Below are 71460 nucleotides of genomic sequence, written 5' to 3' on the forward strand. Positions count from 1 at the left end.
TCGTCGATTTTCTTCCTCAACTCAGCCATTCGGTTATCATGAACCTTCTGATCTTCAACACGAGATACCATATCCTCTTGAAGGGAATTTTCAGTCTCCTTTGTAAAGGATTTCAACTCTATGACGGTGGCAAAGACTGTTTCCTTATGGTGCTTCTTCTTGTCCTTTATAGAAGACCCAAGCTTAGCAATTCAGGCAGCTAAGGTAGAAATGGCGTCATGAATCGTTGCCTCCTCTTGGAAATCCTTTACACAGTAAAACTTTTCTCGAAGAGCGAACATGTCATCGTGACACTTGGAGCATTTTTGCTCCATAAATTTACATTCCCATTCTAGGTATCCCTCTTCTGAGAAGGATTGCTCATGGCTAAGACATCAACCCAACCAACAACAACCAAAAAAAAAGGAGGCTGCTTGATAGGTGTAAAAGGTAGCCTAAAAAAATTCCATTTTATATGCCTCAGGAAGCTTTTAAGGTAGATTAGATCCTCCTCATACATTGTAGCAGTGGCTTCCTAGAGAGTACGAGGAATTTAGGCAGGAAGGATGACCGACAACTTGAGGAGAGGGGTAATCGATCCTACATTACAACTCCAAGGCATACGAGCCTGTTTAGGAGGGTATTCCTCTAAGAGGGGACTTTTAGCTTGACCTGGTCCATCTTAGTCGGGGGTAGAGGGAGTCCGAGACTGATCCTCCATAATTAAACCAACACTGGAAGTTAGAGGCTGGTCAGTTCCATGGGAGTTAGAGGACATCTTAATAGCAACAGAAGCTCCAGACGTTGTAGGAGGAGGAGTAACAAACCGAGCCGAGGAACCAGTTTTGACATCTTGAGAAGCGGCAATTACATAGACCTTTTTGCAAAGAGTTCATTTTATCTGCAAGTACAAACACTTGCTGAAGCGGTAAAGTGGCAAGCAACAAAAGTTTTGGAAATATTTATCCGGGAAATTATCGTGTCCACAGAGATTAGTGATATCGAACTGCCATTCAACCGTCTATACAGTTATGAGTTTGGATTGAATTGGTAAAGCATAAAAATAGAAAAGTAAATATCAACACAAAAATAATTCATTTTTCAGAGAGAAGAGACTTATCAAGAATTGCATATAATCTACTTCTCACAAACTTAAACTTATCGATCAGTTATACTCAACCTACAATACTCATCAATATCATCAAGCATCGCTCACACCTTAAGTCATTTCTAACCTAAATAGAGAGAACTACTATATCATCTTGGCGACGATCTCTCAGCCAACCTCAACAACACAACAGACAACCGTATTGCTCGCGTCAAAATTGAGGAAAAGAGAAGATAAGTGCCGCAAAACTATACACAAAAATAACTACACTTTGGCACTTATTAACACTCACGTTAAAAAAAGGATGACTCAACCTTCACCGAATATTTTTCTCTCTCCTAACGACCAACCACTCACACTATAGCGCATGTGTCAATGAACCTCTTCCTCTATTGGGAAAATGATACTCTTATAGGGCCAAATCCCTCCTCATAGCCAAGTCCCCGATAGAGAGACTCCAAATCCCTCCTCATCATAATCTCTTTAGCAGGAGGAGAGACCAGTTTAACTCCATACGAATGAGGCTTAAGATGGAAATTAAGTTAAGCCTAGTATTTTAAAAACCTATCCTTACAAGGGTGAGGAGATTCAGTAGGGCCAAAGCAGAATGCAGAGTGAACTTCCTGAGTGTGGGGTCTCACCAGCATCCATAAATTTACCCCAGTCTTCAAAGAAAGGGCAAAATAAGGGAACGCACTAGCATATGTCGATGAGTTCCTGATCTCGGATATTATACCAGGAAGTATGTATTACGGTGAACAGACTAAAGAATAAGTGGTAGGAAGGTTTCCACGACCTATGCTCGACCCAAAATTAGAACACCTTTATGAAAGCCTAAGAGCTCAGATGGATATGGGAAGTGATGACTTTTAGGTACTTCACTACTTCCACTTCAAATTCAAACAAAGGAAGCCACATGTTTACACTGGTGAGTAAACACTTGTAAAAAGGAAAAAAACAACCTTTGAAGGTGTTACATATCCTTTTCCCCTAATCCACCAGACCATGATTTTAGCCACACTCGCAACCGCTTGGTCACTTAAAACGGATGGGTTCCCACTATATATGAATCCTCCCAGATATATTTGCTTATGTTGCCCGGATTTACCAATGTAGCCCTTTTCAAGTACATCTCATCAACCTTAAAGATCTCAATGGGGGTTAAGCTAGGTAATGTCATCTGTTCGGACTGTACATTCTAGATGTCCCTTGATATCAACATCATTAGGGTCTTGACCATATGCCTTTCAATAAGCCTTTTTTAACGTAATATTTGGCATCCTCCCTATTTAGAATGGCAACCTCCATTTTCGGAGTCAACAAAGCTGGAAAAGTCAAAGTTCTTACAACTTGGGAGGAAGATAGCGTAGAAATGACTACACAATCATCTTATGCATCTTTATTAGAGAAGATAACACAAGAGCAGGATCGTTAGAAGAAGCTCCCTTATTTGAATAACCTTTAGAGAACTTCTCAGAGTCAGAATCATCAGATAAAGATAAGACCTCGTGGGTCGATTGATCAAAGATCAAATGGAAAGGATTTGGACTAGAAGATACTTATGCCCAAACTAAGGGAGATGAGTCATCACTCACATAATCACTAGACAAAATTATGAAACTATCGTTCATATTAGCCATAATAAAGAAGATATGAAAAAGTTTAAGAAAATTAGGGTACCTAGGAAAAGTAGAATCTGATAGAAAACAAAGTTTAAGTGGGAAAGTAGATGCTTTGTTCATGGAATAACAATCATCATGATGAATACTCTTGGAGAAGAAAAAGGAAAAACACTTTCAAAGGGAAACCAATTCTCAAGGGTAGTGAAAAGTATTTTTAAAGATCGAAAACCCTTATACATAGATGAAGGCAACCAACAAACTAGATCTACGAAAATGAGAATTTACAAATCAACGTCAAGGTTTTGCCTAGAAAATGTAAACGAACTCAAGCGCACTCAAAATGCACTAGAAGGAAGCGCCGTATCCTAAATTGGTAACCTAAAGCCATATATGAGAATATTAACGAAAAATTTCAATGATAGGAAAGAATTTAATGTACCTGTTCCTCATTGATTTCGTAACTGAACCGAAATATCTCCACTTCTCTACAAGGTCAGATATCATTGTTATAGGTCGACCACAACTTTGAAGACTTCTCGGACTAATTTTTTCCTCACAAACCTTGAGGCCAATTATTCTGAACCGGTCAAAGTCCCAAAGCAATTGCCTAACCATAATTAGGGTCAACACACATGAGAATCGACACCATTAATTCAGGATTCTTTATTATCCATCAACACCAATTCTAATAACATAACAAAATATTATCAAATATGTATTATAAACCTAATACTAGTAAGAGACCCGTGCTGCCGCACGGGTTATTTTTTAGTGATGTTGTGTTGTTCCGGATGAAATTAACATATGGAATATGACTATAATGAAAAGATATAATTTGCCAAAAAATATATTGATAGTCTTGTTAATGTCATGAAAATGAAGAAGTATTATCCTCCATATGAATATTGTTGGCTCTAGTAAAATTCCAAATGTTATAAGCTTAGTACTGACCAAACAATATGCTTCTATAAATAACCAGAGAAATACAAAATGTGTTACAAAAGCTTATAAAAAAGAAGTCGAGTTGCAACATGACATTCCAAAATGAAGTGAATGAATATAACCTGAAAGATATGAAAAAAACACAATTTCAGTTATATTGCAAATGAATAATAATTCATAGTGCTAAATAGGGTTGATACATGTTTGGTACTAAATAATATGTAACCTCGCACCTTTTAAATGTTATGAAAGACTTCCTTGAAAACAACATTGGTGGTAGAGAGCATAGGTTGTTTCTCTTTGTCATGAATAAGAATCCTCAAACCCTTTTTGGATTTGACTCTTGAGATAGCGACATACAATTGCCCATGACTAAAAACTTCCTTTGGCAAATACAATCCCACATTGTCAAGTGACTGGCCCTGTGACTTGTTAATAGTCATGGCAAAGGAAACAATAATTGGAAATTGGCGTCTCACCAACTTAAATGGCCATGGAGATTGTGAGGGGGATAAAGACATTCTAGGAATATAAAAGATGTTACCAATATTTTTTCCAGAAATGATCTTGGCTTCAATGACATGGGCAGCAAGTCTGGTTACAGTTAGTCGTGTGCCGTTGCACAAGCCCTCTGACTGATCTAGGTTGCGCATTAACATAATAGTGGCCCCGACTTTCAACCTGATTGAATGGTTAGGCAATCCCGAGGTTTTAAGAGCGTTCAAAAACTCTGGTGTCACATGCTCATATGCATCAAAGTTAGTTACATCTGATCTATCAATGGAATCACTACTAAAGTATTCTCTCTCTTCACCTACATCATGAAAAAAACCAAGAATTAGTTAATAATGTTAACAGAAAAAAGGTTATATCATAGTGCAAAAGATATTTATGATTAACATTTAGGAAATGAACTAAGTGGCATATGAATACCTGGAAGAAGGTTAGTGATATATTGGTTGATATCATCAACAACTTCGATTGTTGAAGCTAATATCGCACGACTTTGAAGATAATTGGAATCAAGATAATTATGAATGAGATCAGGGTAGGTATCTTCAACAATGGCCTGAATAGGATCTGTAAAGTTTGAAATAATGAACTCATCTAGAATACAGATATCAGCATAACCATCATTAGGTTCACACATGGTCCCATCTCCAATATTTAAAATCCACTCAGAAAAGCTCCTAATCTCATCAGCTGTAGTAGTAGGTGGACCACTTTGCAATCTCATGTTCTTTGTAAGTCTCAATACTTTACAATGATCCCAAATATAAGAAGCATTAATTGTTGCATGGATAATATCAGATCTAGTACCTCTTGGTATAACAGGGAGAATTTGTCTGAAGTCACCACCAAAAACAACAACCTTACCGCCAAATATTTTTTTAGATGCATGTGTGGGACCACTCATGATATCTTTTAAGGATTTATCCAAAGATTCGAAGCAAAACTTGTTAGCCATAGGAGCCTCATCCCAGATGATTAAATCCGTAAACTTAAGAAGCTCAGCAATATCATCTTTTTTTTCAATGTTGCAAATAGAAGTCTCTAAAGTAGGAACGGGAATCTTAAATCTAGAATGGGCTGTTCTTCCTCCTGGTAACAACAAACTTGCAATTCCACTTGAAGCAACCGGCAAGACAATTTTCTTTTTGGACCTAAGTGTTGCTGATAAAGTGTTCCACATAAAGGTCTTACCAGTCCCACCATAGCCATATAAAAAAAACACCCCACCTTGTTGCTTTTCTACAGCATCCATGATTTCCTCAAAAATGCTTCGTTGCTCATCTATGTATAATAGTGAATATTAAAATAGAGTGTTAATAAAAACATAAAATGGATGTACTTTCAAATCTTTATTCAATAGAGTCTACTTACCTGTAAGAGAAGCATACAAAGTATCAAAAATTTGTTTTTGAGCAACAACCTCATATTGAAGTTCATCGTAAAGTAGCCTATTTCCCGTAAAGGAGACGACAAAATCTTTTGGATATGACATTGTCTTGAAGTCTTTAAGAGTCCGATTATTATTTTGTAAAAGTGTCTCATGTAAGTATAAGATTGCACCTAAGAGGGGGGGTGAATTAGGCTTTCAAAAATTTAATCGGTTTTATGAGAATACTTCTAATAATTTTTGGTTAAGTGTTTGAAGGTTTTGTAAGGTTCTTTTCTTTTCTTTGGTAATGGTGATGAATGTAATAAAGTGCGGAAAAAGTAAAGAACGCAACGATATATACTGGTTCCCCTCACAATCCGAGAGTACTCCAGTCCCCTTTCAAACACGAAAGAGATTTCACTATAGTTAGAATTATTGTACAAGCCTATGCCTACTATCTAACCTATAGGGTGATCAAAGGTTCTTAACACCTTTAAGATCAATCAACACTAATGTGAATGAAGAACAATCCTCTTCAAACACACCACTTACTTCCAACAATCCTGGATAGTAAGGAGATAATTTTCTTTGAATTTTTACAAGAGATTTAGATGAAGTTTGTATAGCACTATCAATCTTGGATTGATCTTCTTCTTCAAATAAACAATTCTCAAACTGAATATAAGTGTTCACAATAATGTATGCATGAAACTTTGAATGAATTCTCTATGAAAATGTGTGTAGAAAGTTTCATATAAAAATTCTGGTTTGTGGACACTTGGAAATAATGAAATTTATGAGTATGAATTGTTAATGAAGAAGGTGAATAATGATTTTGAAATATGTAGAATTTATAGTGTGTTAAACACCTCTTTGAATGGTTATTTTTCCATGAACCAATGCAATGATCAAGTGGTATGAAAAAGAATTCGTTTGAATAAGATCATGCAATGAAAAAAACACACTGGTTCAGTAGGAACCGGTTCCTGCCTGGGACAACCCGGTTCCTGCTGAACGTTACAGCAGAAAATTTGAATTTTGAACGTGGGAACCGGTTCCTGCATAGGGACAACCCGGTTCCCCATAGTAAACCACAGAATGCTGAAAATTGAGAATGCTGGGAACCGGTTCCCCCATAGGGACAACCCGGTTCCTAAAACCTTTATTTTGAATTTTAACTTTGAAAAAGGTTTTAAATGAACTTTTGAAGGATGACACTTTGTAGTATGTTTATGATATGCATGGAAATATATTTGTGAACAATTATATGTCAAAGTGAGTATTGTTTATACCTTTGACATTTTAGCTTGATCCTTGAATCTTCACAAATTCTTCAAGACTTTGAAAAGATGTATTTTTGCTTGATACTTGAAATTCTTTTTGCACATCCTTTATAAAAGCTTGATGTCCATATTGTCTTCATCAAAACACACTATACTTGAGAAGCTTGCATTTACATTCTCCCCCTTTTTGATGATGACAACCAAGTCTTGAAAATGTTTTTGAAAAAGTTGTTTTTGTGCTTTGTGTTTATGTTGAACATTGCAAGGCTCCCCCTATGTTAGAGACTCCCCCTAAATCCATGATTCCTTGATTTATGGTGATGAGTTTCATTTGATAATTTTAACAATGGCCTGCATTTTTCTTTGAAACAAAAACAACAACAAAAACACATGCATATTCTTCTCCCCCTTTGTTATTATCAAAAAGGATGGGGAAAAAGAGAAAAAGTATATGAAAAATAACACAAACATAAATTCAACACAAACATAAATTTAAACGATATGAAACGTAGTTTTTTACGATTACAACACACAAACATAAATAGTCCTAAACATCACGAACATAAATGGAACATTGTCTAGAGAACATGAATAATAGAAAGAAAACATTACATAGAAATTAAAGCACATAATTTCCAAAATCTTTTATTTTATGAAATATAAAGCATACATATCATACATATTTACCAAGTCATAATGAATGAACATTTTATAAAGCACTTTTAACTTAAAAATTTAGAAACGTGTACCTTTGATGTATGAAAATGACGAATAAATTTTAAACATCACCTTCGTCTAAAATTCCAAGCTCTCGTCGAATTTTGTAAAACGATTCTTTTGGGAGAGGCTTGGTGAAGATATCCGCAAGTTGATTATGAGTATCTACAAAAGTGACTTCAACATCTCCTTTAAGCACATGATCGCGAAGAAAATGATGTCGAATGTCTATGTGTTTGGTTCTTGAATGCATGACCGGATTCTTTGTAATATTTATAGCACTTGTATTGTCGCATCGAAGAGGAATACATCCGAGATCAAGTCCGTAGTCACGAAGTTGTTGCTTAAGCCAAAGAATTTGTGCACAACAACTACCCGCTGCTATGTATTCTGCTTCGGCCGTACTAAGAGCAACACATGCTTGCTTTTTACAAGCCCATGATACTAATGCATTTCCAAGAATGTGACAAGTACCACTTGTGCTTTTACGATCAGTTTTACATCCTGCATAATCCGCGTCAGAATAACCAATTAAATTGCAAATACTACCTTTAGGATACCATAAGCCAACGTTGGTTGTTCCTTTGAGATACTTCATGATCCTTTTAACCGCCATAAGATGTGATTCCTTTGGATTTGCTTGGAAGCGAGCACAAAGACAAACACTAAACATTATGTCAGGACGGCTTGCCGTCAAATACAATAAAGAACCAATCATACCTCGATACTTGGTAATATCAATTGGAGTACCGGATTCATCTTGATCAACATATGTACCGGAGCCCATTGGAGTATTCATTGCTTTACAATTGTCCATATCAAACTTCTTTAATAGTTCTTTACAATATTTGGATTGATTGATAAAGATTCCATTTTTGAGTTGCTTAATTTGTAGTCCAAGAAAGTAATTCATCTTTCCCATCATAGACATCTCGAATTCTCCTTGCATCATCAATGAGAATTCCTCACACATTTCTTTGTTAGTCGATCCAAAAATGATATCATCAACATAGACTTGAACCAATAAAGAGTTACTCTTGATTTTCTTAATGAACAAAGTTTTATCAACCTTACCCTTTTCGAAACCCTTTTCACACAAAAAATTGCTAAGTCTATCATACCATGCTCTAGGTGCTTGCTTTAATCCATAAAGAGCCTTTCTCAACTTAAAGACATGTGAAGGATTCTTGAAGTCTTCAAATCCGGGGGGTTGTTTGACATAGACTTCTTCATTGATGTAGCCATTCAAGAATGCGCTCTTGACGTCCATTTGATAAAGCTGAAAATTTAAAGAACATGCATAAGCAAGTAAAAGACGAATAGCTTCTAACCTTGCAACCGGAGCAAATGTTTCTTCAAAGTCAATTCCTTCTTCTTGATTGTAACCTTGGGCCACCAATCTTGCTTTGTTTCGAACAATTATACCATTCTCATCAAGTTTGTTCTTAAACACCCATCGAGTACCTATGATGTGTTTGTTACTTGGTCTAGGAACAAGTTCCCAAACTTGATTTCTCTCGAATTGATTTAATTCTTCTTGCATTGCATTTATCCATTGATCGTCTCCTAAGGCTTCATCAACTTTGGAAGGTTCAATTTGAGAAACAAAAGCCATGTGTAAGCAAGCATCTTTGAGATTTAATCTGGTTGCAACTCCTTGACTAATATCACCAATAACTTTATCAATAGGATGATCTCTATGAGTTCTCCATTCTTTTGGTAGATCATTGGTGTTTGATTCTTGTTGTACACTTTCTTGTTGAACACTTTCTTGTTGTACTTCTGGTGCCTTCACAATTATATCATTTGAAGATTTTTCCGGTGCTTTCACAATTGTATCATTTGAAGGTTCTTCCGGGGGTAAATCTAAAGGATCATCATCATCACAAACAACTATTTCCTCTTCGTCGGATTTCTCATCAAACTTACCAAGATTGTCTTTGTCATTGTTTAGAACAAAGCACTTGCATCCAAAAATGTGAAAGTGAGCAATGTTTGGCTTTCTTCCTTTGAAGAGTTCATATGGAGTCTTCTTTAAGATAGGTCTAATGATTACTCGATTTCCAACATAACATGCCGTACTAACCGCATCTGCCCAAAAATATTTAGGAAGATTTGCATCACTAAGCATTGTTCTTGCAAGTTCCACTAGAAACCTATTTTTCCTTTCGACTACTCCATTTTGCTGTGGAGTTCTTGGTGCTGAAAAATTATGAGAGATACCATGTTCTTCACAAAATTCTTCAAACGATGTATTTTGAAACTCTCCACCATGATCACTTCTTATGGATACAATCTTTAATGATTTTTCATTTTGGATTTGTTTTGCATACTTCTTAAAGGCTCTAAAAGCATCACTTTTCTGCACAAGAAACAAAGTCCAAGAATATCTAGAATAATCATCAACAATAACTAAAGCGTATACATTACCTCCGAAGCTTCTTGTCCTTGATGGACCAAATAGATCCATATGCAACAATTGAAGTGGTCTTGTTGTAGTCACCACATTCTTTGGTTTGAAAGATGATTTGGTTTGCTTTCCCTTTTGACATGCATCACATAATTTATCTTTGACAAACTTTATCTTAGGTAGGCCAATAACAAGATCATGTTTGGTTAATTTATTTAAATGATCCATATGAATATGGGCTGCTCTTTTATGCCATAACCATGATTCATTATTGTTTACCAAAAGACATTTTACTTTCAAAGATAAATCATTTAAAGAAATCATAAAAATGTTATTAATTCTTGTACCTTTGAGTTTTACCTCATTGGTGACTTCATCGATGATCAAGCATTCTTCCTTAGTGAATTTGATCTTGAAACCTTTGTCACAAAGTTGGCTAATGCTTAGAAGATTATGCTTTAGTCCTTCAACATAAAGAACATCTTCAATGGATGTGAAAGGTGGTGCACCAACTTTGCCTTTGCCAAGAATTCTTCCCTTATTGTTGTCTCCATAAGTGACAAAACCCTTGGCCTTTAACTTTAGATCTGAAAGTTAGTTTAAGTCACCCGTCATATGCTTTGAACAACCACTATCTAGATACCATAGGTTTGAAGTGGTCTTCAAGCATACCTACAAAACAAATTAAGTTTTGTTAGGTACCCAAATGGCTTTGGGTCCATCATAGTTAGTTCCTTTCTTCACCCATACATAATGTCCACTAGGAACACTAAAGTTCCTTACATAACAAGCATTGGGTGTGTGACCAATAATACCACAATAAAAACAAGTAGGTTCAAAGTTACTTCTATATCTAGGAGGATAAGATTTCTTCTTAACAAAGTTCTTCCTTTTAGGATAATGTTGCATTACTTTAGGCTTGATTACTTTCTCTTGAATTGGTTGGTTACTAGCCTTGACAAAGATAGTCTTGTTGGATGTTGATTTATCAAATTTAGAGAAACCAAGTCCGCTCTTATCATTGGAGTATCTTTGTGTGCTAAGAACATTTTCCAATCCAATTTGCCCTTTTTCATACCTTTCTAAAACACGCTTTAATTGGACAATTTGGAAGGAAAGTGATTCACAATTCTTGCATGCAACATTATCTTCTTGAACACTAATCATTTTTTCTTTGTCATCTTTATGTTCTACTTCAATTATCTTAACCTTCTCTCCTAACGATGATATTATTTTCTTTTGAGATGAGATAGTTTTATAGAGAATTTTACATTCTTTTAATAATTCTTCTATTGCACCTTGCGCACCATTATCAAAAAGAGAATCATCATAACTAACCTCGCCTTCTTCATCGTCGGAGTGGTGTGATGCCATTAGTGCTAGGTTTGCACTTTCGTCACTATCGGAGTCCGATGAGGAACTTACTTCATTATCTTCCCATGCTATGTAGGCCTTTTTATTTTTGAACTCCCTTTTGCCTTTGAATACATTTTTCTTCGAAAGCTTTGGACATTCCGGCTTTATGTGTCCTTGTTTCCCACATTCATAGCATGTAACTTCTTGTGATGAAGTGGATGCTTCTTTATCTTTATGCTTTGAGAATTTCTTTCTTTTGACATAGTTAGTATTATCAATATTATTTTTATTACCAAAAAATTTGCCTAACCTTTTTACAAGAAGCAAGAAGTTTTCATCTTCATCCGATGCATCTTTCATTTTGCTTTCTATTGAATCTACTTTTAATGCAATGCCTTTGGATTTCTTCTCTAAGTTCTCATGCTTTTCCAATCTTCCAAGTTCTGTCTCATATTCTTGAAGTTTTCCAAATAATGTTGCGGAAGTAAGTTTTGATAAATTCTTCTTTTCGGATATCGCCGTCACTTTTGGTTGCCACTCTCTTGTCAAAGATCTGAGCACTTTAAGATTAAGTTCTTCGGTAGTAAGAGTCTTACCAAGTGCCTTCAAGTGATTTGTCAAATGTACGAATCGTTTTTGCAAATCGAGAATAGTTTCTCCGGGCTTCATTCTAAACAGTTCGTACTCTTGGCTTAAAGTATTCAACCTTGATCTTTTAACTTCAGCGGTACCTTCATGAGTTTCTACAAGAGTATCCCAAATTTCCTTTGATGTTGTACATGTTGATATTCGGAAGAATTCATCCATACTAAGAGCACCATGAAGAAGACTGATCGCCTTTTTGTCAGCAAGAACCCTTTTTCTATCATTATCATCCCATGACGCTTTAGGTTTCTCCGATCCAACACCATTAACGACCGTTGTAGGAACATGAGGACCTTGTAGGACAGCCTCCCAAACTTCTTCTCCTTGTGCTTCTAGATGAGCCTTCATTTGGATTTTCCAAAAGTCAAAATATTCACCACAAAACAATGGAGGCTTGTTGTTAGAGCCACCATCTTTGAAAACCGGTCTTTGATTTGCGGAAGCCATTCTGGATCTTTAGGAACAAGTTACCTATAACTTGCTCTGATGCCAAATGTAAGTATAAGATTGCGCCTAAGAGGGGGGGTGAATTAGGCTTTCAAAAATTTAATCGGTTTTATGAGAATACTTCTAATAATTTTTGGTTAAGTGTTTGAAGGTTTTGTAAGGTTCTTTTCTTTTCTTTGGTAATGGTGATGAATGTAATAAAGTGCGGAAAAAGTAAAGAACGCAACGATATATACTGGTTCCCCTCACAATCCGAGAGTACTCCAGTCCCCTTTCAAACACGAAAGAGATTTCACTATAGTTATAATTATTGTACAAGCCTATGCCTACTATCTAACCTATAGGGTGATCAAAGGTTCTTAACACCTTTAAGATCAATCAACACTAATGTGAATGAAGAACAATCCTCTTCAAACACACCACTTACTTCCAACAATCCTGGATAGTAAGGAGATAATTTTCTTTGAATTTTTACAAGAGATTTAGATGAAGTTTGTATAGCACTATCAATCTTGGATTGATCTTCTTCTTCAAATAAACAATTCTCAAACTGAATATAAGTGTTCACAATAATGTATGCATGAAACTTTGAATGAATTCTCTATGAAAATGTGTGTAGAAAGTTTCATATAAAAATTCTGGTTTGTGGACACTTGGAAATAATGAAATTTATGAGTATGAATTGTTAATGAAGAAGGTGAATAATGATTTTGAAATATGTAGAATTTATAGTGTGTTAAACACCTCTTTGAATGGTTATTTTTCCATGAACCAATGCAATGATCAAGTGGTATGAAAAAGAATTCGTTTGAATAAGATCATGCAATGAAAAAAACACACTGGTTCAGTAGGAACCGGTTCCTGCCTGGGACAACCCGGTTCCTGCTGAACGTTACAGCAGAAAATTTGAATTTTGAACGTGGGAACCGGTTCCTGCATAGGGACAACCCGGTTCCCCATAGTAAACCACAGAATGCTGAAAATTGAGAATGCTGGGAACCGGTTCCCCCATAGGGACAACCCGGTTCCTAAAACCTTTATTTTGAATTTTAACTTTGAAAAAGGTTTTAAATGAACTTTTGAAGGATGACACTTTGTAGTATGTTTATGATATGCATGGAAATATATTTGTGAACAATTATATGTCAAAGTGAGTATTGTTTATACCTTTGACATTTTAGCTTGATCCTTGAATCTTCACAAATTCTTCAAGACTTTGAAAAGATGTATTTTTGCTTGATACTTGAAATTCTTTTTGCACATCCTTTATAAAAGCTTGATGTCCATATTGTCTTCATCAAAACACACTATACTTGAGAAGCTTGCATTTACATCTCAATGGCCATAAGTGTCCTTTCTTTTAGCTCGGCATCGCTCATTGTTAGACCTACGACATAATTGGTAATAATAAAATGTTATGCATGATAGAAATGAGAACTATATATTACTTTGACCTTTGTAATAATGATAGTTACAATGGTTGATAGGCAGGGTATCAGTTTTGGTCATGAAGAGATAAAAAACGTAATATGCTATAGTTTCCATAGTCCTCTTTCCATGTTTCTTATATTGCACATGCAAGCTGGTAGCGAAATCTTTTCTAATATGATACTGTTAAAAAATATTAGACACGGTTTGAGTCAATTTTTGTACATTATAGTCTCCATTCTACATACCATATATTGTAATCCATCAGTTAGGAAGCTTCTCATAGAAAAAAAAACAAAAACTTCTTACATGGTAATTTATACTGATTTGGAGTTCCCAGCATGTAGTACATAGGTTGTAAATGATAAAATCATCATGACATATATATGTTTAAATAGGCAAGGTATTTTAATTATTATATGTCGGTATTCCCCACGGTTTACTCTAAGTTAATGCAATAACTTGGATCTTATGGTTCAAATATATTGGAAGCATGTTATTTGTAAAGTGAAAACAGTATTATGCAGCTAAATAGTTAAATGCATGAAGGGAGCGATATATCTAAACAAATACAATAGTGAGAGTAAAAAGAAAATACCTTGGTTTCTTGTGATTAAGCGTTGCTCATAAAGAATGCCATCTGATAAATACATCCAAGTCTTTCTCCATACATGTTCCGGTCTGTTCATGGAAGAAGATAACAACATTGTCACAAATAACTTGCGTAAAAATGGACCGGAACCCTAAATATGTGCCTCTTTGATCGCCTCGACAAATTCTTGATCATCTTGTAGAAATCTCATCGCAAAGCATGCGTCCCTAAAAGTTTTAAGTTGTTTTCCATCAACTTTCTTAATGTCTTTATAGCATAAAGGACCCTTTGTGACAGTGAGCATCATTCTTAAATAAAACAATTCATCAGTGCTTTGAGGAACCCAAATGAGTCGACCAATGGTATATCCTCTTTTCCTTGGCTTCCAAGTCCGACTTCTTTATGATAAACAAATTTAGAAACAAAGTCACCATAAGTTAGCAATCTTGCTTCCTCGTAAGTTTTGTTTGCCTCAAACCAAGATGTAAACATTGACTCGGTTACACTTGGTTTGAGTAAAACATCACCAACTTGCTCGTAGTCTTTGTAGTACACGGAGTTTTCACCTTCCATATGAAAAAATAGTCTCTCTACAGCCGGCTTCCTTCCATGTATAGAATAAGAAAAGATCCTCCAACATGCTTCACTTGGGGAGATGTATCGACAATCCAAATATTGCTTGATCTCGTCAACGTTGTTTTTGTCCTGACCTTGTATGATTGCAGAAATACAATCTGAACCTTTGTTAATGTATTTGAAAAGGTATTTGATGGAAGTACTTTGGTTGCACCATTCCATGTTGATGTGGGCTTCGTATTTCAACAGCAAACTTGGATTGTGAGGAACCACATGACCACTATGAAAGATGATGTCGTTCTTTTCAATTGTGTGTCCGTTGTTTCTTCTCCTATAAACCGGATAGCCCTCGTGATCCACTATAGTCGTAGGCTGAAATTTCTTAGGATAAAACTTGGTGCACTTGTTATCCTTCATGCAAGGTGAGTTGAGATTTGCCAAACCACAAGGACCATGGACCATGTGAGATTTTACCAAATTGTATAATCGAGGGTGTCTTCTGGGATCGGGTACTTCCGCACTAATGATCTTGTCAATGTCATCGGGCGTTGGATATTTGTTTGAAGGATGCAAAAACAGCAATATATGGGCATGAGGTAATCCTCTCTTTTGGAACTCAATGGTGTACATATCTAGCATGGGAACAATAAAACAAAATTAGAAATCACGAAAGCAATGGTATTCAAATGTTTAAGTAAATGGGAAGAGGTAACTCACAAGCAAGCACTTTTCCAAGAACGCCTTTTTTGGTTAAATCTGAAAGGAGTTGATCGAATTTGATTTTGAAAACTCTTGAAATGACATCCGGGTGATCTTGAGGCTTCAAATGTAGAGGTCCGAGAACTCTTTGAATCTCCGGCCAATTTGGGTTACATGTAAAAGTAATAAATAAATCGGGAAATCCAACTTTACTGCATATAGCCATCCCATCATAGTACAATTGATCCATAAACCTACGGCCGCCAACAAAGGAAGAAGGCAAGACAACTCGTTTACCTATGCTTATTCCTGGAGCTTGACTTTGATCTCCCTCTTTTTCCAAAGAGTTGTACTTGGACACTCGCAGCTTTGGTTGATTTTTACGTAGCCATTCTAGTTTCTCGGATTCTAACATTGTGTAACCATCGACCAGGAATTGTTGGAACAACCTTCTCGAAGATAACAAAGTCTTAGCTTTAGATAACCTTGTTTGAATGCGGAAAGCAAGCCATTCGCATATTGTGAGCCTATTTCTTATGCTATTTTCGTTGACGGGCAAGTCTCTATGTGCAACATCAGGTCTATAACCGTCCTCACCATAAGGAAATATCAAAGGATACTGGTAAGCCATGTAAGCGGCATGCAGCTCGTTGATTCTTTGAAGTCTTCCTCCCTTTGTATGCATTATGATATCCCTCATTTCCGCCGTGTCAATATCACCAACAACCAAAGCAGCCACTTCAGACACAGTTGGTTGATTATAGACCCTGCCATCGGTGGATCGGTTGGAAATGAGCCGGAGCTTTAAATTTGGAGTTTCCCCATTATTTAACCATTGTTTTGCCATTTGAAAACTTTTAGCATGAGGATTGAATTCATACAGCATGCTTGCTAATCGACTGACAACTTCCGGATCAAAATCTTCTTTGTTCCTTGATATGGAGAAAAAATGAATATTAATTCAAAAGATATTAAAATAATAACAATATTGACAAAGGAGAAATATATATGGCACATTCATAGGGATGGGTTTCAAGAAATAACCTTAGTCCATGCATTCGATTTTCAACTTCATTTTTGGTGTCATAAATATATAACTGAGCAAACTTAGGTTTTTGACCTTGCGGAGGCAACAAACTTCCTATTCGGTGACATGTTTGACCTTGTATCCTTATTGTTGGAGGCCCACGTCCATTGTTAAATCGATTGTCAACCTTTGCCCCCAGTGACGTGAATGCAAACATCATGTTGTATACTCGGATCTGTTGTTGGAACTTGCGGCTAACCAAACTATCGTGATCAAACAAAAGTTTTGCAAGGGTTTCTGGAGGCTCTCTAAGAAGTGGGAGTTCAACTTTCCCGTTCCCACAACACATCATAAACTTCGGGTTGGCGGAATGAGAACTTTTATTCATTCTCTCTTAATACCACATCATCGCTTTACAATAACGGCATTCAATAAGAGGGGATCCGATATCGTAATATTCTACAAAAGCATTGAATATATCAATATTATAGAAGAAATGGAATATTTAAACATAACTGAAGTACTGTATGCTGGATGTGTTTAAGAATTTATACCTTCAGAGTGGCCGGCAGCATTATCATGAATTGTGAAAGGTGCATCATAATTTTCGTCTTCCGAGAATAACTCATCCTCGGATTGATATGCTGTAATGTTATGTTAAAGAAAATTTAATCTGAGTAAAGGAAAATAATGACATGTGTGGGTATAGTTGCAACATAATGGGAAAAAAAGGTGGCAGAGATAGTTATGAATTTTCAACCAATAATATAGTGTACTTGCAAAAAGGGTTGTCGAGACAGTTATGAATTTCAACCAATAATATAGTGTACTCCCAAAAAGGGTTGTTGAGACAGTTATGAATTTCAACCAAATATACGGTGTCATTGTCCGAGTCCGAGTCGCTATTAAAATCCAAATTGGCTGTAGGTGTAAAAACTGGACATGTCGGCGTCATCCGAATTTTGGGACCATGTGTCGGTGTTGAGACCGGCGTATACTCGTCAGCACCAAGACTGCCCCTATTTTGCGGTACTTGAAGCCCAGGGACATATGGTGCAACGACTTCGCTATGGGAGTGAAATATTCATGTCGCACATTAGAGAATCGCATTGAAATAAATTGTCAAAGCAATGGTTAGAATGTCATGTTTCGTACCTTGGTCTGCATACTTCAGTTGGTATAGACTGTTGCAAGTTAATTGTTTGGTTGGAGATCTCTGTATTCTGATTCATAGGGTGGGTAGGAGGAGTGGATTTTTTCCTAGGCCTACCCCTGCCAGGTTTATGGAATGTTGAAGCCCTATCAATTTTCAAAGATTAGTAAGATCAAAATTACAAATATATAGGTGCTTTGAAGGGTAATTTAATGATATGATCAAATAATCTACCCAAGCTGTTGGTTTGCGTTTGAGGTCTGAGTTTGCATGGCAGTTTCTTGCGTATTCGTTGGTATAGGAAACTTTCTGCACAAGTTAAGTGTTAGAACAAGATTTGTTCTTATCAATTATCTTAGTTTTGATGATAACAATAATATGAATTTTGCTTAAGATAATATGGTACTCTAATCCAATGCAATTTCCCTTTCAGGAAATATATATAAAGAGTACGCATAATTCAGCGCTCAGAAGTTGTATCTCAAATGGTTCAGCATGCAACATCAGAACATGGTCTGGCAAGACATCAGAAGATGGTCGAAGCAGAATCAGAACATGGGTCTATGGAAGCATCAGAAGAACATGAGATCAGAAGCACTGAAGATCAGAAGATGGTATCACGCTCAGAAGCACTTCAAGGTCAGAAGATCAGAAGATGCTATGCACCAAGCTGTTTTGACTCTGATGATATTCAAACGTCGTATTCACAAACATCAGATCAGAAGGAAGTACAGGTGGCAGACTACGCTGACTGACAAAAGGAACGTTAAAAGCTACTAAAGGCTACGTCAGTAGACACAGCGTGAACAAGGCTCGAGGTAGTTGACAAAAGCGTATAACATTAAGTGCAATGCTGTACGGAACACGCAAAGCATTAAATGCATTCAACGGTCATCTTCTCAACGCCTATAAATATGAAGTTCTGATGAGAAGCAAGGTTAACGATTCTGCACCAAAACAACTTATATCAAACTTGCTGAAACGCTGTTCAATCAAAACTCAGAATCTTCATCTTCATCAACTCACTACATTGCTGTTGTAATATTTTAGTGAGATTAAGCTTAAACGTTAAGAGAAATATCACAGTTGTGATTATCGCTTTTAAGAAGCATTTGTAATACTCTTAGAATTACATTAAGTTGTAAGGAACTAGAGTGATCAGTGTGATCAGTATACTCTAGGAAGTCTTAGCAGTTGGCTGAGCAGTTTGTAACTAGAGTGATCGTGTTGATCAGAATACTCTAGGGAAGTCTTAGGAGTGAACTAAGCCTAGAGTGATCGTGTTGATCAGTAGACTCTAGAAAAGTCTTAGAGGGTATCTAAGCAGTTATTCCTGGAGTGATCAGTGTGTGATCAGAAGACTCTGGAAGACTTAGTTGCGGACTAAGTGGAAAACCATTGTAATCCGTGCGATTAGTGGATTAAATCCTCAGTTGAGGTAAATCATCTCTGCGGGGGTGGACTGGAGTAGCTTCGTTAACAGCGAACCAGGATAAAAATAATTGTGCAATTTATTTTTATCGTCCAAGATTTAAAGTCACACTTATTCAATCCCCCCCTTTCTAAGTGTTTTTCTATCCTTCAATTGGCATCAGAGCGCCGGTTCTAAGGTGCAAGCACTTAACCGTGTTTAGAAAAGATTCAGGAAGAGAAAAACGCTTCATTTAAAAGATGGTTGATGAAAGTGAAAAGTCTACATCTACACCTGCATCTACATCTGGCTCTGCTGAGCAATACAACGGTAACAATGGTTATACTAGACCGCCGGTATTTGATGGTGAAAACTTTGAATACTGGAAAGATAAACTGGAAAGCTACTTTCTGGGTCTAGATGGTGATCTATGGGATCTTCTAATGGATGGTTACAAACATCCAGTAAATGCCAGTGGCGTGAAGCTGTCAAGGCAAGAAATGAATGATGATCAAAAGAAGCTTTTCAGGAATCATCATAAATGCAGAACTGTTTTGCTGAATGCTATCTCTCATGCTGAGTATGAGAAGATATCTAACAGGGAAACGGCCTATGACATATATGAGTCCTTGAAAATGACTCATGAAGGAAATGCTCAAGTCAAGGAGACAAAAGCTCTTGCCTTAATCCAGAAGTATGAAGCCTTCAAGATGGAGGATGATGAAGACATTGAAAAGATGTTTTCGAGATTTCAAACTCTGACTGCTGGATTGAGAGTTCTTGACAAAGGATACACCAAGGCTGATCATGTGAAGAAGATCATCAGAAGCTTACCCAGAAGATGGGGTCCTATGGTGACTGCATTCAAGATTGCAAAGAATCTGAATGAAGTTTCTCTGGAAGAGCTTATCAGCGCCTTGAGAAGTCATGAAATAGAGCTGGACGCAAATGAGCCTCAAAAGAAAGGTAAGTCTATTGCATTAAAATCTAATATCAAGAAATGCACTAACGCTTTTCAGGCCAAAGAAGAAGATCCTGAAGAATCAGAATCTGAAGAAGAAGATGAACTGTCCATGATCTCCAGAAGGCTAAATCAACTCTGGAAGACCAAGCAAAGGAAGTTCAGAGGCTTCAGAAGTTCAAGGAAATTTGAACATGGAGAATCTTCTGATGAAAGAAGATTTGACAAGAAGAAGGTCATGTGCTATGAATGCAATGAGCCTGGACACTACAAGAATGAATGTCCAAATCTTCAGAAGGAAAGTCCCAAGAAGAAGTTTCATAAGAAGAAAGGTCTTATGGCAACCTGGGATGAGTCAGAAGATGATTCAGAAGATGAGCAGGCCAACTGTGCGCTGATGGCGACAGAAGATGACGGATCAGAATCTACATCAGAATCATATTCTGAAGAGGTATTTTCTGAACTTACTAGAGATGAGTTAGTTTCCGGTCTAACTGAACTTCTGGAACTCAAGTCTCAGATTAGTCTCAAATACAAAAAGCTGAAAAAGCAATTTGAATTTGAAACAAAGAAGCTTGAGTTGGAGAATTCTGAATTAAAAGAAAAACTTTTAAAATTATCCAATAATGTTGGATCTCCTTCTAATTCAGAAAAATCCACTCCTAGTCTAAACCATATTCTGAAAGAATATGATTTAAGTTTCAGGAAGTTCTTATCTAGAAGTATTGGCAGAAGTTAGCTAGCTTCTATGATATATGCCGTATCTGGAAACAAAAGAGTTGGCATTGGTTTTGAGGGTGAAACCCCATACAAACTTGAACCTGTTGATGAAATGAAAATTACATACAAGCCATTGTATGATCAGTTCAAGTATGGCCACTCTCATGATATTAGGCACACTTCACATGCTCAAAGTTTTCACACAACACACACCAAAAAGCATGTGACACAACCTAGGAAATATCATGAAACTCATATTAAAAATTATCATGCTGTTCCTCCTATTGCTTACAATGCTAAACCCAAGTTCAATCAGAACTTGAGGAGAACTAACAAGAAAGGACCCAAGAAAATGTGGGTACCTAAGGATAAGATTATTCCTATTGCAGATATCCTTGGCTGCAAGAAGGACAAAGCACAACATGTCATGGTACCTGGACTCTGGATGCTCGCGACACATGACAGGAAGAAGGTCTATGTTCCAAGACCTGGTGCTTAAGTCTGGAGGAGAAGTCAAGTTTGGAGGAGATCAGAAGGGCAAGATAATTGGCTCTGGAACTATAAAGTCTGGTAACTCTCCTTCCATTTCTAATGTACTTCTTGTAGAAGGATTAACTCATAACCTCTTATCTATCAGTCAATTGAGTGACAATGGTTATGATATAATCTTTAATCAAAAGTCTTGCAAGGCTGTAAATCAGAAGGATGGCTCAATCCTATTTACAGGCAAGAGGAAGAACAACATTTATAAGACAGATCTGCAAGATCTTATGAGTCAGAAGGTGACCTGTCTTATGTCTGTTTCTGAAGAGCAGTGGGTCTGGCACAGAAGATTAGGTCATGCTAGTTTGAGAAAGATTTCTCAGATTAACAAACTGAATCTGGTCAGAGGACTCCCTAATCTGAAATTCAAATCAGATGCTCTTTGTGAAGCATGTCAGAAGGGCAAGTTCTCCAAACCTGCATTCAAGTCTAAGAATGTTGTTTCTACCTCAAGGCCATTAGAACTCTTGCACATTGATCTGTTTGGACCAGTCAAAACAGCATCTGTCAGAGGAAAGAAATATGGATTAGTCATCGTAGATGATTATAGCCGCTGGACTTGGGTAAAATTCTTAAAACACAAGGATGAGACTCATTCAGTGTTCTTTGATTTCTGCATTCAGATTCAATCTGAAAAAGAGTGTAAAATCATAAAGGTCAGAAGTGATCATGGTGGTGAATTTGAGAACGGATCCTTTGAAGAATTCTTCAAAGAGAATGGTATTGCCCATGATTTCTCTTGTCCTAGAACTCCACAGCAAAATGGGGTTGTAGAACGAAAGAATAGGACTCTGCAAGAAATGGCCAGAACCATGATCAATGAAACCAATATGGCTAAGCATTTCTGGGCGGAAGCAATAAACACTGCATGCTATATTCAGAATAGAATCTCTATCAGACCTATTCTAAATAAGACTCCTTATGAATTGTGGAAGAATAGAAAGCCCAACATTTCATATTTCCATCCTTTTGGATGTGTATGCTTTATTCTGAACACTAAAGATCATCTTGGTAAGTTTGATTCCAAAGCTCAAAAGTGTTTCCTTCTTGGATATTCTGAACGCTCAAAAGGCTACAGAGTATACAATACTGAAACATTGGTTGTAGAAGAATCAATCAATATCAGGTTTGATGATAAGCTTGGTTCTGAAAAACCAAAGCAGTTTGATAATTTTGCAGATTGTGATATTGATATATCAGAAGTTGTTGAGCCAAGAAGCAACGCATCAGAAGCAGAGCTCCTCAGAAGCAAAGAACCAGAAGATCAAGTATCAGCTTCTCTGGAGGATCTAAGTATTTCTGAAGAACCATCTGTCAGAAGATCATCCAGACTCATCTCTGGTCATTCAGAAGATGTCATTCTTGGAAAGAAGGATGATCCAATCAGAACAAGAGCATTCCTTAAGAACAATGCAGACTGTCAATTAGGTCTTGTATCTTTGATCGAGCCAACTTCTGTTGATCATGCTCTAGAAGATCCAGACTGGATAATTGCTATGCAAGAAGAACTGAATCAGTTTACAAGGAATGATGTTTGGGATCTTGTTCCTAGTCCAGATGGATTCAATATAATTGGTACAAAATGGGTCTTCAGAAACAAGCTCAGTGAGAAAGGTGAAGTGGTAAGAAACAAAGCCAGACTGGTGGCTCAGGGTTATAGTCAGCAAGAAGGGATTGATTATACAGAAACCTTTGCACCAGTGGCCAGGTTAGAATCTATTCGTCTATTAATTTCTTTTGCCACTCAACATAACATCACTCTCTATCAAATGGATGTTAAGAGTGCCTTCTTAAATGGTTATATAGATGAAGAAGTTTATGTCCATCAACCTCCTGGTTTTGAAGACTCTATGTCTCCGAATCATGTGTTTAAACTAAAGAAATCATTATATGGATTGAAGCAAGCTCCCAGAGCTTGGTATGAACGCTTAAGTTCTTTCCTTCTAGATAATGGTTTCACTAGAGGAAAAGTGGACACTACTCTCTTTTGTAAAACCTTTGAAAAGGATATTTTAATTTGTCAAATATATGTAGATGATATTATTTTTGGAACATCTAATGCTACACTTGGAAAGGAGTTTGCTGAGTCTATGCAGGCTGAGTTTGAAATGAGCATGATGGGAGAACTCAAGTATTTCCTTGGAATACAAATAAATCAAACATCAGAAGGAACATATGTTCACCAAACCAAGTATGTGAAGGAACTTCTAAAGAAGTTTAATCTTCTGGACTGCAAAGAAGCCAAAACTCCTATGCATCCAACATGCATCCTAGGTAAGGATGAGGTAAGTAAGAAGGTAGATCAGAAGTTATACAGAGGTATGATTGGATCTCTTCTATATCTGACTGCTTCTAGACCTGACATTCTGTTCAGTGTTTGTTTGTGTGCTAGATTCCAATCAGATCCTAGAGAATCTCATTTAACTGCTGTTAAGAGAATTCTAAGGTATCTGAAAGGTACTACTAATGTTGGCTTAGTTTACAGAAAATCTAAAGAATACAACTTAGTAGGATTCTGCGATGCTGACTATGCTGGAGATAGAATTGAAAGAAAAAGTACTTCAGGAAGTTGCCAATTTCTTGGAAGTCATTTGATCTCCTGGTACAGCAAGAAGCAAGCAACTATTGCTCTATCAACCACAGAGGCAGAATATGTAGCTGCTGCTGGTTGTAGTACACAGATGCTCTGGATGAAGAGTCAGTTAGAAGATTATCAGATATTTGAGAGTAACATTCCTATATTCTGTGATAATACTTCTGCTATATGTTTATCTAAGAATCCTATTCTTCATTCAAAAGCTAAACATATTGAGATTAAACATCATTTCATAAGGGACTATGTTCAGAAGGGTGTCATATCTTTAAACTTTGTTGATACAGACCATCAATGGGCTGATATCTTTACAAAACCCCTGGCTGAAGATAGGTTTAAGTTCATTCTGAAGAACATCAGTATGGATTTATGCCCAGAATGAGAAGATGAGAAGTTCTCATGTATGAGTATCTTCTGAAATGAATGTGGAACATTTTTTTTGTCAGAAGTTCTGATTGAAATCTTTTAGAAATTATGATTCGGTTATTACTAACGTTTCATTGTCTAAGTTGATTCAGAACCTCTTTTAAAGCAAAACAGCTGTTACGTTTTATCTCGGGATGGTAAACCTATCGTTACTATTCATGGATAAGCGCGCGTGCAGTTGAAGGGACGCCGTCCATAGGTAACTGTGCTAGTCACCTCATTTGTCTTTATTATCTCTCCTCACGTCACGTAACATTAAATGCTTTTCTTCATTCGTTTCACTTTATTTTCTTTTAAATACTCTTCAAAATGGTTTTTTGGTTTCCTATCTCTTTGTCTTCCTCTTAAAGTTTTTTTTCTCTCTCTCTCTCTCTCTCGTTTTTCATTTCTTCTCTCAAAACCTAGCGTTCACTCTAAGTCTGTTGAAGCTCCATGACTCAAAGGCGACAGATCTCTGTGCATCTCGGGATGGCTCTTCTAATACCGCTCAAGTCAGACTCTTCTTTGATGTTGTTATCAACTTTCATCCAAAGACAGAAGACTTTCTTGAGTTATGGGAGGAGGTTAAGAATGATATTCTTGACTTCTATGTTGAGGGAAAGCCCCGTTTGCAACATTAGCTCTCTGTCTGTGAACTGTCCCTCACTTCCTCCTTGGTTCTGGGATCTCTCCTACAGTGGAGGTTTCAGTCTGGAAGACAAGAAGTCCTCCGGGATTCTTGATGGGTTGACACAGAGCGTGTCTAGCTAGGGTTCTGTTTTTAATTTTTGTAGTGATTTCCTCTTTGGAAACTCTACTTTGTATTTGCTAGGAATGTTTTTCATCTTGTTAAACATAGGAACCTTTTGTAATATCTTTTAATTATCAATGAAAAGTTTCTTTGTGTTTTACATTCCAGTAAATGTTTTCTTTTGTCGTTTTATGCATCTGAATTTTTTTTTATTATTCTTTTTGATGATATGACAAAAAAGGGGGAGAAGATAAATGATAAATGATTTGATTAATCTATCAGTTGCTGGGTAAAGGCTCCCACACATTCACTAACAAGAACTGCAAGTTCTATATGGTTTGAGTGTTTTGCAGGTACAGAGAAGTGAAGTGAAGCATCAGAAGCAAACACAAGAAGCAAAACCATGGAAACTGAAGCAAGCTGAGTGCTGTCAAGCTTCAGAGATCAGAAGCAAGAAAGAAGAATGAATCAGAAGCACTGATAATAGAATTTGAATATCATTGTCTATCCTGTTCTGACAAAATTCTATTTGCTCTGATACATATAATGTTATGGCTCTGATACATTATTTGCTCTGATACATTATTTCAGCCTATATGGCTCTGATACATATAATGTGTTCAAACATACATTTTATGTTCTAACTCGTTCATGCTGACTTTTGTCGTTTAGTTTTTGTTCTGTAACATTTCAGGATGTAGAGATGCTCTGATGATGCTCTGGTACATTCAACAATGTTCTGATACAAATCTAGCATGAAGTAATGTTGGTAGACATTCAAAGTTCTGAAGCTATCCGAGGGAAGCAGAAATCAGAAGATGTGAATGTTCTAAAAGATCCAGAAAATTCAAGTTCTGAAGCTGTCCTGAATGGAAGCAGAAGTCAGAAGCTGTGAATGTTCTGAAGATCAAAGAAATTCAAGTTCTGAAGCTGTCCACGATGGAAGCAGGAATCAGAAGCTGTGAGTGTTCTAAGGATCTAAAGAAATTCAAGTTCTGAAGCTGTCCAATGGAAGCAGAAGTCAGAAGCTATGAATTCTCTGAAGGCAGAAGCTTATATGATCGTCTCTACCGAAATAATCAGGGAAGTCTTTTATCAAAGTTCTTCGAGTATTTATTTCAGGGGGAGATTATTTATCTTAGGGGGAGATTGTTAATCTCAGGGGGAGACATATTCATATGCTTATGCTATAGCTGTGTAATTTGTCTTTTGCCGTCTACTCTTTCTGATCGCAAATTCATATCATTTATATATGTTTTTGTCATCATCAAAAAGGGGGAGATTGTTAGAACAAGATTTGTTCTTATCAATTATCTTAGTTTTGATGATAACAATAATATGAATTTTGCTTAAGATAATATGGTACTCTAATCCAATGCAATTTCCCTTTCAGGAAATATATATAAAGAGTACGCATAATTCAGCGCTCAGAAGTTGTATCTCAAATGGTTCAGCATGCAACATCAGAACATGGTCTGGCAAGACATCAGAAGATGGTCGAAGCAGAATCAGAACATGGGTCTATGGAAGCATCAGAAGAACATGAGATCAGAAGCACTGAAGATCAGAAGATGGTATCACGCTCAGAAGCACTTCAAGGTCAGAAGATCAGAAGATGCTATGCACCAAGCTGTTTTGACTCTGATGATATTCAAACGTCGTATTCACAAACATCAGATCAGAAGGAAGTACAGGTGGCAGACTACGCTGACTGACAAAAGGAACGTTAAAAGCTACTAAAGGCTACGTCAGTAGACACAGCGTGAACAAGGCTCGAGGTAGTTGACAAAAGCGTATAACATTAAGTGCAATGCTGTACGGAACACGCAAAGCATTAAATGCATTCAACGGTCATCTTCTCAACGCCTATAAATATGAAGTTCTGATGAGAAGCAAGGTTAACGATTCTGCACCAAAACAACTTATATCAAACTTGCTGAAACGCTGTTCAATCAAAACTCAGAATCTTCATCTTCATCAACTCACTACATTGCTGTTGTAATATTTTAGTGAGATTAAGCTTAAACGTTAAGAGAAATATCACAGTTGTGATTATCGCTTTTAAGAAGCATTTGTAATACTCTTAGAATTACATTAAGTTGTAAGGAACTAGAGTGATCAGTGTGATCAGTATACTCTAGGAAGTCTTAGCAGTTGGCTGAGCAGTTTGTAACTAGAGTGATCGTGTTGATCAGAATACTCTAGGGAAGTCTTAGGAGTGAACTAAGCCTAGAGTGATCGTGTTGATCAGTAGACTCTAGAAAAGTCTTAGAGGGTATCTAAGCAGTTATTCCTGGAGTGATCAGTGTGTGATCAGAAGACTCTGGAAGACTTAGTTGCGGACTAAGTGGAAAACCATTGTAATCCGTGCGATTAGTGGATTAAATCCTCAGTTGAGGTAAATCATCTCTGCGGGGGTGGACTGGAGTAGCTTCGTTAACAGCGAACCAGGATAAAAATAATTGTGCAATTTATTTTTATCGTCCAAGATTTAAAGTCACACTTATTCAATCCCCCCCTTTCTAAGTGTTTTTCTATCCTTCATTAAGCACCATATTTGGAACTCCATATTGATTTTTAGGCCGTCCCTGAGCTGTCTTGGAATCCGGTGGACATCTATTGACAAAGAAAATGGGCAATACATTACACATTTTTACCTATAGACAGTTGACTTATTAGATATAAACAATGGTTGAAACAATATGTATGAAAGAAAAATAATTACAATAACGTGGCTCTATTAGAAGAACTTCCGGCTCGAACGACGTTCTTTTCATGAAGCGGAAGGGGGTGCTGATTAGTTATGAATGGAACACCAAAAGTATCATTTTCCTTAAGTGTAGAAGTTGATGCAAACTTTGAGTAAAGATTTGTTCCTAATGAGCCAATGTGGGAGCTTCTCATATTTCTAAAACCGTGAATTGATAGGCTAGGTTCTGTCCGTGCGTCGCTGATATTTGGACTAATAGAATGTTGATCAATTGGTGTTCTTGTAATAATATTTTGGAATGCATGAGTAAGGTCGGACAAAGGTTGTCTCGGAGTGTGGAAGGTAGGAGTATTAATCATAGTCTGCCCACGGAGTATTAGTTGAGGACTTAATTTTTGACGTTTAGACCGATTTTCTTTCAAAATCAACATTCTTCTAGCTCTAGCCTTTTTTCCCTTAGCATTGTGAATATGCTCCATTTGTAGCAATAGAAAATTATCTACAAAAGTGGCAATCATATTACAATTAGTAATTGGTTAATGATGACAGTCTTATAGCAAAGGATTCTTAAAAACACTTGTTCATCAACATTCTATATTATACTTAAGTCAGAACCATTAATATTGTTGTATCCTTGGTTGAACAAAATATTCACTGCTCCTCACTCAAAGTAAATAACATTTGGCATTAAATTCTCAAAGGTAGAGAAAAAACAAAACATCTATATGACTTAGAAAAGTTATAAAACTGTTGATATATGAGTTAATGCTCTTAATGAGGTAGATGTGCCATACATTAAATGCGTCAACAAACATCAATTTGTATAAAGAGAAACCAATTTGTGCTATCTAAAATAAATAACACTGTCATACATTATACAGAGAGAAGCATAGGTCAGCCATCTTCAACAAATTTTGGCTATTCCGAATCAGAATAAATAAGTGATCATTTAGAATTTTGAGTCTCATGCTCCATCACATGATAAATAAGGGAAGCACTGTGATAATTAAGGGAAGGTAATAATGTTTTTTCTAATACTTTTGCATACATGATTGTTGCTGTATGTTGATCACATTGATAAATAAGGGAAGCACTCCTACAAATATGTTGAGCAGTACCTATTTTGTAGAAGTACCAGAGAAGTTTGATTGAATTCAACAAATTTTAGATGTCTCACTTATTTATTCTTGATGTATATTGAACATAGTGGCAATGAGGTTTTTTCTAATAGATGGCATTGACTATTGAGTTAAGCACTGATAGGAAATTCTTTGCTGAATATCTATACATGCCTAATTTGAAAATGTTAACCTATCTAGTCCATTTTTTAGCATTCATATATAAGATTAAGCAATATTCTGTCATGGTACTATAGTTGATATAACACCATTATATTCAGTGTCATCCCTAAAAATATATCTTGACTGTATTTAGGCCCTGTCTGGCAAACCAAATTCGCAGGAAGGCAAAAAGATGACAAGCAACGGTAAGTTTAGTAGGTTTCATGAAAATTCAAGGCACATTATTACAGAAGCATACATACATTAATAGGTTAGGCAGGCTTAGATTTGCACCTGATGAAGTTATTCCAATCTCATGTATCGACCTTGTTTAACAGGAACAATGAGGTTGCAAGACTGTTGTGCCAAGGCAAACTCACAGGAAAGGTTTAACTGAAAAAATGTTTGTCAAGGTCAGTAAATTTTGTTTGTCCAATGAATATAATATTAGAATCTATTAAACTTAATTTCTTAAGAGTAAAAATAGAAGTCCATTTTTAAAACAATTCGTGACAATCCTTCCAAAATACCAAAGATAACTTTCATCACATCTTGGGTTGCAGTGAAAAAGTGGTGGTAATTCCTAACCTTCTAAGGACATAGGTAAAAAATTGGCAATTATAAAATGTAGTTAGGATAACTAATATGAAAATGGAACAAAACATGGTAATGGGAAAACTACTCGGTTACCAAAGCCAAATTTATGCAGCCCCAACTAGAGATAGGACAACATTACATGCTGCAAGTGTGCAGCAGTGCCTGGCAAGGAGTTTAAAGTTTCAAAACAATTACAACTACTATCTAAATTACTTTTGAATGGGCACATCAGAAATTAATGTTTTTATGAAAGGGATGTCATAATAAAAAACAGAACCTATGGAAATTGTTTGACTTACCGTGTCAAGAAGTACAAAGCATTTAAGGTAGAAGTGACTCTTTTCTCTACTATTTCCCAAAATGCTGGAATGTGTACCAATCTACCTGTTGTACCTGCGCAGACAAGGACAGTTTTAGAGAGTAATTTGCGTGCCCCAATGTGCAATGCTGAAAAAAGGAGCTATGCATTGTACAGTGGATAAATGAAAAAGTGATAGGTCTCTTTTGAAAAACGCATAAATTATGTTTACAACAGGTCAAAGATCTTTAGCACATCTTTTTTTTTAAGCACACAGTCATGACAGGATTGCAATATATTTAAAAGACTTGCATCCAAATGGCCATCATTAAGTATATTATGTATCATCTAAAGAACATGTATTGTGACTAAAATTTAATGTGTTTATAAAATGGTGTCTACTGCTCTAAGTTTGGGCTCATATACCAGACTTGCAGGTAACATATTCAAAAAGTTGTGTGATGTCCACTACCACAAATGCTAGTGTTTGCTACTCTGTCTAGACATTCAACAGTGTAGCTCACATAATTTCTTCAACAAATTGCTTGTTTTTATTAATTTGATATCAAAACATTGAAAATTAATATTGCTAGCTATCAATATATTACTGATGGAAATTATTAAACTCAAGTGTTATATGCAATATTTTAAAAGAGTGTATTGTTTTGCCCTTTGAAAAGTACATCAGCAAGTTAACCCTATGAAAATCAGAAGTGCAGATTAGTAATGGCAGGGCATGTGTTCTTGGACAAAGGTCATCCTTGATTCACTAACCCTTTTAACAATGAAAAGGGTGTTCAAATGGTTCTTCCACAAAGGATGAGCAGCCATTTATTATAATCAGAAAGAAAAATAAATCTCAAGAGGTTTGTAGTATAACATAATAAAGGAAAAAGGAAACATCGGGCAAGATTAAAGCTAATGAAAGCAACTTCAATCTTGTAGCTACTCTGTCTAAATTATTCAACATTGTAGCTCACATAAATTCTTCAACAAATTACTTATTTTTATTACTTTGATATCAAAACATTGAAAAATAATTTTGCTAGCGATCAATATATTACTGATGGAAATGCTTAAACTCAAGTGTTATGTGGAATCTACTGAATTTTCAGAAAGCTAATCTATTGAAGAAAACAACTACCAATACATATTCTTCAAAACTAAGTTTGGCTGCGTTATTCTGTCTAATAGCTACCAGCTTAATTAGGGAACAAATCCTAGTAGTGATCATGTATAATATTGTAGGTAATTAGGGAAATGTGAATAGGGAACATTTCAATTATTTGTTATTCTTGCAGGATGTTTGCCTCATTTGCAAGTCAGCCTTTTTGAATGTTATATAAGTAAGCATTCATAAGCTTATAACACGAATTGATCATAAATTAGATAGTTATAATATCAGAATGATTACAAAACATGGTGAATATGCCATAAAGGAGTTATAATACTACAGAGTCATGGCAGAGATAACTACTAATGAGAGTAGTTCAGAAATTCTGTCAGTTAGTGGAATATATCGTTACACTTCCAAAATGCTAGATTCAGCAACAAAAAAGAGATAAATTGTTGAAATAAACCCACCAAATTATTCTTTCTTCAAATGCTTAAGCTTCCTTCCAGTCTTGGCCTTAGTGGCAGATTGTTTGGGAGTGATCTCTTCAGCCTGGATGATATCATTAACCGAGGTTGACTCTGATCCCCTCTTGGCTGGAGTACTGTTGGAGCTTGCCTCTGGGCTCGAATTCGGGTTAGCAGCCGAGTATGGCTCAGCACAGATTGATTGCTCCGAAGTCTGCGTGAGCTACAAATGAGACATAGAAATCAGTTAATCATTTGATGAAGTTAACATTAGACTATTTTTTACAATAGATAAAAGTAAAGATCCATGAACTAACTTGGTTTGGAATAAGTATAGGAGCAGTGGTGGATGTTTCAAGAGTGTTCTGAAGTGGCATGGTCTGTAACAGAAAACAACCAATTTGATATTAATGTAAATCAAAAGTTGGAGTACTGTAAATTCATATGGAAGTTCTAAAAGAAGCATGAAACATATGAATCACCTCATCTGGGGTGAGGTATTTGTCAAACTTGGCGTAAAGGCCCTCCTCGTTAAGTATTTTAACGATAGAAAATTGCCGGTACTGTTGTTGATACTTGACACGGAACACAAATTCTTTATTCAACAAAACATCTAGATGAGCAGGCCAAATTTTAGGATTGTCTTCTCCTGCCTATGAACCAAAACGAAATTACTTTAGGATTAATAAGCAAGAAACCGGCATAATGCAATAAAAGCGAAATGCCAATGACAAATCTCACCTCTTTCATAACCTCTCTTAATTCCCTAGCAGTCATTTTTGTAAAAGGAATACAATCCTTATCCCAAAAAACAAATGTTCCATTGTGGTCACCATAGACAACTTCAACCTCAACTTTGAACCTACCATGAATAAGTGGGTTTAAGGTCATTGATAGATATTTTAGTAAGATATGAAATTAGGTAGAAGGGTAAGAAAAAGTGCTCACTTCATAACAGGTTCAGTATCTGTATTTCCAGATGACCCAGCATAAGACTCAAAATACCATCCGTTCTTGGAAGCTTTGAAACCGATGGTAGTGCCAATAGTCGTTGCGAAAGAATCCTTTTGCATCGAAGATAATGGAAAACATAATTAAAATGTTAATGGCGTGATAAAGAATAAGAATATTTTCAGAACAGAAAGTATGTAAATTCAGTCAAACCTTTGCTAGTGCAGCGATTGCATGGATACTCCTGACCTCACTCAAGTTAGTCAAGAAATTGTTTGCAGATTGAATGGAAGAATCGCATGTTAATGATTGGGAAAGGGCAGGTATACCGGATAAATCAGTAGTTCCAAAACTGAAAACAACATGATTTTCATAAAATATTTTATTGAATTGAAACACATTAATTGAAGGATTTTTAAAGACAAGTGGATACATTACCTAGCTTTGAAATCTGCCACTTGTGGATGGTCCAAGTTAATGAGAAGTCTAGAGCCGTTCCATGCATTCGAAAGAGACGGAAGACCGGAAACTATAATGCAAGGCAAAGGTTTGTAAGGAAGACAGTATAACAGGAAACATGGAATAGTGATGTAAACATGAAAGTAGATAAATCTAAACATCAAATAAGAAGCAGTGTTAAGTAATTGAAACCTGAATTTGGCTTGCACCAGGCATGGGTCAAAACGATAATTGTAGGTCCAGAAGTGTTGTTCGGGGTAGTGTAGTTCATGAATTGCTTGCCGTAAGCTTCCCATAATGCCACCTCGATAACATTCCCTTTGACATCACGCAAGGTAATATTGACGCAAGATTTCCTATTACCACCGCCCATTTGTGTCTTAACAACATCTTGCAACACCCCTATAACATCTAAAATGTATGAAGCAAGTAAACCAACATTAGAAACAATTGCATTCATGGATATGTGACCTAACAGAAGGAGATTCAAATAAGGAAACCATATCACAAAAAAAAGTGATCATTCACCATATAACATGTCATGTTTGTAGTTCCCTTTCAGAAAGTTATCAATAGGATGAAAAATGAACTTGTGGGTTGGTATGTCGGGTAACGCCGCCTTCATCATCGTAGTCCCTCCGTTGAGGACGAGCTTGAGTGGGTGAGAACAAACTTTTAAAGGACCTTCGTTGTCCACGGGCTCTCCGTTATACATAATATAAGTCTCATGCTCCTTCACTTGTTCAAACCAATCTTTGAAATCTCGGTTCCAACTTGTGACATGAATCTTATAAGCCTGCGAAGAGCATCGTTTAATAATGGTCATTTGCCAGATACACAGAATAATGTAAGGTTTTTTGAAAACTATTAACATAAAGATTAGATGTTATGACAGATAGAAAACAGTGGTAAATTATAAAAGCACAAACAAAAACGTTTGAATCTTAGGAAAAATGATACCTTTACATCTTGAATGACCATCTCTAGGTGTTGATGGCCATTTTTCTCATTAACAACCCAAAGATCAACAACCCTAATCAGCATTTTCCAGACTTGGTTCCCCTTGACTAGATCGTTTATGAGAATGGGAGCCCTTGACATTGTTCCTGTGGTAGAATGCAAGCTAACTTGTCAGGCCAAAGAAAAAACATTCTGAATGAAACTGAATAGGAACGGGCAATGAAACGGCAGATAAACAACTAAATCATTCTCAAGCTAACCTCAGTGTCGACGGTAGTGTGAAGCATGAAACGGCAGATAAACAACTAACAGCTCATGGTTTGAAATAAAAAAAGAAAGAAACGCATACCTTACAGTGGTTTCTTCACCGGCGCCGTTAGAGAGGGAGGAGTTCTGAGAGGAAACCGAATAGAAAGGGAGGAGTTCTGGGAGGAAACCGAATTGAATAGTGAGAAAGACAGGGAAAGAGTGAGAAGCTGCAGACAAAGTAAAGTAGGCTTGGAGGGAAAGTACAATTTGATGTGAATGGACGAATCAAAGAAACACACATGGCCACAGATAAAATTCATTTTGTTAATTATCGAAACAACCTTTTGCCAGGTTAATGTATTTTTGCAAGAAGGTTATTTTGGGTAGTATGCTCATTTTAATAATATTGGATAGATAGTAGATAACAATTACTCAACTAAAATACTTTAAATATACTATACAAACAAAATGAATAACTAGTACTATATTAAAAATAATCCATATTAATATATTAATATCTACCAATTCAAAATTTATTTCTATACTTAATACTATATTAAAAAAAATAAATTCCATTTACTATTCATCATTGACAATAATTATCTATCAATTCAAAAGTTTAAAACTCAATTTCTCAATTGTCTTAAAATCTTATTTTTTATTATATAATTATTATAGAATTTATTTATTAAAAATATAAAACCATTACAAAAATAGTTGAAACTAGATAGACATTGTTGAGATCATCACTCTTTTTTTTCTACAAACAATGTTGAACTTCAACTATCCACTTCTTCTTCAACTTCTCATTTTCATTCTAACTTTTTCATTTCCAGTGACACTCTCTAACCATGAAGCCATAGAATCACTTCTTCACCGCTTGGATTCCAGAAGGGCACTTCCATCCGTGCAAGAAGCAGCAGCTAGAGGTGTTCTTAAAAGACTTCTTCCCACCCATTTGTCCAGTTTTGAGTTCAAGATAGTTCCAAAGGTTGTTTGTTGACCCTTTTGGTTTTTGAATTTATTGTTTTGGATAATGGATTTGGTTTTGTGTTTGAGTTTGGCTTTTAATTGATTCTTGGTTTTCAATTTTCATTGTTTTTGATTTTACTGAATTGTACTTTTATAATGATCTGATGTGTATCTGGATTATCAACTTGATTATGTGCTTATGAAATAAGTGTTTATCATATTAGTGCTTATGTATAAGCTAAAAAAAAGTTTTTTTTTTCCATAAGCTATTATGGAGAGCTTACGGAAATGAGTTGAAATTTGAAAATAGCTTATGAACATGTTAGAAGCTGTTTTTAAGATCTCCGAAATAGTCTCACTAGTGCTTAAGACAATAGATAAGTTCAAATAAACCAATATGAAGTAAGAAGGGAAAATTCTCAGTTACTTCTTTACATGATACTTTGTATTAGTTGTTGAATTGGTTGCATAATATAATACTATGAAACACGGACACTGACACGTCGACACCGATAATAATTTGATAAAATGAATAAATTAAACGTAATCACAAGTGTCGGTTTCGGACACCAGACATTGACACACCTTTTGTCAGAAGTAGTGATAGTCACTATGCATGCTACTTTTGGTAGAAGCAGTAATGACTATGCTGTCATGTTATTACTATTTTTAGAGTTAAATACATTTTTGGTACTGTCAAATTGGAAAATTTTGACTTTTCCGCTTCAAGAATTTTATTTGTTTTTAGCCCTTAAAATTTACAAAAATTATGCGCTGTTAGTCCTGATAAGAGTCTGATGAGGAAAAAAAAAAGTTTACTAAGTATAGGGCTAGAAATGAATAAAGTTTTACATGACCGAAATCAAAATTCGACAATTTTGTAGGGTTAAAAAGTGCTTATTTTATCTTCAGGGATCACTGATTTTCTTTCATTTAATTGTACTGTTATGTTATAATGCTAAAGAAATTAGTCTTTGCATCTATTCTTATTTTTATGATTAAATGTAAAAGTACGATTTCGATATTTTCAGGAAGTCTGTGGCGGAGACAGTTGTTTTATGATAAACAATCACAAAAAGACTAGGCATAATGGACCTGAGATTATGTACGTCAAGTGAAATTTATACTGCAGATTGGTTCATATATATTATTCCTTCTTGGTTCTTGTTTTTTTTTTAAATTTAAGTTTCTTGATGGAACGGTTTGTTTTCAGTCCTAAGTTAGTTGTTCATAGATATGATCATTTGATCAGTTTTTCTGCCTTCTTTAATATGAACTGACATTGTATTGTTTATATATTTCTCAGCATTAGAGGAACCACTGGTGTTGAGATTGTGTCTGGCCTCCATTGGTATCTTAAGTATTGGTGCGGCGCTCATGTTTCATGGGATAAAACAGGTGGCATTCAGACAACTACGATCCCCAAGCCAGGATCACTACCTCTTTTGAAAGATGATGGCGTAAAGATAAAACGTCCTGTTCCATGGAACTATTATCAAAACGTCGTGACTTCTAGTTGTGAGTACCAAAATCAGCTCTCCACAGAATAAAACATCTCACATTTTTCTGTAGTGCACACCTGTTTTGTTATAAACTATAACCTGTTTTCATAAGCAATCCGGGAGAGCTTATGGAAATAAGCTGAAAACAACTTAGGACACAACATATTATTCCATCCGTGAGAGTTGTTATGTAATATCACATTCTTCTTTGTAATTTGCAGATTCGTTTGTTTGGTGGGATTGGGAAAGGTGGGAAAAAGAGGTAGACTGGATGGCACTTCAAGGGGTGAACCTACCCTTGGCATTCACTGGGCAGGAAGCTATCTGGCAAAAGGTTTTTAAGGCAAGTGCTAGTTGGATGAATAGTTTCACATTTTCATTGAAGTTTCTTTCCTGATTCAGTAATAGAGATATGTTTTATAGTAGAAAATTTTCTCTTGCAATAGTTATTTGACTAGTATCTTTTAACTATAGGATTTTAACATTAGTTCAGAAGATCTGAACAGTTTCTTTGGTGGACCTGCTTTTCTTGCTTGGGCGCGCATGGGAAATTTACACGGGTAGGTAAAAGTAGTAATTTTAACCCTGTCGTTGATTTCCATGCTGAAACGAAAGCATAAGAAATGGGCTTGCAAATTAAGTAATCCCGTGTTTTGTGTTCATTTTTCGTTCATATGTCATATTGAACATTTTATACAATGACAAAAGATTATGAGAATTATAATGCTTAGAGATGAAAGAAGAAGAACGAAAAGAGTTAAGATTGTTTGAGGTGTCATGGATAGTATGTATTTTTATTTTGCATTCTATGGTTGATTTGAATAAAAGGCAGCTGTTATCTTTTCAGATGATTTGGTTTCTAATGAGATCTATCTTTTCACAGATGGGGCGGGCCTTTATCTCAAAACTGGTTAGGTCAACAATTGGTCTTACAGAAACAGATAATCTCTCGAATGCTGGAGCTAGGGATGACTCCAGGTATCTTACCATAAGACATGCAATATTAATTTTATTTTATTTTTTTATGAATTTCCTTGTTTGGCATCCATATTTATTGAGGGGAGAATGGTTTTACAGTCTCAAATTCTTTTGATACATTTTTCTGAGTTTAATGCTCTGATATATCATTGAATTTTTTATGTTCTAGTGTTACCATCCTTCTCTGGAAATGTTCCGGCTGCATTGAAGAAGATATTTCCTTCTGCAAAAATAACTAGACTTGGTGACTGGTATTTCACTTCTCTTTTGTAAGATTGTTCATTTCTCAGGTAACTCATGTTTCGGTGTTAGTTTCTTTAGCATCCGTTGCATGAGTTTGTATTCCTAGCACTGAAACATGTCTATATTGCTATTTTCAGCAATTGGCTGTTTTGGATTTATTGCTTTCATTCCAGCTTATACTTTTTTTTCTTCTTTTCCAGTTTTAAAGGTTTATCATTCCAGGTATTTATCAATGAAGTTGTTTCGTTAATATTTCTTCCAGGAACACTGTTGATGCTGATCCTCGCTGGTGCTGCACGTACCTTCTTGATCCCTCCGATCCTCTATTTGTTGAAATTGGGGAGGCTTTTATCCGCAAACAAATTAAAGGTGTGCCTAGTTTCACTCTTTTTCCTTTCTTTCTTGTGTAAATCTTTTTCCTTGATTAATAAGGCTCCGATTTGTGTTATTTTGAATGAGAAAGAACTTGGCTTGGGGCCAAGTAATTTTTTTCTTTGATTAATAAGGCTCCAATTTGCTAGGGGAAACCAAACATGTGAAAAAGTGAAATCTCACCTTAAGTTCTTTTTTGTAATGCAGTATATACACTTTCATTCGTTTTTCGCAAATCTCTGAAAACTCCCATTATGTATTCCTAATAGGACAAAACTTCTAGTCTTTGAGGATGATGGCCCAAATATTTTGTTTTCTTCCTTATATTATCCATCTTAATTTTGACATATTTCCTTAAATTTTACAGAATATGGGGATGTAACAGACATATACAACTGGTATATTCCCTTGTCCTGAATACTTAATATTATTATTTTCTTGGAAAATTTGGTTGCAAGTTGATTTTCTACCATATCTATTTGTCATTTTTTTTTTCATTGGCATTTCATATTATATGATGTACAAGTCCATAAATTAAACTTGACATTTTCGCCTGTTTATGAACTTTATTGATCTCAACCAACACGGACAATATTTTTAACTGAACTGGAGTGAGTTTCTTTTCTTGATTACTCTTGGTTGCTAACATACATATGATATTGTTTATTGCAGTGACACCTTTAATGAAAACTCCCCACCTACTAGTGATCCGGACTATATATCAACTCTTGGAGCTGCAGTATATCAAGGCATTTCCAAGGGTGACAAAGATGCTGTGTGGTTAATGCAAGTATGCTTCAATTGATTCCGGATCTTTCCATTTTCTTTTTTAATTCGTTACATATCATTTATCCTAAATACATAACTCTTTTATTTAGACATTTCAATTTTGGAAGCAACTCTATTTTTCAATAAAGTCAGATGTTTGTTTTACTCCTAATCTTTTTACTTCTGCTGTGACTGTTTTTCTTATTGGTTTGTGTTATCGAAGAGTTACAGTTATCACTTCTCCCATTTCTATTCATGAATAATTTAGTTCCATTTGTACAATGATGTTTAGCTGACGAATATTTATGAATTTGCAGGGCTGGCTCTTCTACTCTGATTCATCATTCTGGAAGCCACCTCAAATGAAAGTATGGAATTCACATTATGAGATCTCTTTTGTTTTCTTCAATATTTTTGTTTTTTCTTAGTTTGGGTTCAAGAATTACAGAATAATTTTTTTTACCATGTATGAAACTATTTGCAGGCACTTTTACAATCTGTTCCAGTTGGGAAAATGATCGTTCTCGATCTATTTGCTGAAGTAAAACCAATATGGAAAACTTCGTTTCAGTTTTATGGTACTCCTTATATATGGTAATTTCCTTTTGGATAGCTCATGTTATTTGAAGAATGAAGATATATGATGTTCTAAACAACAATCATGCTTTCTCAATCTTACTTTGCCCCAGGTGCATGCTACATAATTTTGGTGGTAATCTTGAAATGTACGGTGTTTTGGACGCAGTTGGTTCTGGGCCTGTTGATGCTCGTGTCAGTGCAAACTCGACAATGGTACAACTATTGTTTACGTCTACAATAATTTACAAGTTCTTATATGTTAGAAACTTGAAAGACTTGAGCAATACTGTTAAAGCCTATGTTTCATTGCGCAGATTATATAATTAATGCATACCGATTCTTCATTTTGTTGGCATAATACTTTTGTAGCTGTTGCGTTTCCTGATTTATTGCCGCTAAATTCTGATTTTCTTAACTTGTCTTACTAATGTTTTATGCAGGTAGGTGTTGGTATGTGCATGGAAGGGATAGAGCACAATCCGATTGTTTTCGAGCTAATGTCTGAAATGGCATTTCGTGAAGAGAAAGTTAAAATTAATGTAATGTGGTTATATGCTATAAACTCTCAATGTTTCGTGCGAGTGTCTTTTTAATTTCGAGTACGATGTGTGAAAACTGTGTCCGACAATGAATCACATCAAGCTTATAAGGTCTTTTGTTAAGTGAAGAATCATAAATCTATTTTTCTTACAGGAATGGGTCAAGAGTTACTCCCATAGACGATATGGTAAAGCAATTCATCAAGTTGATGCTGCATGGGAGATCCTTTATCATACAATATACAACTGCACTGACGGAATTGCCGTATGTATTTTATGCGTTGATTTCTGTTTCCGATCGCGTCTAATATCTTTTAACTGTATCTTCCAATATTTAAAAGCATTTTAGGAGGGATCTTTCTGGTAGTTTAGTATTTTTTATGTCGAAGTCATCATCTGATTTGGAAACTGATTTCGGCGAACACATAAATTTGCGGCAGGATCATAACCATGATTATATTGCGGTGCTTCCGGACTGGGATCCATCCGCAAACGATAAATCTGGTATGTTAAACCATCAAAAGAAAATTTACTTCTTGCCTCCTGGAAATAGAAGATACTTATTCCAGCAAACACCAGCTGGTATGCCACAGGCTCATTTGTGGTATCCTCCCGAAGACGTAATCAAAGCATTACAACTCTTCCTAGCCGGTGGAAAGAATCTCACAGGAAGTCTCACATATAGGTAATCTATAATTCAGCTTAGTATATGCTACTCGCTCCGTCTCACAATAACTGACCTATTTGCAAAAACGAGCATCACTTTTACACGAAGCTGCAGAAATGGTTTACACACAACGGGAACGTGTGATAATAATAGCACTGTAATTTTTCTTGACAGGTATGACCTTGTTGATTTGACTCGACAAGTATTATCGAAATTTGCAAACCAAGTATACATCGAGGCAATTACATCGTTTCAGAAGAAGAATATTGATGCTTTGCACTTGAACAGCCATAAGTTCCTCCAACTGATAAAAGATATTGATTTATTACTTGCTTCTGATGATAACTTCCTTCTCGGAACTTGGCTTGAGAGTGCCAAAAAACTCGCAGTAAATCCAAGTGAGTTGAAGCAGGTGAGGACAAATCGTTTTCGCAAATACTTGAAACTGATGCGTTTCTCATCCAAAAATGTATCTCTCATCTTGTTATTGTTTAGACATTGTTCGAGTAAATAAATTGTGCAGTTTACCTTTTCTCTTCAGTATGAATGGAATGCTAGAACACAAGTGACTATGTGGTTCGACACAAATGAAACTACTCAGAGCAAGCTCCACGATTACGGTAAAACACATCAGTAAACTCCGTGATGCTTATTTCACTCTTAATTTTATTTTGACGATTTTATTTCCATGTGGTTTCTGACTAGCTAACAAGTTTTGGAGCGGGATTCTGGAAAACTACTATCTCCCGCGAGCTTCAACCTATTTTAGTCATTTATCAGAAAGCTTAAGACACAACGAGAAGTTCAACTTGATCGAGTGGCGAAAACAATGGATTCCAATGTCGAACAAATGGCAAGAAGGTAATGAGCTGTATCCAGTCAAGGCCAAAGGAGACGCTCTAACGATCTCGCAATCTCTCTATGAAAAGTACTTTTCATAAAAAAATCACAAGGAAGATGCACAAGTAATAATAACAAGTCCATCATTTCAAATAGTAATGTTAAGCACTAATTGTTGAGTTCATGTAATATTTACAATTATGCTGACATTATCTCAGTTATTGGAATTTCAGTTATGTTTATTTCGATTTCAACTGAATTATGCACTTTCAATTCTTGAAATCGAAAAGTATTAGATGGTTGCAACAACGAGACGGTATAAAAATACATTACTTATAACTAGTGATGCGACCAAAAATAGAAACCAAAATAATAAAAATACAATACTGCACACATAACTGTATAGAAATTCGATGTCGAACTAAATTTGAAGGGCATTAAAGTAAAAATATAATTTCCATAAAAGTGCAAATATAATTTATCAAAGGATACATTGAATATGTAGAAAAAGTCATGTATTTGCAAATGTTTGAAAAATGAAAATATCTAAGAAACCAAAAGCAAGTAAATAACAGAGACATTTTCATGCCACTACTTCTCACAAGACAAAAATGATTTGTCTCCATTAGTCACAATTTGTGTGGATAGTATCATCTTAGATATTGTATTATTACCATACCTCAATGATCTTATAGTAAAAAAAAAAGCTTAGTAACACAAATTCAATGGCTCTTTCTTGTTACACCTTCATCACTCCTTCTATACCTTCTCTTTCTCTACATACTCATCGTTCATCAAAGCTTCCCCTTAGAGTTTCTCATATAAATGCTTCTTTAAGCTCTTCTGATTCAAAAGCACCGTCGTCATCGTCGTCACCACAAAGTGTGCCATCTTCAACTCCTTATGTTGAATCTAGGCCACATGAGCCTGCCTTTAACTATGCCTTTGCCAATACTAATGGCAACCCACTTCTTAGGATGGTTCAAAATACAGAATCTTCCATTGAAAGGGTATTTTGGTTATTTCATTTGTTATTGTTCTTGTTAATATATGTTAGTTTTGAAATTAGTCATAATATCATGGACTTATATTCATATGGTCTACATGTTGGATCAACATGTTATAGCCTATAAGGACTAGTTAAAAATAATGAGGAGCAATAGTAAATATTCATATGTTTTAGGGACTAATTATACTTGCAAGTAAATTAATGTTTACTTTAGTTTATATATGGTGAAGAATACCTCTGTACATTGCGGTTGCGGGTGTTGCGATTGCGGTTATTACGGTGTGAATTTTGATTGGAAGGTGTTTGAAAAACAGTTAATGTTAATATTATGAAATTTTGAGTTTTTTGATGAAAATACTTTAAGAAACATGGGTGAAATTGTTTGATAGAGTTCCTAATACGGTCAAACGTGTGATTTTAAATCACATTGTAATTGCGGTTTGACAACCGCATCAACAATATTGCGGCTGCAATTGCGATTGTGTACCTCAATTTAAAAGTATACCTTAGTGATTGTCATGATTTTCAAATTTAAATTAGACTCATGCTGAACTAAGTGATATATTACTAGTATGGAGTGTTACCTTTTCTGATTATAATCTTTTTGGTTTTGTGTTGATCAGGTGATTTTCGACTTCCGTTTCTTGGCACTCTTTGCCGTTGCAGGTTCCTTGGCTGGCTCACTCCTCTGCTTTCTAAATGTACAGTTTCTCAACACTTTAGTAAATGCGAAACAAGATGCTATAAATTTGTCCGTAAAAAATCAAGGGTTTGCTTGGATACCTGCATAAGTACTTGTGAGACGGTTTGAAAAATGTTATGAAAACAGCTTATGACACGTCTATACGCTTTTTCATCTTATTCGGATAACCTCTTCAAGATAGCTTATGACAACAGCTTAAAGCTTATATGAAAATTGTTTGGTTTTATTTTAGTTTTCATGTGATAATGTAAGGTAAAATTTAACGCGAATTAAGTTTCATATATTTGACTGTGTATATAATCTTGGATGATTTCAGGGTTGTGTTTATATTGTTGGTGCATACAAAGTCTATTGGTCAAGCTGTGTCAAAGGAGTTCACACCGGAAAGATGGTTCTGCTCCTGGTCGAAGCAATTGGTAATTTGTGATATTTCATACATACACCTGAAAGACATAGTTTACTACTTTCATTTAGTCTCTTTTTCTTCTGTTAATAAAGTGGATGAATCTTTGTGCTGCAGATGTTTATCTTGCTGGTACTGTCATGTTGATTTTCGGTATGGGCTTATATGGATTGTTCATCAGCAACACACCTCCCGATGTGTCACCTTCTGTCGACCGAGCCCTTAAAGGATCTTCTCTCTTTGGAATGTTTGCTTTGAAGGTAATCACAAATCCCTACAATCTTGTAGCCGAGGATGGTTGCGAGCGATTATCTTAACTGTTGAATTATCTTAACAAACATGTATGTATTGTCGTCTTTTCAGGAGAGGCCAAAGTGGATGAAAATAAGCTCACTTGACGAATTGAAGACAAAAGTGGGGCATGTTATTGTAATGATTCTTCTTGTAAAAATGTTTGAGAGGAGCAAAATGGTTGTAATTGCCACGGGTTTAGACTTACTTAGTTACTCAGTTTGTATTTTCTTATCATCAGCATCTTTGTATATTCTTCATAATCTACATAAGCAAGATTAGAATGTAGTAGACATTGTAATATTCTAAATTCATATATATGTAAATGGAGAATATGGTCCAAAATATTACTGTTGAAAGCTTCTGTTCTATTTCCGGTTGGCATGCTCAGATTTACACCTCACTCTCATATTTGGTAGTGAACACTCGTATCGTCCAAAATATCACTGATTAAATCTTCTATTCAGTATGCAACATTTAGAAGAAATGAACGTTGTTAACCAACTGCGGTTTCCGCATATGGTTGAACCTTCCTTTCACACCAGTTACAACATGAATCTAAGTCCGGAATTTTTCTGGTTGCAGGTTATGTTCTCATTTGTTTTGGTCTACTCACTTTAGCATAAAACAATCAATTCTTTCAAATAAGAACTTTTAACTTAACCAGACCACTAAGATAGAAAAAAAACAGTATCAATATTTAGTAGAAATAGTATAAGAAATAACAGAACTAATAAAGAATACCTTGCGTTAGAAAAGTGGTCTTTACACAACAGTAGTCTAGTACACCATATTTGACTGTGTGGTTGTGTCATGTCTTTTTTATGGGCCCATGCACTAAATGAGGTTGAGCAATTTCATTGGATATGGGTCCACAACAATAGTCTAGTACTATTCATTCACATGTGAGACTTCTTGTGTCTCTCTACCTTTTACAGCCAACCATTCATCCAAAAACACTAGTCTTATCCATTCATTCACATGCCATTGAGTCTTTACTCCTTACTTTCAATTACTACTATCTCTCAATCTTCATAGCTCTTACTCTCTTTCAAAATTCAGCTATTAAGATACAACTTCCTTACTAGTTGATTTGCTTTAACAAAATCCAAACAAGATGGCTGCAACTATGATAGGAGGTGCTTTCCTCTCTGCAACTCTTCAAACCTTGGTTGAGAAACTTGCTTCAACAGAGTTTCTTGATTATATCAGAAACACCAAGTTGGATGTCTCCCTCTTGAAAAAGTTACAAACAACCTTGCTCACTCTTCAGGCTGTGCTGGATGATGCAGAAGAAAGGCAGATCAACAACCTTGCTGTTAAAAAATGGCTAGATGACTTGAAAGATGCTGTCTTAGATGCTGAGGATTTGGTCAATCAAATAAGTTACAACTCCCTTCGGTGCAAGATGGAGAATACTAAAGCTGGAAACAGTAAGGTGTGGAACTTTCTTTCATCTCCTTTCAAAAACTTCTATAGAGATATCAATTCCCAATTGAAGATCATGTGTGAAACCCTTGAACCTTTTGCACAACATAAAGATACCCTTGGATTGCAAACAAAAACTGCTAGAGTTTCTCGTAGACCACCTTCAAGTTCAGGGGTTAATGAATCTGTCATGGTTGGTAGAAATGATGATAAAGATGCAATCATCAATATGCTTTTATCAGACAGTAGCATCAGTAAAAATAATAACTTAGATGTTATTGCAATTTTGGGTATGGGAGGTGTCGGAAAAACAACTCTTGCACAACTGGTCTACAATAATGAAAAAGTTGAACAACATTTTGATTTCAAAGTCTGGGTTTGTGTATCAGAGGATTTCGACGTTGTGAGAGTAACCAAGTCTCTCCTTGAATCTGTTGTTAGAAATACAACATCTGCTGCTTCAAAGGTATGGGAAAGCGATAACCTTGATATTCTTCGAGTTGAATTAAATAAAATCACGAGGAAGAAGAGATTTTTGTTTGTGCTGGACGATTTGTGGAATGATAGTTACAATGATTGGGATGAGCTAGTAAGTCCCCTTGTTGATGGAAATCCTGGAAGTTCGGTGATTATAACTACGCGTCAACAAAAAGTTGCAGAGATGGCAAAGACATTTCCTATTTATAAATTAGACCCTCTGTCACATGAAGATTGTTGGTCTATACTCTCAAAACATGCATTGGGAAGTGATGAATATCATGCTAGTAAAAACACAGCCCTTGAAGAGATTGGTAGGAAGATTGCAAGAAAGTGTGGTGGATTGCCAATAGCTGCTAAAACACTAGGAGGACTTCTACGTTCAAGAGTAGACACAACGGAGTGGACTGAGATTTTGAACAGTGATGTATGGAATTTACCGAATGATAATATTATACCTGCTTTGCATTTGAGTTACCGATATCTTCCGTCTCATTTGAAAAGATGTTTTGCATATTGTTCAATTTTTCCAAAAGATTATCCACTTGATAGGAAGCAATTGGTTTTGTTGTGGATGGCAGAGGGCTTCCTTGATTATTCTCACGAGGGAAAGTTGCCAGAGGAAGTAGGTGACGGTTGCTTTGCTGAATTATTGTCCAGGTCCTTAATTCAACAATCAAATGATGGTGCTCCTGGAAAATTGTTTGTCATGCATGACCTTATCAACGACTTAGCTACATCCGTATCTGGAAAAATTTGTAGTAGGCCTGAATGTGGTGACATTCCTGAAAAGGTTCGACATTTATCATATAATCAAGAAGCGTATGATATTTTCATTAATTTCAAGCATTTCTACAATTTAAAATGCTTGCGAAGCTTCCTACCCATTTCCAGTAATTGGTTTACAGCTAACTTATCCATTAAGGTGGTTGATGATTTGCTGCCAACATTCAAAAGGTTGCGGGTGTTATCGCTTTCAAAGTATGTAAACATCACCAAGCTACCAGATTCAATTGGCAATTTGGTGCAATTGCGATATCTAGATTTGTCCTTCACTGAAATCAAAAGCTTGCCTGATACAGTATGTAACCTTTACAATTTGCAAACTTTGAATTTATTCAGGTGCTATAGTCTCACTGAATTGCCAGTGCATATGGGAAATTTAACCAGCTTACGTCACCTTGATATAAGTGGGACTGCCATAAAAGAGTTGCCTATGGAAATTGGTGAGCTAGAAAACCTCCAAACTTTGTCTGTTTTTTTAGTGGGTAAGCGAAATAAAGGGTTAAGTATCAAAGAGCTAAGGAAATTCCCAAACCTACAAGGAAAATTTACCATAGAAAACCTTAACAATATCGTTGATGCAAAAGAGGCGGAAGATGCCAACCTGAAAAACAAAGAGAAAATTGAGGAGTTAGAGCTGATATGGGGAAAAGAAAGTGAAGATTCACTAAATGTGAAAATTGTGCTCGAAATGTTGCAACCACCAATAAACTTGAAGAGCCTAGTCATTGATTTGTATGGAGGGACAAGTTTTCCGAATTGGTTGGGAAATTCTTCATTTTCTAACATGGTGTCCATTAAGATTCGTAATTGTGAATACTGCATGACACTTCCACAGCTAGGCCAACTACCTTCCCTCAAGAAGTTGAGTATATCAAACTTGTTGTTGTTGGAGAGAATTGGTCCAGAGTTCTATTGTGTTGAGGAAGGAGAACATTCCAATTCTACGTTCCAACCATTTCCTTCCCTTGAGCATATGATATTTGACAGCATGCCAAATTGGAAGGATTGGATTTCCTTTGAAGGCATAAATTTTGCATTTCCCCGACTTAGAACTATGGTGTTACATGATTGTCCTGAACTAAGGGGAGATTTGCCTGACCACCTTTCTTGCATGGAAGAAATTGAAATAAGAGGTTGTCATAATCTACAGGAAACACCACATACTTTGCATTGGTTGTCATCAATCAAAAAAGTAGAAGTTAAAGGAGATTTTAATCATGAAGTTTTTTCCACCGACTCTCCCTTGCAACATGCAGGTGCTGAAAGTTACCCAATGTTTATTTTTAAAACAATCACGAGTAGTATTTGTCTTACTCACTTGGAACTCAGATATATTCCATCTCTCACTGCATTTCCCACAAATGGTCTACCCACTTCATTACAGTCTCTTCGTATTAGTGGGTGCAGCAAATTATCCTTCATGCCTTTCGAAACATTTCAAAATTACACATCACTTGTGAGTCTTGTTATGTGGGATAGCTGTGATTCACTTACATCATTTCCACTTGATGGTTTCCCTGCGCTCCAAACACTTTCCATTCTAAAGTGTAGGAGTATGAATTCCATTTTTATTTCAGAAAGTCCTTCACCTCGGCAGTCAACCCTCCGAACACTTGAAATCATATCAATTGAATCACTTAAAGTGAATCTTCGGTTGGACACACTCACCAATCTTGAACATTTGATTCTAATTGGTCCTGGAGAGTTGTCATTATGTGAAGGAGTTTGTCTACCCTCCAAATTACAAACAATTGAGATTTCTTTCGGAAGAACAAAGCCGCATGTAAAGGAATGGGGTCTCCAAGACCTTACCGCTCTTTCAAGCTTGGAAATTGAAGTAAGTGGTGAAATGGATAACACCTTGATTGTCAATTCGCTGCTCCCCATCTCCCTTGTGTCTCTTACTGTCTGTGGCAATCTGTCCTTTGAAGGAAATGGGCTTCCACACCTCTCCTCTCTCCAAAATCTCCACTTTCTGAGTTGTTTCCATCTCAAGTCATTGCCAGAAAACTGCCTTCCTTCCTCGCTGAAATCACTTCAATTTTCTTTCTGTAAACAACTAGAGTCATTACCAGAAGACAGCCTCCCAACCTCTCTTAAGCGATTGACCATCAAATATTGCCCTCTGTTAGAAGAAAGGTATAAAAGGAAGGAAAATTGGTCCAAAATTGCTCACATTCCTGTCATAAAAATAAATGACCAACTCACAATATGAAGACAAGTTGCCTTCCTAATGTTTCAGGTATGATTTTCTCTTTCTTAATCGGTTAATTATGTTCACAATCCAAACACATCTCTAAATATTTTCATATATATATCATCTTATTGGTTAATAACTTTATTCGACAATTCTCAACACAAAGCCAATAATCAATCTCAGCTACGTTCCTCTACATGAGATGTAAAGATTGCACAGAATCAAATCTTTTGCACATTTGTTGAATAAAGTTAAATCAATCTTTTCTGTTATACTTGGGATATTATAACTGGAAATTCAAGTTTATTTTTATGAGATATGGTTATTCAGCTTCAATAAATAACAAATTATGTTTTGCTATGAAATGTGTTTGTCGGTGAACTGAAACAATTTATACTATAACGAGAATTGACAATCTGTGTTTACTTTATTTTCCTAAACTCTTACCATTTTTGGCGTTCGATGATTCCGTGAAAACTGTTGGCCAATTTCAACTTTATTAATTGAATTCTCACTAAGAATATTGAAAAGGAAAGTAATTTTTTTGGTCTTATTTTCAGGAGAGGACTAAGTGGATGAAAAACAAACCAGTTGACGAATTAAAGATAAAAGGGGTGCATGCTATTGTTGTGGATCTTCATGTAAACTTGTTTTAGAGGAATCAAATGCTTTCCGTTGATTTTCGCAAGATTTGATTTACTTAGCTAATATTAAGTATGTATTTGATTGCATCTTTTGTGTATTCTTCATAACCTGCATGAACCAGACAGATAGAGTGTAATGCAGTAAGCTTTGTAATATTTTCTTATGATTTGAGTGTAGTTTGAAACCTTGTGTTAGTATGTGGCAAGATGAAGCATAAATAAATGGAACTAGTTGAAGAATCCATGTTGATCTTTGTTCTAAATTCATGTAACTTGTTTGAGTAACATAATCAAGATTGAAGTTTTTAACATAATATGCTTTTTAATTTGTTAGTTTGAGAATTTTCTAGATTACTTTTGAAGTCATATTATATTACTTATTTCTTGTTTATCTTGGGATTATAAAACTTTTCCATACAAAGATATTAAATGATTCTATGCTGCATATATATCTCATTTATATTCGACGAGAATAACCTAGAAAGTTACTTCAAAATATCGATATTTCAAGTAGTCTGTCATCATGCCTCCAATGACTTAAAATCCAATACCACACTGTTCTTCGCTTTCTGATAAGATTTGGTTTACTACTTCCATCAGTCTCTTTTTATGCCAATAAAATGCACAAATCTTGCTGCAGCAGATGTTTATTTTTCTGGTACCCTTATGTTGATTTTTGTATGGGATGGGATTATATGGATTGTTCATCAGCAACACACCTCCTGATATGTCACCTTACGTCCACCGTGCTCTTAAAGGATCATGAATCTAGGGATGGTGGAGATCCTTCACTTACTCCATGAGTACCTCTTGTCAGTTACTCCATTTCATACATCTTCATAACCATAGATTTTTGTCAATCCTATAGTTGAGTTATCTTTATGATCATGTAAATAATATCACCTTTTCAGAAGATACAAAAGTGGAACATGTTACTGCAATGATTCTTCTTGTAAAAATGTTTGAGAGGAGCAAAATGGTTGTAATTGCCACGGATTTAGACTTACTTTACATAGTTACTCAGTAGGTTTCTTATCATCAGCATCTTTGTATATTCTTCATAATCTACATAACCAAGATTAGAATGTAGCAGGAATTGTAATATTCTGAATTCATAAGCTAATAATAAATCCGTATGGAGTGATTTTGATGAAATATCAAGTCAAAGTGAAGCAAAAGTGCCAAAGAATAACCAAGACTGACCAAGTGAAGATAATTGGAAGAAATCGTGAAAATTGGAGAAATTGGGTACAAAAGGACGAAAAGCATACTGGAAGAATTGTGATTGCGATGATGTCACATCACGGTGGCAATACAGAGTGGTGCGCTCGCGATGGGTCACTTTTATGGACTTTTTCAAACGCATTCTGACGCGCTAGTTTTGCTATATAAATAGGCTTTTCTAGTACACAATTAAGGGTTCTGCTTATTTCTCTGCATCTTTTATTCCAAGAGTCACTTGATGCAGTTTGAGACTTTTTTAAAATGCTTTCTAAGTCATTGTTAGAAAACTTGTTTCTTTTTGTTTTATGGGCTTAGGAAACTATCTGTAGTCTTTATTACTGGTTCCAGTTGTGCTCTATGAAGCACAGACTCCAATCGGACACCCCGACACAACACAGAGAGGACACTCCGACACCGATATGTCAAAAATCTAGGACAGCAACACCACTAAATATATTGAATTCTTCATTGATAACATTGCTTCAATACATGTTTAATCCTTTTAATCGTGCGTGAGATTTGTCTAAAAAATAAATAAAGTGTGTTGAGAAAAAGAAAATTCAATTATTTTAAAGAAAATTTGTATGAATTATCGGACACGCGTGTATGAGTGGCATAAGGCTATCAGACACCGGTTCAAAATGTGTCGAAGCCAAGAAATAAAACTAATTATTTGGAGACATTTGTCTAACTTTTTCCACACTTGTTTGACTCTTCCAACTCGTGTCGTACATGTGTCATACAAGTGTCGGACACCGCGACACGCCTACTTCTTGAGGCGTGCTTTTAGTTCTTTATATTTCAATGACTAGCCAAGTAAAAATTGCACATAACCAAATCTTTTGCACATTTGTTGGATAAAGTTAAATTACTAATTGGTCACTTTCTTATATGGTCTAACTACTTTTTTGATTCACCGTATCTCTTTTTGTGTATATTCCTTGCTATGCAATTTTACTTCTTGGATCATTCTGTGCAAAAAATCGTATTCTTTTTAGGAGAGGCCTAAGTGGATGAAAAACAGCTCACTTGATGAAGTGAAGACAAATGAGGTGCATGCTATTGTTGTGGATCTTCATGTAAACTTGTTTTAGAGGAACCAAATGATTTTAATATTCAGTCTGTATTTTATCATCATTTGATTGCATCTTTGTATTATTAATTCATAACCTACACATGCCAGTCAGACAGAGACCAGTGCAGTAAGCTTTGTAATATTTTTTTATCATATTCGGAAGCTTATAATTTTCATAAAATGAAGTTTCAAAAATCGTCTGTTCCATTTCTTTGCTAGTATGTGCAACTTGAAGAATCCCTATTGGTCTTGGTTCTAAGTACAAGCAACTTGTTTGAGTAACATAAAGATTGATGCTCTAAAAGATACTGTGCTTTTTAACTTGTTTTTAATGCAACTATTCCAATAATCACTTTCTGAAAGTGGTCAGTTTGAGACTTTTCCATGATACTCTTCAAGTCATATCAGATTACTTTTTTTTTCTTTTTCTCTTGGGATTAGCTACACCAAATTCAACAATGTATCAGTATTCCTTAAATCTGAGGAAAATTTCCATCTGCTTGCTCCAACGATCAAGGAATATTGTTCATTACCGCGTGATTTCTAATGGGTTTGATCATTCCTTAAGTTTCTGATTTGTCGGTAAAGTTTCAGACAGAAATATATTCTTGTTGGACACTACCGTCGAATATCATTCTTGACAAGCATTATTACAATGGCCCTGTTGCAGATTGTAAGCTATCGAAAAACGTCATTTCCAACAAATTTTCTTCATTTTCTGCTGTTTTTTATTGTCTCTGGTTTTTCTTGTGGTGAGTACCAGATGGCCTGGTTCTGGGTTGGGTCCAGCGGAAGGAGTTTGACTCCCACAACATGCTGAACCAAAAGAGGTATACACATTTAACATCGAACGCACGTCAAAATCTATGAAAAGTACGGAGCTATCATATGGTTGTATGCATGGTTGTCAAAATCGGGGTCTCAATAAAGAGCGTTAGGATATGGAAAAAGCGTAAATAGTAGGATCGTAACTCGGATTGTAAGATCCCAACAAATAGACAAAATTATAAAAAATAGCTCGAAAAAATAACCTTAACATAAAATTCTCATTAACTTAATCATAATAGCTAATATTCAATTAAAGAAAGTTTCTTGAAGAGGTATACAACTTGTATGCCTCTCCTGTGGCCAAGACTACTCTTTCTCATGCAGTACAGCCATAAGTGCATGAAAGTTTCTTGAAGATATCTACATTTGTATGATAGATATCCAAGCTACCATACAATTAGTTATGTCTAACTTCACTCAACTTGTAAGAGATGGCTGCAGTTTTGGTTGGAGGAAATACATTTCTGTCTGTTTTGTTCAAACCTGAATGGACAAACTAACTTCAACTCAGTCTGTTTCATGATTATATCAAAAACATCAAATTTAATGAGTCATTGATGGATTTAAGATGCAATCTTTGATGCTAAGGATTTGTTCAATTATATGATAAATATAACAAAAAATGCTCAACAAAGACTAGTCTCTATCCTTCAATATTCATAGCAATATGGCTCCAACTATGGCGGAAGGCGCCTTTCTCTTGGCTACAATTCAAATCATAGCAGACAGACTTACCTTCTCGGAGTTTCGTGTTTTCATTTGAAACAACACTATCAGCTCTTCAAGCTGTGCTGGTTGATGCAGAACAGAAGCAGTTCAAGGATATTCATGATAAACAATGGCTCGAAGACTTGAATGATGCAATATTTGATGCTGAAGATTTGCTCATCATTTTACACCACCGGAATGATCATCATGGAACTTGAAATCTACACATGCATTAGGCAACATCCAATGGTAAAAATGCTAAAGTCCGGAACTTAAAATCTGCAAAGGTAACAAATATGTCAAATGATTCTAACTCAATGGAAAGATAGTTTGAATTTAACTACATTTTCCTAGTCACCTTTATTCCATAGAAGAAATTAAAATAGAAGGTTGTGGTCGTCTATCGGAAACGCCGCCTACTATGCATTGGCTTTTGTCAATTTACACAACAGTAGTCTAGTACACCATATTTGACTGTGTGGTTGTGTTATGTCTTTGTTATGGGCCCATGCACTGAATGAGGTCGAGCAATTTCAGTGGATATGGATCCATAAACCATTAATGTGCATTTCTCAGAAACAAACAAGTAATATTCATTCACATGTGAGTCTTCTTTTACAGCCAACCATTCATCCAAAAACACTACTCTTATCCATTTATTCTCATGCCATTGAGTCTTTACTCCTTACTTTCAATTACTGCTATCTCTCAATATTCATAGCTCTTAATCTTTTTCAAAATTCAACTATTAGCTACAACTTCCTTACTAGTTGATTTGCTTTACAAAATCCATACAAGATGGCTGCAACTATGATAGGAGGTGCTTTTCTCTCTGCAACTCTTCAAACCTTACTTGAGAAACTTGCTTCAACTGAGTTTCTTGATTACATTCAAAACACCAAGCTGGATGTCTCCCTATTGAGAAAGTTACAAACAACCCTGCTCACTCTTCAGGCTGTGCTGGATGATGCAGAAGAGAGGCAGATCAACAATCTTGCTGTCAAAAAATGGCTAGATGACTTGAAAGATATTGTCTTAGATGCTGAGGATTTGGTCAATGAAATAAGTTACGACTCCCTTCGGTGCAAGATGGAGAAATAGACAAGCTGGAAGAAGAACTAATCAGGTGTTGAATTTTCTTTCATCTCCTTTCAAAAACTTCTATCGAGATATCAATTCCCAATTGAAGATCATGTGTGAAACACTTGAACCTTTTGCACAACATAAAGATACCCTTGGATTGCAAACAAAAAGTGCTAGAGTTTCACGAAGACCACCTTCAAGTTCAAGGGTTAATGAATCTGTCATAGTCGGTAGGGAGGTTGATAAAGAATCAATCATCAATATGCTTGTATCAAATTGTGGCACCAGCAAAAACAATAATTTAGGTGTTGTTGCAATTTTGGGTATGGGAGGTGTCGGAAAAACGACTCTTGCACAACTGGTTTACAATAATGAAAAAGTTGAACAACATTTTGATTTCAAAGTCTGGGTTTGCGTATCAGAAGATTTCGATGTTGTGAGAATAACCAAGAGCCTCCTTGAATCTGTTATTAGAAATACAACATCTGCATCTTCAAAGGTATGGGAAAGCGATAATCTTGATATTCTTCGAGTTGAATTAAATAAAAACACGAGGAAGAAAAGATTTTTGTTTGTGCTGGATGATTTGTGGAATGATAGTTACAATGATTGGGATGAGCTAGTAAGTCCCCTTGTTGATGGAAAACCTGGAAGTTCGGTGATTATAACAACGCGTCAACAAAATGTTGCAGAGATGGTAAAGACATTTCCTATTTATAAATTAGACCATCTGTCAAATGAAGATTGTTGGTCTATACTCTCAAAACATGCATTCGGAAGTGATGAATATCACGCCGGAAAAAACATAGCATTTGAAGAGATTGGTAGGAAGATTGCAAGAAAGTGTGACGGATTGCCAATAGCCGCGAAAACACTAGGAGGACTTCTACGTTCAAGAGTACACACAACCGAATGGACTCCAATTTTGAATAGCGAAGTATGGAACTTACCGAATGATAACATTATGCCGGCTTTGCGTTTAAGTTACCAATCTCTCCCGTCTCCTTTGAAACGATGTTTTGCGTATTGTTCAATTTTTCCAAAGGATCATCCACTTGATAGGAAGAAATTGGTTCGGTTGTGGATGGCCGAAGGCTTCCTTGATTATTCTCATGTGGGAAAATTGGCGGAGGAAGTAGGTGATGACTGCTTTGCAGAATTGTTGTCTAGATCCTTAATTCAACGATTAAATGATGGTGCTCGTGGAAAATTGTTTGTCATGCATGACCTTATCAAGGACTTAGCTACATCCGTATCTGGAAAAATTTGTAGTAGGTCTGAATGTGGTGACATTCCTGAAAAGGTTCGTCATTTATCATATAATCAAAAAGAGTATGATATTTTCATGAATTTCAAGCACTTCTACAATTTTAAACGCTTGCGAAGCTTCCTACCCATTAATTTTGGGAGGTCATACAATTCGTTATCCATCACCGTGGTTGATGATCTGCTACCACTATTCAAAAGGTTGCGCGTCTTGTCGCTATCACAATATAGAAACTTCACCAAGCTATCAGATTCAATTGGTAATTTGGTGCAGTTGCGGTATCTAGATCTTTCCAAAACTGCAATCAAAAGCTTGCCTGATAGAATATGTAACCTCTACAATTTGGAAACTTTGAATTTATTAGGTTGCTACAGTCTCACTGAATTGCCAGTGCATATGGGAAATTTAATCAGTTTACGTCACCTTGATATAAGTGGGACTCACATAAAAGAGTTGCCCATGGAAATTGGTGGACTAGAAAACCTCCAAACTTTGACTGTTTTTTTAGTGGGTAAGCGACATGAAGGAATATCTATCAAAGAGCTAAGGAAATTTCCAAACCTACAAGGAAAATTTACCATCAAAAACCTATACAATGTCTTTGATGCAAAAGAGGCAGAAGATGCCAACCTGAAAAACAAAGAGAAAATTGAAGTGTTAGAGTTGAAATGGGGTAAACAGTGTGAAGATTCACTAAAAGTTAAAGTTGTGCTCGAAATGTTGCAACCACCAATAAATTTGAAGAGCCTAGTCATTGATTTGTATGGAGGGACAAGTTTTCCGAATTGGTTGGGAAATTCTTCGTTTTCTAACATGGTGTCCATTGGTATTTATAATTGTGAATATTGCATGGCACTTCCACCACTAGGCCAACTACCTTCTCTCAAGAAGCTGAGTATATCGAATTTGTTGTTATTGGAGACAATGGGTCCAGAGTTCTATTGTGTTGAGGAAGTAGAATGTTCCAATTCTACCTTCCAACCATTTCCTTCCCTTGAGCATATGGAATTTCACAGCATGCCAAATTGGAAGGATTGGATTTCCTTTGAAGGCATAAATTTTGCATTTCCACGACTTAAAACTATGAAGTTACTTGATTGTCCTGAACTAAGGGGAGATTTACCTGGCCACCTTTCTTGCATGGAAGAAATTGAAATAAGAGGTTGTTATAACCTATTGGAAAATTCCCATACTTTGAATTGGCTTTCGGCAATCAAAAAAGTAAAAATTGAAGAAGATTTAAAGTGGGAAGTGTATACTCAAAGCACTCCATGGTTAATGTTTTTTTCTAAAGTGATCACGAGTAGTATTTGTCTTACTCGTTTGACACTCTGGAATATTCAATCTCTCACTGCATTTCCCACAAATGGTCTACCCGCTTCATTGCAGTCACTTGATATTGATGGGTGTAGGAAGTTATCCTTCATGCCTTTCGAAACATTTCAAAATTACACATCACTTGTGAGTCTTTATATGTGGGATAGCTGCGATTCACTTACATCATTTCCACTTGATGGTTTCCCTGCGCTCCGATCACTTTCCATTCTAAAGTGTAGGAGTATGAATTCCACTTTTATTTCAGAAAGTCCTTCACGTCGGCAGTCAACCCTCCAATCACTTCGCATCATATCCGATCCCTCAATTGAATCATTTAAAGTCAATCTTCGGTTGGACACGCTCACCAATCTTGAACATTTGAATCTTTGCTGTCATGGAGAGTTGTCATTTTGTGAAGGAGTTTGTCTACCCTCCAAATTACAATCACTTGTGATTGAATGCAAAAGAACAAAGCCGCATGTAAAGGAATGGGGTCTCCAAGACCTAACAGCTCTTTCAAATTTGTCAATTCAAGAAAGGGGAGAAATGGATAACACCTTGACGATGGATTCGTTTCTCCCCATCTCCCTTGTGTCTCTCACTGTCAGTAATATGTCCTTTGAAGGAAATGGGCTTCCACACCTCTCCTCTCTCCAAAATCTCCACTTGCTGAGTTGTTTACATCTTAAGTCATTACCAGAAAACAGCCTCCCTGCCTCTCTTAAGCTACTGACTATAAAAAAATGCCCTCTGCTAGAGTCATTACCAGAAGACAGCCTCCCTGCCTCTCTTAAGAAACTCACCATCAGAGATTGCCCTTTGTTAGAAGAAAGGTACAAAAGGAAGGAAAATTGGTCCAAAATTTCTCACATCCCTGTCATACGAATAAATGGCCAACTCACAATATGAAGACAAGCTGCCTTCGCGTTGTTTCAGGTATGATTTTCTCTTTCATACATTTTTATTTATGTTCACAATCCAAACACATCTCTAAACATTTTCATATCATCTAATGGATCAACATTTTATGTTTCCGCTGTCTGAGATACAATGTTTACTTTTTCTGCAAATTTTATTCCAAAAATCACTTGACATAATGTTGTTTGAGACTTTTAAACTCGTGTTAGAAATTTTATGCGAAGGACACTATCATTAGTCTTTAATATTGGTTCCAGCAACGCTTTTAAATGAAAATTGCAAAGAATCAAATCTTTTGCATTTGATGAATAAATAACACATTATGTTTTGGTATGAAATGCGCTTGTTTGTGAAGAAAACTATAATCATATGTTTTTGTTAACTGATACATTTTATACTATAATGAGAATTTGACAATCTGTTATTGAGAAAATGAAAGGGAAATGCTTATTTAATCTTCATTTTCTTAAACTCTTACCGATTTTACTTCTTCGCCTCTTCGACAATTCTGTGAAAACTGTTGGCCAATATTGAAAAGGAAAGTAATTTTTGTGGTCTTATTTTCAGGTGAGGCCTAAGTGGATGAAAAACAACCCAGTTGATGAATTGAAGATAAAAGGAGTGCATGCTATTGTTGTGGTTCTTCATGTAAACTTGTTTTAGAGGAATCAAATACTTTCAGTTGATTTTCGCAAGATTTGATTTACGTAGCTAATATTAAGTCTGTATTTGATCATCATTTGATTGCATCTTGAGTATTCTTCATAACCTGCATGAGTACAATGCAATAAGCTCTGTAATACTTTTAAAGCATACTACGCTTTTTAATTTGATAGTTTGCAACTTTTCTATAATACTTTTCAAGTCATATTAGATTACTTTTTATCCTAAAGAAGTCCGGAAGTTGTTGCATAGAGGCTACGGTAATAGCATGCTGCAATGTTAAGAAAGCATTAGTACCTTAAACTTATCAACTGTAAAAGTTATATACACTCTCAATGAATCATAGCCGTCTATAAATAATACATTAAAGAAAAGTTTAAATAAAAGTCAAATATTATTAAAAAAAAACTAACTATTGTTATTAATTAATCGTCTAAAATATATTATACTAATTAAATCATTTGCAAAATACATAATCTCCTCTCTTCGAAGTGTCTACTTTGATGATTGTCGACTTCTCAAGTCATTGCCAGAAAACTGCCTTCCTTCCTCGCTGAAATCACTTCGATTTGATGATTGTAAACAACTAGAGTCATTACCAGAAGATAGCCTCCCCACCTCTCTTAAAAAACTAACCATCAAAGAATGCCCTTTGATAGAAGAAAGGTATAAAAGGAAGGAAAATTAGTCCAAAATAGCTCACATCCCTGTCATAGAAATAAATGACCAAGTCACAATATGAGAATGAGTTGTGTTCCAGTTTCAGGTCCGTTTTTTAAAACTTTTTAATTGTCCTCTCAGAAATTTGAAGATCTCTCAAAATTCAATTTAATGTATACTTTTTTCTGACATTTGATGTTTGTTTGAGACTTTTCTATAATGTAAGAAACCTTTTTCTTAATATATTTTAGGCTTAGGAAACTATCTTTACTATTTCATATTGGTTCAAACTAGAATTTTAATTCTTTATGTTTGTTCAAACTAGTTATGTAAATATTGCACAGAATCAAATATTTTGCACATTTGTTGAATAAAGTTAAATCAATCTTTACTGTTATAATTGGTTTGTTTCATACAATGAGTTTTATTTTTATTTTTTTGAGATATGATTATTCACCTGGTATAATAACTCATTATATTTGCTAAGAAATGTTCTTTCATTTGAACTAAACCAGAAATGTGTTTGCTAATGAAAAGAAAATGCTTATTTGATCTTTATTTTCTTAAACTCCTACTAGTACCAATTTTACTTTTGGATGATTCATTGCAAACTGTTTGATGTATTGAAAAGGAAAGTAATATTTTTGTCTTGTTTTCAGGAGAGGCAGTGGATGAAAAACATCCAGTTTGATGAGTTGAAGATAAAAGGGGTGCTTGCTGTTGTTGTGGTTCTTCTTGCAAACCTGTTTTAGAGGAACCATATGGTTGCCATTGATTGCCGCGGAATTTGATTTATGTAGATAATATTAAGTCTATATTTAATCATCATTTGATTCATTGATTGTATCTTTGGAAGTTACTCATAAGCTGTGTCTTTGTGTTCCACTACTTTGTTAGAATCCATGTTGAAGAATAAATAAATAAATAAATGGAACAAGTTGAAGAATCCAAGTATATGTGTTGTTCTTGGTTCTAAATTTATGCAACTTTTATATATTGTGATTATAAACTCATGCCAGAAGCCATACAAGCTTCTATGGTGCATGTATATCTCACTTTTGAGAACAGACCGAAAGACGTGTAGAAAGGTATCAAATTCATTGCAATTTCGTATTATCAATACGCGTCTTGATAATTATATCACATAAGAAATATTAAAACAAAAAATGTTTAATGCAGACTTGGGTTTTTTTTATAGGACTCAAACAAAGAATTATTGTAGAAGTATTATCCATTCTTATGTGAGTCTTTGCTCCTGAATTGCAAATACTACTATCCTTCAATCTTTATAGCGATATGGCTGCAACTGTGGTGGGAGGCGCATTTCTCTCTGCTACAACTCAAGTCATAGCAGACAGACTTACCTCCTCGGAGTTTCGTGTTTTCATCAGAAACACCAAGTTCAATTACTCACTACTGGAAGAGTTGAAAACAACACTATCAGCTCTTCAAGTTGTGCTGGTTGATTTAGAACAGAAGCAGTTCAAGGATCTTCATGTTAAACAATGGCTCGAAGACTTGAATGATGCAATATTTGATGCTGAAGACTTGCTCAACTTAATCAGAAGGATGCCTTATCATTTTACACCACGGGAATGATCATAGTGGTCGTCTATCGGAAACACCGCCTACTATGCATTGGCTTTTGTCAATTTAAGAAATAAAAATTAGGGCAGATTTAAATTTTGAGGGGCTTACTGAAAGAATCCATTGCCGTTGCTCGAGAGTGGTTCTCCGTGCTTGCTGCAGAATGTTGCGATTGATAGTAGTTTGACTCTATTGTCTCGGCCCAAAATGGTTATGAGCAGCAGCTGTCTTCAATACTTGCACCTCTATCAAATTCAGTCTCTCATTTCATTTCCGACGGATGGTCTACTCACGTCACTTCAGTCAATTAGTATTCATTATTATGCGAAGTTAGCATTCATGCCTCCTGAAACATGGAGCAATTACACGTCGCTTGTGAGTTTGACAATATTGAGTAGCTGTGATGCACTCACATCCTTCCAACTTGATGGTTTCCCTGCGCTCCAAATGCTTCACATTGGTTATTGTTCGAGTCTAAATTCAATTTCTGTTTCAGAAATTCCATGTCATCCAACAAGACTCCAATCACTTGAAATCAGTTGTTTGCGGGAAGATTAAAAAAAGTTTTGAACTCTATTATTTCTCCGTGTCAAACCGCGTTTGTGCCGGGGCGTCAATTACTTGATGGAATTTTGGTGGCCAATGAAGTTGTTGATTTTGCTCATAAGGAGGGAAAGAATTGTCTTTTATTCAAAGTGGATTTTGAGAAGGCCTATGATAATGTGAATTGGAATTTTCTATAAGTTATGTTGCAAAAGATGGGCTTTGGGGTGGTTTGGAGGAGATGGATGGAATTATTGATCTTCCAAAGTAAGATGTCGGTCTTGGTCAATGGTAGTCCTACCAAGGAGTTTGTGGTGGAAAAAGGTTTGAGGAAAGGTGATCCTTTATCTCCTTTTCTTTTTGTCTTGGTAACGGAGGCTTTAGCGGGGTTGGTTAGGAAGTCTATGGAGATAGGTGAGTATTGTGGTTTTCCCGTTAAAGGGAGGTGTGTGGTTGATATTCTCTAATTTGCGGACGATACTTTGTTAATAGGTGAAGGGTCTTGGAAGCATGTTTGGGCTATCAAGTCGGTGCTTAAAGCGTTTGAATTAGTGTCGGGTCTTGGCATCAATTATAACAAAAGCAAATTGATTGGCATTAATTTTAACTCTAATTTTTTGGAAGCCGCTTCGTTTGCTCTTTCTTGTAGGTTGGAGGCTAGTTCCTTTACTTTTCTTGGGATTCCCATAGGCGGAAATCCGAGGAAATGTTCCTTTTGGGTCCCTCTCATGAACAAAATGAAGAAGCGTTTATTTGGTTGGAAGAACCGATTTCTTAATCTTGGTGGTAGGATCACTCTCTTGAAGTCGGTGCTTTGTTCTCTATCTATCTTCACCATGTCCTTTTTCAAGATGCCGTTGAAGGTGGTTAAAGAATTCACATCCATTCAAGGGAACTTTTTGTGGGGTGGTATGGAGGAAAAGAAGAAGATTCATTGGGTGAGTTGGAAGAAGGTGTGCCTCCCTTTCGACAAAGGGGGGTTAGGTATTAAAAACATCAAGGACTTTAATCTTGCACTTCTAAACAAATGGAGATGGATAATTTTACAAGGTAACGATAACTTATGGTTTGAGGTGTTGAGGGCGCGTTATAGTGACATTTCCATGAAGATCTTTTGTGGAGATTACAAAGGGAATTTTCGGAATTCTCAATCCATTTGGTGGAAGGATATTATCAAAATTGGAGCTTCAACCGTGAAAGATCCGATGGTGGCTTATTGTAAGTATAAAGTAGGTAGTGGTTTTTTTATTCCTTTTTGGGAAGCTAATTGGGTGGGAGATTTTATTTTAATGGAAGAGTTTCCGGATCATTATTCCTTATCTTCTTTAAAAAAAGTTTCGGTAGGTGGTATGGGCGGGTGGAATAAGGATGTTTGGATTTGGGGAGATTTTGGTATTAATGTTAATTTGTTGACTCCGGAGCTTGCTAATTCCATAGTTTTTCTTCGTTCTATTTTATCGGAAGTGGAGATTGGGGTTCTTGAGGATGACAAGGTTGTTTGGTGTGGGGAACCGGGTGGGATATTTTCTGTAGCTTCTTGTTACCATTTTTTCGCAAATTTCCGCATACCTTACAGCCCTCCTAATAGGGATGAAGCGGTGTTGGGAAAGATTTGGAAGATTGGAGTGCCTTATAAAATCAAGGCTTTTGGTTGGAGACTCATTTTGAATAGACTTCCTACTAAAGACCTTTTAAGATGTAGAGGTATTTCTCTTCCTTTAACATCATTAAATTGTGTCTTTTGTGATATTGAGGCGGAAAGTAGGAATCATTCTTTTTTCTCTTGCAAAGTAGTGAAGATTATTTGGGACGACATTGCTTTTTGGATAGGTAAACCGATAGTTTTAGAGGAGGAGTTGTTCGGGAATTTCATGGATTGGTTTTTATTTTGTAAGAGAAAGAAGGTTAAGGAGGAGAAATGTGGGACTTTTTGGTTGACAATTTCTTGGTCCATATGACTAACTCGGAACGGAGTTTGTTTTAGAAGTGATGACTGGAATGTTCATAATACGGTTTGGAATGTAAAGATTTTAGTGTGGAGATGGGCGTTATTGGGAGACATTACAAAACCCAATTTTAGTTTTTACGAATTTACTAAGGACCCTTTGGGTTTTCTTTCGTAGCTTCAATTGGTAGGTAATTTCTTGTCTTTTTTGTGCCTTTTGTTGGGTTCTTTCGTGTAAAAAGGTTGGAGAACCCTTAGTTCTCCCGTTAATATTATCTTGATTACACAAAAAAAAAGTCCCGAACAATCGAAGGCTTGTTATTAAAAACAAGATTATTCCTAGTCCACCGGATGCACTAAGAAACCAACAACCAAAAGAAGATTGAAAAAGAAGGTTGAACAAGGCGAGAAAGAGAGCAACAAATCTGGTCTACCAAAAAATGCTCCAACCTGACACCATCAAAAACCACCTCGTCGTCACCCAACCATCTAAACACCTCCTCCCGCACCCGCTTCATCAACCTACATCTAAAGAAAATATGACTAAAGTCTTCTTCATGTTGATTGCACACGGCACAGAAAGTATCAGAAATATCACGAATCACCCCTCTCCGAAAAAGCTCCTTTCAGGTTGGTAAACTGTTGAGAATAAAACGCCTACCAAAAATCTTAACTTTACTAGGAACTTTCGTCTTCCAAATCTTGGTGGGAACCTGCAGCCTATCATTCTTTATAACAATTCCCATAGAATTTAGATCATACAACCTAAGATAACTATTTCTAACCGAAAAAACCGTAAGAATTCCCATAGAATGCAAAGTGTTGCGATTGATAGCTGTTTGGCGGTTTTATTTCTGCCAAAGATGATTATGAGCAGCAGTTGTCTTCAGTACTAGCATCTCTATCAAATTCAGTCTCTCATTTCATTTCCGATGGATGGTCTACCCACGTCACTGCAGTCAATTAGTATTCATTATTGTGCGAAGCTAGCATTCATGCCTCCTGAAACATGGAGCAATTACACGTCGCTTGTGAGTTTGACAATATTTAGTAGCTGTGATGCACTCACATCCTTCCAACTTGATGGTTTCCCTGCGCTCCAAATGCTTCACATTGGTTATTGTTCGAGTCTAAATTCAATTTCTGTTTCAGAAATTCCATGTCATCCAACAAGACTCCAATCACTTGAAATCAGATCGCACGATTCAATTGGATTGTTTAAAGTCAAGCTTAAGATGGACATGCTCACTGCTCTTGAACATTTGGTTTTTTGAAGCAATTTCTCTACCTCCCATTTTGCAATCAGTTGTGGTTGTGTCTAAGGCTATGTTTGGGAGTTTGGAGAGGAAGGGAGGGGAGGGCTTTGAAAAATAAGAAGAATCGGGTGAAAATGATAAAAAGATTTTGGGTAAGAGGGTTTTGGAGGGTTTGAGTTTATTCATAACACCAAAAACCCATAAAATGGGGGAACTCAAAAAATTGTATTGAAGGAGGGTTTTGGAGGGTTTTGAAGGGCTTACATAAATTTTCCAAATATCTTTTAAGTTGTTATAATATTTTGAAAATTAAAAATTTAGTAATGATAATGACTCTTTTATCATTTTAAACAAAATCATTTTTTCATAAAATGTCAAATATTTTCCTATATTTTTTTAAAATTTCATTTTTAGAAACCTTCCCCTCCCCTCCCCTCTAAACTCCCAAACATAGCCTAAAGGAACAACACCTACTCTAACAAAATGGGGTCTCCAAGGTCTAACCGCTATTTCAGGTTTGCGTATGGGATTGGGTGATGACATATTTTACACGCTGATGAAGAAATCGTTGCTACCCATCTCCCTTGTGCCTCTGGCTATCCATGATTTCTATAATATGAAGTCCTTTGATGGAAATGGACTTCAAAAACTCTCGACCCTCAAAAATCTTGAATTTGATAGTTATGAACAGCTTGAGTCATTGACAGAAAACTGTCTCCCTTCCTTGCTGAAATCACTTCGATTTTGGGTCAAAGACTTCATTCCATAATTTTCAGCACAAATCCAGTAATCAATCTCTGCTATGTATGTTTTTTATATAGACAGATTGTTAGTGGTACATTTTTTATGTGTCTTCGGTATGAGATTTGATGATCTTTCAAAATTCAGTTTAATGTATACTTGCTGCATCTTTTATTCCAAGACTCACTTGATGTAGTTTGAGATTTTTCTATAATGTTTTCTAAGTCATTGTTAGAAAACTTGTTTCTCTTTGTTTTATGGGCTTCGGAAACTATCTTTAGTCTTTATTCCATGTTCCAATTGTGCTCTATGAAGCACATACTCCAATAAGAACACCGCGACACGACACATACAGGACATTCCGATACCGATATGTCAAAAACCTAGGACACAGACACCAATATATATGTCATAATGAAAATTAATATATTTAATTCTTCATTGATAACATTGCTTCAACACATGTTTAACCCTTTTAATCGTGCGTGAGATTTTTCTAGAAAATGAATAAAGTGTGTTGAGGAAAAGAAAACTCAATTTTTTAAAAGAAAATTTGTATGAATTGTCGGACACGTGTGTATGAGTGGAATACGGATATCATACACCGATTCAAAATGTGTCGAAGCCAAGAAATAAAGCAAGGAATTGAACACAAATGAGGTGCATGCTACTTCTGCATGTAAATTTGTTTTAAAGGAACCAAATGATTTTCATAGATTTTTCATTAGAATTTGATTTACTTGGCTAATATTCAGTCTGTATTTTATCATCATTTGATTGCATCTTTGTATTATTATTTTCGACAACCCTACAGTAGCCAATGTTTGTAATATTTTCTTATCATATTTGAATGCTCATATGATTCAGAAAAATGAAGTTTCAAATCGTCCGTAACATTTCTTTGTTAGTATGTGCAACTTGAAGAACCCGTATTTTTCTTGGTTCTAAGTACAAGCAACTTGTTTGAGTAGCATAAAGATTGATGCTTGATAAGTGCCAAAATGTACTTATTTTGTGTATGTAAATAGTGGCACTTATCGATACTTTTGTTAATACCGTTTGAATAATTCCCCGTTTTGTGTATAAATACGTATACTTTGTGAATAGTTGTATTTTCATATACTTTTATACCATTTGATAGTTTTTCCTTTGTTTTTATAGGTATTCATGCTTATTGGAGCCTTGAGGAATAAAGTGTCAAAGACACGGCTTCGATTTCGCAGTTTTGGTGCAAGCCTGCTTAGCCACCATCAAGCGGACTTCCAAAGACTCAAAATAAGGATGACCAAAATCATCATTTTGGTTTCCACTCATTCATTATTGGATAGAGCATTGAATAAGCTTTCCAACGCTTCGAACCGGGCGCAATTCGGAGTTACGGTTCTCGAGTTATGGCGAAAACAAAATCTGATTTTTAGCAGACTCCGCTCAGCGGACCTGCGGATTTTCAGACTTGTTAAAAAGGGGAAAAATCACATTTTTAGGTTATGGGTTGGGTATTTTTGAGTCCCAACACCATCAACTTCATTCTTAGATCAAAATTAGCTTAGAAAACAACTTTGGAGGTTGCATAAGGATGATCGGGGGTGGATTGAGCATCGAACGGAGCTGACAAACCGGGAGATTTTCGGTTCATTTCTCTTCTTCTTTGTGTATTTCTCTTTGGTTGGGTTTTGTTTGTATATTTACTTGAATCTTATGTATATTTACCGATTATAATGTTATGTTTAACTTGCTTTACAAATCTGTGTTGATGTTGTTCTGGATTTTTGCTCTATGCTCGGGATTTAGGGTGCTTTAGAGATAAACTTCTTGAATCCTTATCTAGGATGATTATCTGTTAGTTTCTGAACTCTAGAGATGGATTTAGAGCTAGCATTCACCGTGGGTATATGTACTTAATGCTTCCGTGTTTGAGTGGCGCGCGAGAGATCGCCGACGCGAGAACACGAATGTTCTCGTGACTTCGCGTTAGAGGTAACCTTAGTTGTGAGATGATCTCGTTTGTGCTCTAGAGATGGATGCTTATGTGAGAGATACGTGATGACATAGATGAGTATCGTAGGTTGAGTATAACGGGTTGGTAAGTGTGTTTGTGAAGAGTGAATATATTTACATTCCGGATAAGTTATTTCTCTTCTAAGAATGTGTTCATTCTTTTCCTGTCTATATCTTTGTTTACTTTTTGCTCATTCAAACCCAAGCTCGAAACCGTAGAAACTGTTGAATGGCATCTCTCCATCTCTGAGGACGATAAATCCCGGATCAATATTTCCAAATCTTGTTTGTTGCTTGCCCTATACTGCATTCAACAAAATGGCGCCGTTGCCGGGGATGGTTGTTTGAATTGCATCTCAATAGTTTTCGTGGTTTTGAGCTTTGTATATATCGTATATTATGTATAGTTTCACTTGTATATATATTTACTTGTACATGTTTACTTGTTTATGTTCACCATATAAGTTTACTTGTATATGTTACATATAAGTATACTTTTATTGGTGAATATTGGTGAAACATGTTGATCCCGGATGAGCTCTTTAATAACAAATCTTCACTTTTCAACTTGTGAATCCAACATTCACCAATTTTTCTCTTTGTGTACGTTAATAGTTATATGTGTTTCATGTTTGTATATATGTGTTTGTTCATGTACATATTTGTATACTTGTATTTTCCTTTATGTTCGTTTAATCGTTGTATATATTTGTACCCGTAACGTTTGTTGAGTGGTTGGTTAGGACACTTTCTTTAGGCTTGCGCGGTGAGACGTCACCATGGCATGACGGGAGGAAGCTACTTTCCAAACACCGAAACAATAAAGGCGTCGAGCTAACGACGTAAAATAAGCGCTTGTTGGGAGGCACCCCAACGGTTGTAAAGTTTTGGTTATTTTAATGTTTATGAGGTGTTTAGGTGAAGTGGAGAGGGCTGGAACACCTAATTCTGTTCTGGTTTTTCTGGTTTTTTCTGTGTCCGTTAAGCGGAACAGAGCTCGCTAAGCGAGCATAGCAGAATTTTGTTTTCTTGCTTTGTACCAGTGGGGTTCTATTCCACTTGGTTCACTCATTTTTCCCACTTTCACCAAGGTTGTTTAATAGTATATAATAGTATTGTTTTTCTAATTCTTTTGTTGGTTTTTGGTACTCAAATTTTGTCCGGTAATTCAAAGATTTTTGAGGTGATTTTCCAAAGATTGAGTGTTTCAACTTGCGGATGTATGGTAGGATATTATTTTTGAAGTTGTATCATTCAAGGTACTCATTTATCGCTTTCTATAGCATAGCATGTTTAGGAAACTTTTCATTTGTACAATTACCATGCCATTCATTCTTTTACATTACTTGCTTGTTGATTGAATCACTTTAGTTCCCAAACCATAAATGTGAGGAAGCTTTCCATTGTTCACATATACTGGAGGCCACAATCTTTGTTTTAACTGGATTTTATTATGATTTATCTTTTGTTTATGTTGATTTTATGAAAGCATGAAAAGGATCAAGGCATTTTGTTTTATTTTGAGCACAACCACCATAACCAAATAGTCAATTCACCTTGTGAGTGTGTGATCATTTGTTAACCCTTTTGAGCCTTTTTGTCAATGTCCATGTTGTATTTGCTAAATGCTTATCTTTGAGTGTTTAGTTCTCATTTTTGCATGGATGATTGATTCTTTGTTTTCTTGAACCCTCAACCATGGTTTTTGGTATGAATTTTTACCTTGCCTTAGAAAGTATGGAGTATTCATATGATGGTGTGGTTGAATTCAAGTTGGGGAGAGAAATGGTTGCTACTTATTTGGTTGTTGCTATGAGATTGAAAAGAAAGAAAAAAGAAAAAAATGTGAAAAAGAAAGAAAAGAAAAAGAAAGAAAAAAATGTGAAAAAGTTTTGAAAAACAAAAAAAAAAAGCGAATAATTATAAGTATGGTGTTTTGGTTGTGACAACTTGGAATAAGGAAGAAGTTTAATCGAGATTTTGTTGTTTGAATCTTTCGTGGATTGATCACTCCCTTAGGTTTAGGCAAGTTTTTGTTTCGATTAGCCTTAGGATATATCCCTTGTTTGTTAACCAAGCCACATTACAACCTTGAAAAGTCCTTGTGATTCTTGCTTTTGTATCTTCAATGTGATTTTTAGATGAGTGCATAATTTAATCTTTTGTTTGCAAGATTGTTGGATGAGTGTTAAAAGTCCTTATCCTTTGTGTGTTCTTCATCCATTGATGAATTTTTACTAGGTGTGATTCATGATGTAAGCATATATTGTGTTAGAATGTTTTGTATGCTTTTTGTGCTTAGGATTCGTTTCGTTTACATGTTGTCGTTGTAGGATAGTGGTAAGTATTTACTTTGTTTATACGTTTTTGTATTAAGCCATACATTTGTTTTTGGTTTTCAAAACTTGTTGATTCACAATTCTTTGCTTTATTACTTTTGATTCTTTGATTTATTTGACATTGTTTGAGGACAAACAAAGTTTCAGGTTGGGGAGAGTTTGATAAGTGCCAAAATGTACTTATTTTGTGTATGTAAATAGTGGCACTTATCGATACTTTTGTTAATACCGTTTGAATAATTCCCCGTTTTGTGTATAAATACGTATACTTTGTGAATAGTTGTATTTTCATATACTTTTATACCATTTGATAGTTTTTCCTTTGTTTTTATAGGTATTCATGCTTATTGGAGCCTTGAGGAATAAAGTGTCAAAGACACGGCTTCGATTTCGCAGTTTTGGTGCAAGCCTACTTAGCCACCATCAAGCGGACTTCCAAAGACTCAAAATAAGGATGACCAAAATCATCATTTTGGTTTCCACTCATTCATTATTGGATAGAGCATTGAATAAGCTTTACAACGCTTCGAACCGGGCGCAATTCGGAGTTACGGTTCTCGAGTTATGGCGAAAACAAAATCTGATTTTTAGCAGACTCCGCTAAGCGGACTCTGTTCCGCTCAGCGGACCTGCAGATTTTCAGACTTGTTAAAAAGGGGAAAAATCACATTTTTAGGTTATGGGTTGGGTATTTTTGAGTCCCAACACCATCAACTTCATTCTTAGATCAAAATTAGCTTAGAAAACAACTTTGGAGGTTGCATAAGGATGATCGGGGGTGGATTGAGCATCGAACGGAGCTGACAAACCGGGAGATTTTCGGTTCATTTCTCTTCTTCTTTGTGTATTTCTCTTTGGTTGGGTTTTGTTTGTATATTTACTTGAATCTTATGTATATTTACCGATTATAATGTTATGTTTAACTTGCTTTACAAATCTGTGTTGATGTTGTTCTGGATTTTTGCTCTATGCTCGGGATTTAGGGTGCTTTAGAGATAAACTTCTTGAATCCTTATCTAGGATGATTATCTATTAGTTTCTGAACTCTAGAGATGGATTTAGAGCTAGCATTCACCGTGGGTATATGTACTTAATGCTTCCGTGTTTGAGTGGCGCGCGAGAGATCGCCGACGCGAGAACACGAATGTTCTCGTGACTTCGCGTTAGAGGTAACCTTAGTTGTGAGATGATCTCGTTTGTGCTCCAGAGATGGACGCTTATGTGAGAGATACGTGATGACATAGATGAGTATCGTAGGTTGAGTATAACGGGTTGGTAAGTGTGTTTGTGAAGAGTGAATATATTTACATTCCTGATAAGTTATTTCTCTTCTAAGAATGTGTTCATTCTTTTCCTGTCTATATCTTTGTTTACTTTTTGCTCATTCAAACCCAAGCTCGAAACCGTAGAAACTGTTGAATGGCATCTCTCCATCTCTGAGGACGATAAATCCCGGATCAATATTTCCAAATCTTGTTTGTTGCTTGCCCTATACTACATTCAACAATGCTCTAAAAGATACTGTGCTTTTAAACTTGTTTTTAATGCAACTATTAATTCCAAGAATCACTTTCT

At 35.8% G+C, this 71460-nt stretch overlaps 5 protein-coding genes, 1 long non-coding RNA gene and 2 pseudogenes across 7 annotated transcripts; 4 read left to right on the top strand and 4 right to left on the bottom strand.

Annotated features, from left to right (window-relative positions):
- Positions 1-3887: 3887 nt before the first annotated feature.
- On the bottom strand, positions 3888-5416 carry LOC131659589 (uncharacterized). The gene is made up of 3 exons (XM_058928762.1): positions 5316-5416; positions 4585-5267; positions 3888-4465 (listed from the first exon to the last, which is right to left on the bottom strand). Exons 1-3 carry the CDS (start codon positions 5414-5416, stop codon positions 3888-3890), a joined length of 1362 nt encoding a protein of 453 aa, XP_058784745.1.
- A 9146-nt stretch (positions 5417-14562) lies between these two features.
- Positions 14563-16101, bottom strand: LOC131659590 (uncharacterized; annotated as a pseudogene).
- A 15622-nt stretch (positions 16102-31723) lies between these two features.
- On the bottom strand, positions 31724-34227 carry LOC131659591 (uncharacterized). The gene is made up of 10 exons (XM_058928763.1): positions 34087-34227; positions 33655-33922; positions 33319-33537; positions 33106-33196; positions 32881-33019; positions 32665-32780; positions 32458-32578; positions 32199-32369; positions 32034-32096; positions 31724-31939 (listed from the first exon to the last, which is right to left on the bottom strand). The coding sequence occupies exons 1-10, from the start codon at positions 34225-34227 to the stop codon at positions 31724-31726; spliced, it is 1545 nt and encodes a 514-aa protein (XP_058784746.1).
- Positions 34228-35067: 840 nt separating this feature from the next.
- Positions 35068-42037, top strand: LOC131662705 (alpha-N-acetylglucosaminidase-like). Of its 2 annotated transcripts, XM_058932561.1 has the most exons (20): positions 35068-35326; positions 36339-36412; positions 36614-36825; positions 37031-37152; positions 37284-37369; positions 37693-37787; positions 37957-38038; positions 38293-38399; positions 38770-38800; positions 39075-39192; positions 39488-39538; positions 39655-39764; positions 39860-39962; positions 40190-40288; positions 40443-40553; positions 40729-40792; positions 40868-40973; positions 41130-41367; positions 41497-41575; positions 41661-42037. In XM_058932561.1, the coding sequence occupies exons 1-20, from the start codon at positions 35105-35107 to the stop codon at positions 41894-41896; spliced, it is 2346 nt and encodes a 781-aa protein (XP_058788544.1). In that variant the 5' UTR covers positions 35068-35104; the 3' UTR covers positions 41897-42037. The 2 variants fall into 2 exon arrangements, with proteins under 2 accessions (XP_058788544.1, XP_058788543.1); XM_058932560.1 differs by having other exon boundaries at positions 40729-40973.
- Positions 42038-42430: 393 nt separating this feature from the next.
- Positions 42431-44572, top strand: LOC131662706 (uncharacterized). The gene is made up of 5 exons (XM_058932562.1): positions 42431-42805; positions 43428-43505; positions 43824-43923; positions 44028-44170; positions 44274-44572. Exons 1-5 carry the CDS (start codon positions 42521-42523, stop codon positions 44481-44483), a joined length of 816 nt encoding a protein of 271 aa, XP_058788545.1. The 5' UTR covers positions 42431-42520; the 3' UTR covers positions 44484-44572.
- Positions 44573-45129: 557 nt separating this feature from the next.
- On the top strand, positions 45130-50047 carry LOC131662702 (putative disease resistance RPP13-like protein 1). The gene is made up of 2 exons (XM_058932558.1): positions 45130-49134; positions 49650-50047. Exon 1 carries the CDS (start codon positions 45319-45321, stop codon positions 49105-49107), a length of 3789 nt encoding a protein of 1262 aa, XP_058788541.1. The 5' UTR covers positions 45130-45318; the 3' UTR covers positions 49108-49134; positions 49650-50047.
- Positions 50048-52280: 2233 nt separating this feature from the next.
- LOC131662707 (uncharacterized) lies at positions 52281-54056 on the bottom strand. Its single transcript, XR_009301799.1, has 3 exons — positions 53927-54056; positions 53596-53847; positions 52281-53343 (listed from the first exon to the last, which is right to left on the bottom strand). It is a non-coding gene; the product is annotated as an uncharacterized LOC131662707 (long non-coding RNA).
- Positions 54057-54155: 99 nt separating this feature from the next.
- On the top strand, positions 54156-58921 carry LOC131662703 (putative disease resistance RPP13-like protein 1; annotated as a pseudogene).
- The last annotated feature ends 12539 nt before the right edge of the window (positions 58922-71460 follow it).

Source organism: Vicia villosa, linkage group LG3 (assembly GCF_029867415.1).
Source record: "Vicia villosa cultivar HV-30 ecotype Madison, WI linkage group LG3, Vvil1.0, whole genome shotgun sequence".
Classification (NCBI taxonomy): Eukaryota; Viridiplantae; Streptophyta; class Magnoliopsida; order Fabales; family Fabaceae; genus Vicia; species Vicia villosa.

Excerpts from the sequence above, each read along its gene's own strand:
- LOC131659589 (XM_058928762.1), bottom strand. The coding sequence starts at position 5,416 with ATGGATGCTGTAGAAAAGCAACAAGGTGGGGTGTTTTTTTTATATGGC. Across the intron at positions 5,268-5,315 it reads ACTTTATCAGCAACACTTAG|TTTGTTGTTACCAGGAGGAA; the intron begins GTCCAAAAAGAA and ends TGGAATTGCAAG. Across the intron at positions 4,466-4,584 it reads TATCACTAACCTTCTTCCAG|GTGAAGAGAGAGAATACTTT; the intron begins GTATTCATATGC and ends TTCATGATGTAG.
- LOC131659591 (XM_058928763.1), bottom strand. The coding sequence starts at position 34,227 with ATGTCAAGGGCTCCCATTCTCATAAACGATCTAGTCAAGGGGAACCAA. Across the intron at positions 33,020-33,105 it reads GTGGCAGATTTCAAAGCTAG|TTTTGGAACTACTGATTTAT; the intron begins GTAATGTATCCA and ends TGTTGTTTTCAG. Across the intron at positions 32,579-32,664 it reads GATACTGAACCTGTTATGAA|GTTCAAAGTTGAGGTTGAAG; the intron begins GTGAGCACTTTT and ends TATTCATGGTAG.
- LOC131662705 (XM_058932560.1), top strand. The coding sequence starts at position 35,105 with ATGTTGAACTTCAACTATCCACTTCTTCTTCAACTTCTCATTTTCATT. Across the intron at positions 37,153-37,283 it reads TCTGGCAAAAGGTTTTTAAG|GATTTTAACATTAGTTCAGA; the intron begins GCAAGTGCTAGT and ends TTTTAACTATAG. Across the intron at positions 40,289-40,442 it reads AAGAGAAAGTTAAAATTAAT|GAATGGGTCAAGAGTTACTC; the intron begins GTAATGTGGTTA and ends TTTTTCTTACAG.
- LOC131662706 (XM_058932562.1), top strand. The coding sequence starts at position 42,521 with ATGGCTCTTTCTTGTTACACCTTCATCACTCCTTCTATACCTTCTCTT. Across the intron at positions 42,806-43,427 it reads CAGAATCTTCCATTGAAAGG|GTGATTTTCGACTTCCGTTT; the intron begins GTATTTTGGTTA and ends TGTGTTGATCAG. Across the intron at positions 43,924-44,027 it reads GCTCCTGGTCGAAGCAATTG|ATGTTTATCTTGCTGGTACT; the intron begins GTAATTTGTGAT and ends TTTGTGCTGCAG.
- LOC131662702 (XM_058932558.1), top strand. The coding sequence starts at position 45,319 with ATGGCTGCAACTATGATAGGAGGTGCTTTCCTCTCTGCAACTCTTCAA.